The sequence below is a fragment of the Centroberyx affinis genome, unplaced genomic scaffold, assembly GCF_046629955.1.
Source record: "Centroberyx affinis isolate AG114_WGS23_722 - 3 ecotype Tasmania unplaced genomic scaffold, CSIRO-AGI_Caff_v1 ptg002816l_1, whole genome shotgun sequence".
NCBI classification, from domain to species: domain Eukaryota; kingdom Metazoa; phylum Chordata; class Actinopteri; order Beryciformes; family Berycidae; genus Centroberyx; species Centroberyx affinis.
Genome location: NW_027280960.1, coordinates 1 through 72,089, shown reverse-complemented (window position 1 = coordinate 72,089; position 72,089 = coordinate 1). Strand labels below are relative to the sequence as shown.

Sequence of the window (72,089 nt, the reverse complement as noted above, 5' to 3'; positions counted from 1 at the left end):
GATAAATAAGAATAGAGCAAATGGGGGGTTATATAAACATTACACAACTGACAGTTTCAACACTAGAACATGTTAACAAAAAAATGCTAAATAACAGCAGTAAAACTCATAGACAAAAAGAATATGAGAATATATGCAGTGTGGAATTAGTATTGTAAAAATATATCCATATGTGCAATATGTAAGAAATGAAAGGAATATGAGAATATGAAGAAAAACGGTAACACTTTCTATGACGCCCATGTCTATAATGCATTATAAACATACTTATAATGCATTACAATCTGCTTATAGCACTGTGTAATTATAGTTATAAGCACTCATAAATATTCATAATGCTTTATAACAATAATCATAACACATTATAAAGCATTTTTTAATGACTTATAAGGTCAAGTATCATAATACTTCATAATTGCTGGTCACTCACTGACATTTTTTTGCAAGGATCATAGTGTATTATAATTCTCATAGTTGTAATACATTATAATCATTTTATAATGCATTATAATCACTGTTATAATGCATTGTAATGTGATTATAAGTTACTCTAAGTGGACATTGGGTGCTTTAAGTTAAGTAATGAAATTCCTGAGGTATAGGCAGATATAATAAATTACAAGCTGGTTATAAGTCACTGTAAGTGGTCACTGTTTGCTTTAAGTAAAGTGAAAAAAATATCATTAAATCTATGTAAGAACAACACAAAATTAATTTATTTGTTTAACGGGTCATAACAGAAATTGAGTACTCCAATTTGACACAGCTTTTTGACGATGAACAACTGAATGATGGACATTTACATTTCACTAATGTAATGTTTCCCCAAAAAACTCTAAAGACTCAATTGACTCAAATTATAAATAATACCTCAAACAATTTCTACTTTACCTGTAGCTGTATATTTTACTTTTATAATGCCACCAATCAGTGTAACTAGTCTTAACAGTATTAATAATCGTATCTTTTGTCTCTATTTTATCATAACGTTTGCGGCAATGTTCTATCCATCCCTGGTGGTGAAGAGAGGGACGGTCCAGGTTCCCAAACACCCTCAGGCTCCTGCCAAGCCGGAGAAAACGAAAGCGTCCAGAGGCTTCAGGAACGCTCTGAGGAACCTGCGAGACAAACTGAGAACCGACCACAAGCCGCAGGTAAGAGACGGGGAAAGAGTAGATATGTCTTCCTCTAGAGATGATGCAGTCAGTGTGTCACCTTGATAAGGGGGTCCATCATCTCCATGTGCTGATGGGACTGAAGAAAAAACTCAAGCGACTGTAGGATTTTCATTAGGTCCTTGTTAAGCTGCCGTGTCTGAAATGCCCATAGGAGAGCTAAGGAGCCTGGGAGTGGCTGTTTGGTTGCCAGCACCACAGCTCCTGCATCACATCGCTAGCTTGTCTGGGAAGTTAAGCAGGTCTGGCTGTGGTTAGTCCTTGGATGGGAGACCACCTGGTGCTGGAAGTGGTGTTGGAGGACCAGTAGGAGGCGCTCTTCCCTCTGGTCTCATGCATTATATCCCCAATGCCCCAGGCCAGAGACGGGGACTCTGTCCTGTGAGTGAGCACAGTCCTTCAGGTGAGACGTTAAACCGAGGTCCTGACTCTGTGGTCAATAAAGATCCCATCTGCACTCATAGCAGAGTAGGGGTGTAACCCCGGTGCCCTGGCAAAATTCCCCAAAACAGGCCTACCTTCCATCATGGCCACCTAATCATCCCTCGTTACCTAATTGGCTCTTTCAGTCCTCTACTCTCCACTGAGTTAGCTGATGTGTGGTGAGTGTTCTGATGCAAACTGGCTGCTGTGCATCACCCAGTCCAGGTGGGTGCTACACACCTGTGGTGGATGAGCTGAGTCCCCGCCCCCCCGATATGTGAAGCGCTTAGAAAAGCGTACTTAGAAAAGCGCTATATAAATGTAATCAATTATTATTATTTGTTGGAGGAAAAATAACACAATATTGTTATATATATGTTATATATATACAGTATATGTTGTATATTTTCACAATATAGAGTATTAAACATGAGCAGCATGTGGAGAAACTAGGAGACTAGAGGCTGGGACCTTTATGTTTAGTGGTGGCTCCAGGATGTTGCAGAGATCCAGGAGGATTGTCTGAAGTGCATCACGAGCCGTTCAGCGCTCTGATATATGTGCAGTCCCTAAAGACGCACTCAGTCCTCAAGGCTGCTGAAATGCATGAATGCAAATGCAAATGAAAGGGAATACAACTAAAACATTACAAAACATTAAGAAACATGACAAAATAGTCTATGGAACACTATGCTATTCAGAACAACAAGAAACCAATCAAACTTGTTACAACCTCACCTTGAAATGCACCAGCAGGATGTAATGAAAGTCCGACACAAACTTAGCGATTTGCCGATATACAGTGTGAGTGACATTCAGAATGGTATTTCTCTTTTGCATTGTTTGAATACTAGAGGGTTTTGGGGTGGTGAGCCCAGCTGAACTCACTACTGTGTAAACACAGTAGGACGTTGACTCAGGCCAAACTGAAAGTGAGGACACTCCGTTAAGTTGTGTGTGTGTGTAAATATTTGTTTTCCTTTTGGGTAATGCTTTATTTTCCGGGTCCGCAATTTCCTCGAAATGAACTGGGAAATTTCTGAGGAAGTTCCCTGGAAAGAACCATGAAATGATGTACTAATTATAGGGAAAACAGAGAAAGAGTTCAGTGGAAGTTGGTAAGTTCCTCCAATTTCTTCTGTTGTTCCCAAGACAGAACCAAGATGTTGTGTAGTTTAATTAAGAATTCAACAAATAACTATATTATATAACTATATCAATAATGACTTCTGATAATTGACCTCTGCCTATTATTATTTTTCCAATAAATAGTTTATAGTTTTGCAGTTCCTTCCAGGAAATTCTTTTAGAAATTTACAATATCTTATCGACTCCACTGGACTGCTTCCATTTTCTGTAGAACTACCAGTGGTGGAAAGTAACTAAGTACATTTATTCAAGTACTGTACTTATGTACAGTTTTGAGGTACTTGTACTTTACTTGAGTATTTCCATTTTATGCTACTTTGTACTTATACTCCACTACATTTTAGAGGGAAATATTGTACTTTTTACTCCATTACATTTATTTCACAGCTATAGTTACTAGTTACTTTTCAGATCAATATTTTATATTTAGAACATTTGATCATCTTTATAAAATAACTATAAAATAGCATTGTTATAGATTAGACTACCCAAAAGTATAGCTAAATTGTTAAGATTAGCTTCACGTTGACAACTTTAAAATGCTGCTTACATGTACATGTATGTCAATAAATCAGTATTAATATTCCAATAATTTATGAAAGATATAACTCTCTAAATGGGGACAGTTTGCATAATTAGTACATTTACTTTGATACTCTAAGTACATTTTGCTGCCAATACTTATGTACTTTTACTTAAGTAAGATTTTGAATGCAGGACTTTTACTTGTAATGGAGTATCTTTACATTGTTGTATTGCTACTTTTACTTAAGTAAAAGATCTCAGTACTACAGGAAATTATTAGGAAATTGTGGACCCAGGAAAATAAAGCCTCGGCTTGTAAATCTACCTTGCCACTTCAACATTAAACAACAGTGTAAACATTATCATTTGTAAATGTGGAAAAAAAATGGAATAACACATAATAATTTCACTGGTGAGTTCCTCCTCTCTGGCTGAAGCTGTGTTAATCGGTGAAATCGGCTGCTGCAGTGTTTGTTTTGAATGAAAACCTGCAGAGTCTTGGACCTCCATGGATGGAGGGTTGCCTGTCCCTGATTTGGAGTATCAGCAGTGAAAGAGTGATATTGGTGCATCCCTGGGGTTACACACAGACACCAAATCTGTTTTGATTTGACTTGATTCGATTTAACACGCAAACACTCGTGCTGAAGAATAATTCGATTTGATTTTACTGAGATATGCAGGCAGGTGCTGGTTTATAATCCGCTTTGGGGATGAAAGTTATGGTTCCTTCCAGCTTGGTCACATGCTGCTCAGTGTGTTCTGTCTGTTCAGCCTCATCTTCCCTTCTGCCTCAGTCTCATCATACTGCTCTACAACACTGGAAGTAACAATTACATCTACTCTGGTTACTGTAATTGCAGTCGGTTTTTTTTGTGTGTTTTTAAGTCAGTAATTTAACATTTTGACCGAAGTATTTTACGTACACTTTTTTGTAATGTTTCTCTCCATAAGCGATGCATCAGAAACGGATCGATTGTAAACTACTGTGCTTTCTTTTGAAGCATCTGAGTAACACTTTACAATAAGGGTCACTAAGTTAAGGGTCAGTTAATGCTTAATAAGCATTAACTGACCCTTAATTAACAGCTAAATAATGTGTAATTTACTAATGGTGTTCATGTTAACTAAGGTATTAATTTATACATTATTTAATAGTTTATAAAGATGACTATTAAATAATGTATAAATTAATACCTTAGTTAACATTGTTCAGCCGTAATACCATACTAGATTGATAGCCCCACCCATCTCTCTCTCTCTCTCTCTCTATGTCTCTCTCTTTGTATATATATATGTACAAAAATGTGACAGGTTGGTTGGCAACTGTAGTTTAACATAGCATCCTCTCCTCTCTTCTCTCCTCTCCTCCTCTCTCCTCTCTCCTCCTCCTCTCTCCTCTCTCCTCTTCCTCTCCTCTCATCTCCTCTCCTCTCCTCTCCTCCTCTCCTCTCCTCTCCTCTCCTCTCCCAGGTTCCAGCCTGTGGTGATCCTCTAGTGAAGAGGAGGCATTTGGAGCTCAGTGATTTACAAACCTTCAGTATCAAGGAGCTAAATGCTCTATGTACCTCCCACAGCCAAGCCATACAAGGTACACACACACACACACACACACACCCATACACATGCTGCATCTAATCACTACATTTTAAGATCTAACCCAAACCTTCACCTAACCCTAACCGCTAACTAGGGCTGGGTGATAATTCAATATTATCATTTATCGTCTTTCAGTGGAATCATATTGTGATGATATGAAGATATTTTGATATCGTGACACACATTTCTGCTGTCTAAATTGATGATGACAAGCAAATTTTACTTAAAAACTCTCATAAAATGAGGTATGGTAGGAATATGATTTGAATATTTCTGTTTTGTTTGACATCACACCTAACATTACCATTCGGTTCAATGAGATGAACATTAATTTGATTATTTAACGTGATTTTGCATACATGAACCATATCGTGATATATATTGATATCGAGAAAAATCCTTATGATTATCATGATACTGATTTCAACCATATTGCCCAGCCCTACCGCTAACCCAAACCTAAAAGTATAATTCCAGTTTTTTTCCTAGTTTTTGCGTACCGCTCAGTTTGCAAGGAGCGCTGATCTCCAATACAATCCAACAGGGCCGACAGTCGAACTCAAAAAGCAATTCAAACACTTAAGGCTCTAACAAATTAGGTATACAGACTTCTGTGCTCGTGTGCTCGCCAAGCTGTTTGTCTATAGCTCTAGGTCATTCCAATGTTATACAGCGCAGATCATCAGGAGTACAGGAGCACAGACAGTGACATCCACAGCTCCATGACAGATCTTCAGGACGTTCTAAAGTTTTGTTTCCACTGCATCACTAAACTCCCCCAGGACCACCAGTTCCCACCAGTCCCCAAAAACGCCGGGTTGTCAACAACTGCATGCATCCTCTCCTTCTTTCTATGGCTTTTTTTAAATTGCAGTAGACAAAGGCCTATGGCTGTGATGAATAACATGACGTGGTAGAGCAGAATCATGGCTGTAAGTTTCGGGTAAATTTGATAGTGGCGGGACAGGAAACTAGTCTTTTTACCTCCGCCAAGGAGGTTATGTTTTCGGTGCCATTTGTTTGTCTGTTTGTCTGTTAGCAGGATTACGGAAAAACTACTGGCCCGATTTGCATGAAACTTGGTGGAAGGATGTAGCATGGGCCAAGGAAGAACCTGTTAAATTTTGGAGCGGATCCAGATCCGACTCACAAACAAGCAATAATAGCACGAACCTTGGCGGAGGTCTGCGCTCTCCGAGTGCCCTTCTAGTTTTTCTTTTTCTTTTTAAAGAACTTCCACAATTCTCTCTGGATTACTGGAATAAGTACCTCAGTCTACTATGGGGAGTTGCCAGTTTATGCAATCATGTAAATGGCTTAAACAGAATATTGTCTTGGCAATAGTGGCATTATTGTGCACATGTAAACAAAGTCGAATATAACTAATTGAATGCAACCTTTTTAATCACTTAAGTAAAACGAACTACAAGCAACCAACAATGGAAACACATTTTATTGCACCACAAATTTTGTTGTAACTGCACATGTGGTTATTGTGTGAATAATTACCTCTGGTTACCAAATTGCCAAAAATATGTTGTGAGTCATCAACTTGCACTACCACCACATTTGCATAATGATTCACAAAAATAGGGCCCACAAACTGGAATCTCCTGGTTGGAAATCACAGTTGACCTATTGAACTCAATTAAATCTTATAGAGCAGTGGTTCTCAACGTGGGGTCCGGGGACCACCAGGGGTCCTTGAGGGGGTTCCAGGGGGTCCCCAGCAAGTTGATAAATTGTTAAACTTCACCATTATTCACCATATATTTAATTTACAAGAAGATTTAGATGTAGAAGAATGACTATTATCCTAGTTTTCACTGTTATCTCTCTACCTACAAAACAGATAGTTAGCTAACCCTAACCCTAACCCAAAATCATATGTGACAATAAAAATATTCACAGATTTGGGTCAGAGAGACAAAATCTCTTCAAATGGGGGTCCGTGGCCCTAATGTGGACTAAATTAGGGGTCCTTGATATGAAAAAGGTTGAGAATCACTGTTATAGAGGCTTTAAAGTAGTGTCGCAAATCCCACCAACCATAACAGCAAGAAATAAACAACCAGGCTAGACACCTGAAAAAGATTGTTGTGGTGTAGGTCCCTTTAGCCCTAGCTCCTGTAGTCTTAGCTCCTTTAGCCCTATAGTTCCTTTAGTCGTAGCTCCTTTAGCCCTAGCTGCTTTAGCCCTAGTCCCTTTAGCTCTAGCTTCTTTAGCCCTAGCTCCTGCAGTCGTAGCTCCTTTAGCGCTAGCTCCTTTAGCCCTAGCTCCTGTAGTTGTAGCTCCTTTAGCCCTAGCTGCTTTAGCCCTAGTCCCTTTAGCGCTAGCTCCTTTAGCCCTAGCTCCTGTAGTTGTAGCTCCTTTAGCCCTAGCTGCTTTAGCCCTAGTCCCTTTAGCGCTAGCTCCTTTAGCCCTAGCTCCTGTAGTTGTAGCTCCTTTAGCCCTAGCTGCTTTAGCCCTAGTCCCTTTAGCTCTAGCTCCTTTAGCCCTAGTTCCTTAGTGGTAGCTCCTTTAGCCCTAGCTCCTTTAGCCCTAGCTGCTTTAGCCCTAGTCCCTTTAGCTCTAGCTCCTTTAGCCCTAGCTCCTGTAGTTGTAGCTCCTTTAGCTCTAGCTGCTTTAGCCCTAGTCCCTTTAGCCCTAGCTCCTTTAGCCCTAGCTCCTGTAGTCGTAGCTCCTTTAGCGCTAGTCCCTTTAGCCCTAGCTCCTTTATTTCTATCCTATAATACTACACAGTCTGAGCTACTAGTCACGTAACGTTAGCTAGTGTGCTGATCAGATGTGTTAACAACGGGACAGTGATGGTTAGCTGTCCAGATACTATGGTTAGCTAGCTAACAAGCTGACATTAAACACAAAATGGATCAGATATAAAAGTGATGAAATGATCAGTTTCCAGTCAAAAACAGCACAGAAATTAACCAGGTCTATTAAATCCTGCTGAATTTAATGTGTTGAAACGCCCAAGTCTTAAGTGTAGAATTGGAGTGAGCTGGTCTCAGCCGTTGTTGCTGCCGGTCGGCACATTACATCACCTCAAAGCCCTGACTGTTCTAACCTTTTTGCATCTGTCCTCCCCAGACCTGAGTTCAGAGCTGGTGGGTCGCCTCCAGGTTCGGGACCAGCTGAGGACAGAGCAGGACGCCATGTTGCTGGAGGTCCAGGACCTGACATCACTCTGACTCCAGTGATCCCTCCCAACCAAAGCTCACCTGTTCCACGCAGCGTTGTGATTGGTTATGTCACTAGGGTTGCAACGAATAGTTGATAAATTGTAAAAATCTGAAGATTTTTTTATTGAAAAATAATGTCTGTTTTCGAATCATCTTAATATTGTGATTTGCCACTGATTGCCTCCATGGGCGAGCCGTCATTAATTTAGAGGATAAGAAAAAGGATGGCCTCCATGGATGTATTATGAAATCATTTGTAAGAATGGTAGAACCTGTGTCATTGACATTTTTTAATTTAATTTTATTACACTGAAATGTTGGGGAAAAAATGTTTTTTGTCATAGATTATTAGAATATCCAATGCAAGATTTGATATTCTAAATGAAAATAATCAGTAGTTGCAGCCCTAGATGTCACAATCAACAGACAAACCACAGTGAAGTCACAATCACAAATGATGTCACAGTGGATTACAGTGACATCACAATCAATCACTCTGATGGGAAGCCAGATGCTGCTGGTTTGACCAACAAATCACTGTGAAGAGACTATCACTCCCTGAAAAGACTTTTGTACATCCAATTGCACAGTATTTTGTTTCAATATTTTTAATCTTATTTTGTGTTTTTATGAGGGAAATTGTCTGTGTCTTACTAATACAATGTTGTAGTGATTAGCATCTTTTCTTAAGGGTTAAAACTGGCATATGAAAAGGGATTCCTATTAACACGCTGCTAATTGCCAATTGAACAATCTCTGTTCGTTGTTATCGACTTTGTTTCAAGTTTAATGATGATCTCTGATCTTGTCTTGGATTTTTTGGTGAAGTCTGAAAATAACTGAACTATCTAGGCAAAATGGAGCTGATTCTTCACCAAAGTGCTTTTTACATATAAGGGATGATTTTTTTTTTTTTTAATATTTGTTGATTTAATCATCTTGTCTTGTGTCACACTGGCACAGGGTTTGGGATATTTTTCATTCACCACATACCTATGCCCCATAAAGAAACAACTGATAGCCCGTAAACCTGTGGATCTTCATCCCTTTAGCCACATAAAAGGTGTATTAAAACTTGAGTGAGTTTTCTCTAAGTTTCCCTAAGGAGAGAAAGGGAACAAAAGGACAGAGGACAGTCCACTCACCTTTAGTATTTTGAGTGTTTCCAGTGTTGGGGGACACAGGTTTGACTCATGGACAGGGTTCCTATGCAGATCTGGAAAGTTTTTGTTGATGTGCAGAATAATGTTCAGATAGAGGGACGCTCTTATTACCCAGCCGCTGTCAGCATGCATTATATCAAATACCCACCAAAATCAAATCCAGTCAAGAACATAGGGTCTGGGAAAAATATGGAATTTTAAAATGGAAACCGTGTAGGAACCCTGCCAATCATCTCACATATTCTGATATTTGTGGCTGTGAAGAACAATCTTCATCTATACAGTGATATGACCTAGTTAGCAGGGGCAAGATGTCTATCTGCGGAAATCATATTGAACACCAGACAAAATCTTCAAAACAAATCAAGGTCTGGAAAAAATATGGAGTTTTTTAATTGAAAATGTGTAGGAACCCTGTATGGAGGCAGCAGAAGTCATAATTCAAGAATGTACTTTTGAATTAGCTTGATCATATCAGCAGATCCATTTGCAGCTCACCGTCAGGACGCATAAACTCTTAACGCCGAAGGTGGGAAAAGATCAAACCATATAGTACAATATATTATAAAGAAGTGTTACTAAACTGAAACAAGGCCCTGATTTAGGCCCCAGTTGCCTCTGCTGTCTTAATTACCAATGGTTTTATGAGAGTGGTAGGTGCTTCTGGGTCTGTCCATTTTCATTGAGCGCCCAAAAACAACAAACTGCATGAAGCACTGCTGCAAGCAATACTGTTCCCCCTTTCCAGGATTTCCAATAGTCCAGTCGTTCTCAAAGTGAGGTCCAGGGACACTCAGGGGTCCTTAAATGGGTTGCCAGGGGTCCCCAGCAAAATGAGGAATAGTTAAATTTCACTTTAATTTGATGCAGTAGAATTTATCCCAATTAGAGAATGTATAAGAATGACTATTGTAATCCTACACACAGAAAAATAAAGGTGCCGAAAATGGTTCTTGGGAGCGATGCCATAGAAGAACCATTTCTGATTCCACAAAGAACCTTTCAGACCAAGGTTCTTTAAAGAACCATTTCTGTACTAGACTCCTGCATTGTGTTTTTATCTGTCCTTCTATAGCCTCATTTGCAATTGCACAATATAGAGGGGTTTGGTTATTTTCCACATTTACACCATCACTCACCATCCAATAGCCTAACTAAGAATTAAGAACTTTTTAATAGCCTATCCCAAAGAACCTTATATGGTTCTTTGAAACCATATATTTCTTAAAAGGTTCTTGAAAGGTTCTTTGTGGAACCAGAAATGGTTCTTCTGTGGCATCACTCCGAAGAACTTTTCGGTTCCAGTTCGCACTTTTATTTTTCTGTGTGTAGGTTTCACTCTAGTATTATCTCCCCACATACAGTGCAGACAGTTCTACAGTTCAATACTAAATCGACACTAAAAATCTTCCCATATGAGAATAAATCTGATTAGTAATAGTGGTTTGTGGTCTAATTTGAGGGTCTGTAACAAGACAGACCAACACAAAATGCAGTCTGTGGTTTTAGGAGGCTCATGAAAACACATTGGAACTGTTATCATGTGGGAACTAAACGGTAACAAAGCTGTCACCCAGTTTGTATCCCAGTAGACAGTTTAAAGAAACCAACCTAGTCCAATCATAAATGTCAGTTTCAGAAGAGAAACTGTGTGTGACTATTTATCACCATGTCATACTGACCAGTTTCACGTCATGTTCAGAACCGATCAATGAATAAACTCATCAATCTGTGTCTCAATCACGTTATATGTATGCATGTGGCATTTAGGCGCTGTTCGATGATGTATGGATTCTTGTTTACTGGTGAATATGCTCACGGCCTATGTGTGTGTGTGTGTGTGTGTGTTCTTGTATTTGTATATTTATGAGAACCAAATGTCCTCACAAGCAGAGGTAGAAAGTAACTAAGTACATTTACTCGAATACTCTACTTAAGTACAATTTTGAGGTACTTGTACTTTACTTGAGTATTACCATTTTATGCTACTTTATACTTCTACTCCACTACATTTCAGAGGGAAATATTGTACTTTTTACTCCACTACCTTTATTTGATAACTTAAGTTACTAGTTACTTTGCAGATTCAGATTATTAATACAAAATATAATCAACTAATACATTGTGATGTATTATTATAGATTACTGTAAGCTACCCAGCAGTATATAAAGTAGTGAAAATCAGCCCCACCTTTTCCAGCTGCAACATTAAAGTGATGCTTACACATTAATGCATCAATAATTATAATTCAATAATATAATATATACTGTATTATTCTGAAATGGGCCATTCTGCATAATGAGTACTTTTACTTTTGTTGCTTTAAGTACATTTTGATGCTAATACTTTTGTACTTTTACTTAAGTAACATTTTGAATGCAGGACTTTTACTTGTAACAGAGTATTTTTATACTGTGGTATTTCTACTTTTACTGAAGTAAAAGATCTGAGTACTTCTTCCACCACTGCTCACAAGGTAGAAAGATGAGGAAAATCTTCCGAAGTGGGGACATTTTCTGCTCCTCACTTCTTTAAAGGGACAAGTTTAGGATAAGGTTTAGGTTAAAGTAAGGATTAAGGTCAAAGTTAGTTTAGGTTAGTTTGTTTATTTGGGTTTAGGGTTAAAATTAGAAGTAGGTTTAGGATAGGGCAGGATAAAGGTCAGGGTGAGTTGTTAGGGAATGAATGTTGTAGGCGATATCCAAAATGTAATATCATGATGCTGTCCCGCCAAAATATCGCGATATGCGATATTATCGTATTATCCTTTTTTTCCCGGGTTTTTTTTTTCGGTGGGGTTTTTTTATTTCTTCCAAATTACATCAAATTTATAGGCTATAATACTAATTTTTATTATTATTGTTAACAGCCTAGAAATTTGATCTCACTATTCAAGCATTGGAGGAAACAACGGCCATTTGGTGTAATTTGCTCATTCTTGCTATTTCCAGAAAAACAGGCTGATTGTGGAAAAGGGAAAACACTTGAATTAAAAACAAATTTTTCACTTCAAGTATGATTATTTTCATTTTTTACTATCCTACCACTAGTAAATATCACGATATTCACAAAATATTGCGATATTCACAAGATATCGCAATATTAAATAATATCGAATATTGGCCCAAGCCTAGAATGTAGTCAGTGAAGGTCCTCACAAGTATAGTGATACAAACAGTGTGTTCTTTGTATGGAATCCATTCTTCTATAGCTGTGTGTGACTTCTCAGGGCGATCAGTCTCCATCACAAAACATTCAGCTCATCTTAAGAGGTGAAGAGGGAGGGACTCTGGATCACACACACACACACACACACACACACACACACACACAGACAGACACTCACACAAAGGCGAAGCCAGAGGAAGAATTGGATGACACACTGAGGGACAGAGGGAGGGACTGAATTACCATAGAAACTACAGGCCTTGGTTGGACGGTTCAGAGAAGCACCAAAGAAAGGTGAAAGCTGAAGTGGTCAAACTGTCAAGGTCACTGATCAGGAAGATTTTCCAAGGACAGGATCATCACTGCTTACATCTGATATTTGTTTTTTTTTCAATATGACTTGATCTGGAAAAGCTTTATTTTTTCACCCACCTTTTGGAGCTCCTGACATATTACACTGAATTCTACGTATTTGACTTTTTCTTTTTAAAGTATTTTGTGCTGATTCTTCTGATGGGGAACAGATAGAGCAGGAGCCATATGGAGCAAAACTCATTGCTTGCACAGGTAAGCCCGTTCACCAACACCAGATTGCAGTGATGCAGGTATTTATGAGTTTTATTTATAGATGCAGCGCCTTTTACACCCACACTAAACTCCTAATGCATCTCTGACGGCTTGCCAGTTGCTATTTTGGTCCAAAGCCTTTGCAAAAGTACTAAGAAATGACAAGAACATTTAGTTTGTTAGACAATAGATATGCTTTTTTAACATATGTGGTGAAGAATTTGGAAAGTAAATCACTGGGGATCATGTTTAGAAATTAAATTGAATACTTTAAAAGGAAAAATGATCCTTAAACATTTTTTTTATTGAGATTGAATATGACTGCAGTGACAGTAGCTCACAGCAGATAATACATGAGGCTGGAGTGTGTATGTTCTGTGCCGGGCTTATTTCTCAGAAGCTGTTAGCTGGTGCTGGAAAGCCAAACCCTCTTGTGATCTTCCATGCGTCCTTCATCCAGAGAAGAGCTTTTATTCACACATGAACAGAAAAGCCTATCCTGTTGTTTTCCTTTTCTTTTCATGTTAGGATGCTCGCTGAATCTGGCGAGCGCAGCACTCCCATTTAAAAATTAACAAGTGTTCTTATCAATCCTCTCCCCAAGCTAGGATCCAGTGAACCCAGCCTGTACTCTGTGGTTTCATTAAAAGACTCTTTCTGGAGTTGCATTAACCATGTAGGCTGACTCTGGGCACACACCATATTCACTTGTATGTGCTTTATTTCATAATAGTGCTTGTTACAACTCTTAACTGTTAATGTAATAGCTTCCCATTTATGTATTAAACCATAAAAAATTTGCAGCAAGTAGTGTAATAATCCTGTTAATGTAATAAATTTGCCTGCAATGTAATAGGTTACCTACCATTAACTTAATAACTTTTTCCTTTTAACATAACTATTGCATTACTGTGTTTTGTTACATTAACAGGAAGGTTGAAATTTCAGATTTTCAGATTTAGCACCAAATAGGTGACTGTTCTATACTGAAATTTGACTAATAATAGATTATCAGTTCAGTTATTACATTTTTGAAAACTGAAAATTTCAGCCTTCTTTGTAGTCCATAGAAGATGAGGCGCCACACTCTCCATTAAAAGGTCGTCTTTATTTTTATATATTATATACAGTCCTGTGCAAAAGTCTTAGGCACATGTAAAAAAAAAAATCTGTAAAGCGAAGAGGCTTTCAAAAATAATGAAATCAAAAGTTTCTAAATCCAAAAAGAAATACTATAAAGAGCAGTCTACTGACTACACATAAATAAACATCTAAGACAAAATTTATACAAAAAGTCTAGGGTGCCTAAGACTTTTGCACAGTACTGTATATTTTTATATATTTTTTATTTATTGTTTCAGCCTTTGGGTGTGTAATTAAGCCCAACAATGTAATGATTATTACATTTACTGGAAAAGGTTATTACATTAATGTTAGGTAACGTATAAAACATATTACGTTAAAGGGATTATTACACCAGTTGCTGCAAATTATTATCATATGGATGGTTTACTACATTAATGCAGTTTGCTAAATACAACTAATACATGAGAATACAATGTCAGTCTCATATTCACTATCACAGGTGCTGTTTGATGACATCACACACCATGGTTTTAGCTTTCTTCTTGTTTCTAGCTTTGGGAGAGAATTATTGATCAGACTGTCCCAGGCTGTAAGAATAGAATTCTTAGATTGTGGTGACATAGCCAAATGTCTGGTGTGTGATGTAATTAGCTGTATTGTCCCTTTAATGACATGTCTTTATACGTCATGTTGTTGGTTCACACATGACCCATATTTACTTTAACTCTGTAGGTGTGAAGTGATGGCAACCCTGCTGATTGCTCACTGAACACACACACACACACACACACACACACACACACACACAGACACTCAATTGCACCTGTCGATGATCCTAATATGGAGGGGACAGGTGACAGCAAAGCATTCGACCAAGAGGTAAAGCATTGCCTAAATGAATGGTGTTTAGTTGAAAAAGATTGACTTTGATTGGATATTTGCTGTAGTTCCCGTATAGCTGACATAACATTAGATCAGATGAAACTTTATATAAATTGGATCGTTGCAGCAGAAAATAGTAAGAGGATGCAACAACAAAAAATAGAATATAAATAAGAATAGAGCAAATGAGGGGTATATAGATATACACAACCAATGATTTCAACACTAGAAAATGTTAAGTAGAAATGTATGAATGAAAAGTATGGATTGCAGCATTAAGAGTGTGCATGTGACAGCAGTAAAGCTGAGACAAATAAAGAATGAACGCAGAATATGCGCAATATAAAAATGTGGCAAAAATATCACATACATGCATAATGAATGAGATGGAAAAATTGCATGCAAAAACCATCGTAGGCTAGTAATGGTTCTTCTCATTCAGTCAATATAAGATAATCAAATCCTACAGTTACATACAACTTTTTCAATCGCAATTTACCACTGAAATTAGGTTATTTGGCAGCAATAAGGCTTGGGATCCTAAAAGGCAATGGAGCAAAAAAAGGAGCAAAGAATGTCATGTGTGAAAGGAGGGGTGAAAAGGAGTTAAGAAGGTCGGGGGTGACGGTAGGGTGACGATGTCAGGCATTGACCGAGAGATAGAGCGATGTACAGAGGGATGCATGGAGAGATCTAGGGGAAGTGTGGTTACTTATTGCTGAGTTAATGGGGTGAGAAGAGACTGATTCAGCAGCATACACTTGTACACAGGAAGGCAAACAACCACTGGGAATCAGCAACGTACCACGGGAGGGCAAACAACCCCGAGGAAGTTGTGCAAGGGGCCAGTCAACGGTCAAAACGGGGAGAGATTGGGGAGGTGGGAAGGGAGATGAATGATAAACTCGGCTAGCCATGATGCTTTCCATTCCTTCTGCTCCCTATGAACCGAGGAAAGAAAATTTAAAAGAACTAGTGCAGTGCCCGTTCAAAACATGCCTGTTCGGAACGGGCCGATTGCAGCTTTCTGGAGAACCGCTCATCCAAACAACTTCACACTCGACACTGCGCTTCCAGTCGCTTGCTTTGAGCCTCATTTATTAATAGCCCCAAGTTTATTAATATTGAACGTGTCGCGTGTACAATCCGACACCAATCTCGGAACCCATCGTCTATCGGTCTGACGACGATTAGACTCTGGGGGCGACGGCCAATATTTCGGGGGTTTCCGGTGTAGCCAGCGGACATCCGGGCCAAGACTTCCTCTTCCATGTGCCGGTCATTGTTTACAGTCCGATTAGCAACTTGAGATGTGAGAGTCGAACGTTTCTCCACACAACACACAAACATTGATACTTTTTGTAGGTGTTTTAGGTCCGGACGACATTTCGGCTAATCTCTATAAACAGATATCTGCATATGAGACGTCGTCTCTCAACTCCGACTCCATTCTCATGTCTCAAGTTGCTAATCGGACTGTAAACAATGAGCGGCGCACGGAAGAGGAAGTCTTGGCCCGGATGTCCGCTGGCTACACCGGAAAACCCCGAAATATTGGCCGTCGCCCCCAGAGTCTAATCGTGGTCAGACCGATAGACGATAGGTTCCGAGATTGATCCGATACGGCATGTCCTTGGGTCCCCAGCAATACACCCGCCAAGTGTGAAGTAGATCGGACGAACGGTTCTCGAGATTTGCGAAGGACACACATACAGACAGAGACTCCTTGCTTTATAGTATGATGATAGAACTTCTTCCAGGAGGATTTTACAAGACAGACAGTATATGAAGCTGAGATAATAAATTTGATGAGATCTACTGAACTTGTGAATGATTGTGGATGGATGACTAATCTCTCTCTTTCTCTAGGTGAAAACCCACTGATGGATCGGACCGTCTAAAATCGACCACAGAGGATCCGACATCAAACAAAAGCAAAGTCATAGATCGCAAAGAGTGTGAGGATGAAAGAGAAGAAGTCCCTCTACACCAGTGAAGGAATCCCAAATCCACGACCATGAAAACCACCGAATCCCTCACCATGGCCCCCCGAGGCGGAGCTCCTCCCGACATCAACGTCACCATACTCCATGCTCTCCTAAATTCCTCCTCCTCCTCTCATCCCTCCATCCCTCCACCCCCCTCCTGCAGCATAGACGAGTCCTACAAGTACATCTTCCTCCCCATCTGTTATTCCTTCACGTTCATGTTCAGCATCTCCCTCAACTCTGTGGTCCTCTACCGCTCCTTTCGGCGGACCAAGCGGTGGAACGCCTCGCTGATCTACATGGTCAACCTGGCCTCCACAGACTTCATGTACGGCCTGTCGCTGCCTTTTCTCGTCGCTAGTTACATCATGCGCGACCGCTGGGTCTTCGGGGACTTCATGTGCCGGCTGGTCCGTTTTCTCTTCTACTTTAACCTCTACTGCTCCATCTTCTTCCTCACCTGCATCTCTGTCCATAGGTATCTGGGTATCTGCCACCCGATGAAGATCATCACAATGGAGACCAAGAGGGCGGTGAAGTGGACCTGTGTCCTGGTTTGGGGCGTGGTGTTCGCTTTGACCTGCCCCATCTTCCGGTTCGCCCAGACCGGCCATGTGACTCGGCTGGCAGGGGCCAGCGGTGATACCGGCGGTGTTGACGGACTGAACCTCGAGCTATCGTCAATCAATGGCAATGGTAGCCATGGTAACTGGGGAGGGGTGGTTGAGGAGTACCAGAACTGTTGGGATGATGCCATAGATAAGGAGTTTTCGGACTATGTGCCCTATGGAATCATACTCCACTTGTTGGGCTTTTTTGTGCCATTTTCCATAATTGCTTGGTGCTACTCCCATGTCGTTCTGACCATATTTAGGACACTGCATTCCCAGCCGCTGTCCCACAGGGGTCAGAGAGAGGGAGAAAATGAGGGAGTGGGGAGTGGAGGAGGAGAAGGAGAAGGAGAAGGAGAAGGAGGGGTTGGAGGGAGAGGCAGTAGAGCTGGGATAGTTGGAGGAAGAGGAAGAAGAGGAAGCAATAGATTAGAAGGGGTACTGGGAAGAGATGCAGGGCTTTCAGTTTTCCTCGGTGCCCACTCCCCGTACGCCCATCGCCGACGTAAATCCATCAAGACCATCATCACCATCACCCTCCTGTTTGCTCTCTGCTTCTTCCCCTTCCACGTCACCAGAACCATCTTCCTCATCCTCAAAGTGACGAAGGGAGTCCCCTGTCACACTATGACCATGGTCTCCATGTGCTATAAGATCACTAGGCCCTTGGCCTCATTCAACGCATGGCTCAACGCTCTCCTTTACTTCCTGACTAAAGAGAAGGCCGGAGCTCACTGTTGCCAGGCAGCAAACAACAACGGTCAACAACATGGTGGGCTGCTATGGCCGCTGAGGATGATGGGAAAAGCAGGGGATGTGGAGGAGGGAGGGATAGAAGAAGGGATTGATGATAAGGAGAATAAAGACATGAAAAACACTCCAGTGTACATACACAGAGGACTGCCAAAAGTCAGATATACGGTGGAATGAGTTTGTTTTCATGATGAATGATTGAATGAATGAATGAATGAATGAATGAATGAATGAATGAATGAATGAATGAATTCAGGTACACTGTAGTGTCTTTGAATGAAAAACAAAAAAGTGGTTAACCATATGACAGAATGTAGCAAAAGTAATGATTCAAGAGGACCCAAGCAAGAAGCCTCGTAATAGGCCTTTTATTTCTAATTTGATGTGCCCAGTGCTGAGTGGATGGAATGATGACTGAATTGTGAATTGAAGTGGATGAATGCAGCATAGATGCACATGCAATACCTCATCATGGCGGAAATCTGTTAATGTCTTGATGGGTCTATATTTATATTTTGCAGAGTAGAAGTGCTTAGCCAAGATCAGCTTCCCTTTAGTTTCATCCATTGTGATCTGATAAGCAAAACGAAAGGCTCTACAGTCCATCAGCATGCCTGCTCCAAGACACCTGATAAAAAAAATTAACCGCTAAAACCAAAGGAATGCCTACTAACAACCTCCTGACAAGAATGGCGAACACCAACTGATAATTTTAATTTGTTCTTTTTAGTCTATTTGATGGATTATATCATTTTATGAAAATTCAGAAAATTACATTACATTTGTATTGTTTTTTACATTATATGAATCACTGATTTTTCAATGCCAAGCCATCTCCCTGCCCCCAAGTTTACAATTAGCCTACTGATGGAGAATAATGACGGAAGCAAACTGATTGATTGAGTTTAAGAGTGATTGCTACTAGTGTGAACTGAAATTATGAACTGCCTTGTGTAAAATGAAATATTAGAAAGGAATGTTTCTCATGAATTTGAATCTGGAGTTCTTGTTCTTTGTTCTGCAAAAATGTGGTTGTATCCTACAATATTGAGAAAAAAATATACATTCTAATTAAATTTAACAATGGTTCAGCACCCAAAATGGATCAAGAGGATATTTTTGTGGGTCCCCACATGACTGTATTGCTAGAGTTAGAAGGGTAGAATTAATCAGTGTCAGTGGCAGCCATGTTAGCGCCACATTTCTGCTTCATGGCTCATAGGCCCTTGTCACAAACATGGCTGCCGTACCTCTGCAGGGTATAGATCGGTCTCACCATTGCCAGCAATGTTAAAAAGCAAACTTTCTGTCACCCATAACTCTGTGATCACTCATTTTGTGTTTCAATATAATGTATAACACAATACTGGTGTTGTCACTATTTCTGTTTCTGTTGTCAGACGACTGCGCAACTATAAAATAAGTGATTTGATCGAGGGTCACAAAATGCTAACAGTACAGAAATTAGCGTTAGCCTTGGTTAGCCAGTTAGCATTTTGTGACCCTCAATCACAGTTATTTGTGCAGTCGTCTGACAACAGAAACAGAAAGATCTGTCAGTGACAACACCTGTATTGTGTTATACACTATGTTGAAACACAAAATAAGTGATCACAGACAGAGTTATGGGCGACAGAAAGTTGGCTTTTTAACACTGCTGGCAATGGTGAGAACTGAGCTTTACCCTGTGGAAGTACGGCAGCCATGTTTGAGAAAAAGGCCTGTTATGACACAGGGGGGAATCCTACCAAGAAGACAGCAAAGCAGGAGGAAAGACAAAACAGAGGCAAACTCAGCCAGAGCAACTGGATTGATGTTGATCCGTAACATTAGCTAGTGTTAGCAGTCAGTTACTTGTTGGTAACGTTACATTTATCTCCAACTACACCAACTACATCTAATACTGATTAATTGTCAGCATGCAGCCTTTATCTTTACTTCATCATGACAATGTTTAATTTTAATTTGTCTTTTATTCTTTTTATACTTTGTGTCTTTTCTTTTTTAGTATTTTTTTTATCTGTTAATTCTTTTGGATGCTTGTGTTATTTATTCTATTCCTTTTTTTCTATTGCTTCTGTTTTTATGTAAAGCAATTTGTAAACTGCTTTTAGAGAAGTGCTATATAAATAAAGTTTATCATATTAATTATTATTATTTACTACTAAATGCTAACATTATGCTTCATATCCTTACTGGCAGATTGTGTATGTTAGCTGTGTCTGCTAGCTAATGCTAGAATTAGCTGGCTTTAACTGTTTAAAACTAATTGTTAAACTTGTTTTCACATAACTTATAACTTACATAATAAACTTATTTGATTTGGAGATAAATCTAACTTAGCTGAATGCTAACATTAGCTAACAAATATGGATTAACATCAGTCCAGCTGCTGTGGTCTTTGAATTGGACCTTCTCCAGCTCTGTTTATCCCTCCACAATATTCAAGGATCATTTTGGTGTATATTTAAATTTTCTGTCCAAAGACCAGTTGAGTTTCCCTCTGTTTCCATCTGCTTCACGGTTTTCATGGTAGGGTTTCCCGCCTGAAGTATGACATAAATCAGAAATGGCGGCCAGGTGAGTAAAGTGAATTGTTACATGTTTACACATGTTTACAGCCAACAATTCTTAGGCCTAGAGAAGGGGCAGAAACATGGCACCCGTATGGCCAAACTGAACAATGCTGTGTTCTGAAAGGTCAATGCCACTGAAGCTGATTTCAATCAAAAGTCCCATATGGTGTAAAACTGTATTTCCCTTGCCTTTTTTGATTATAAAGCAGTTGGATGGTCTATCTAAACATGGTGAAAGTATCAAAACGCACGGTCGCCAACTAAATCCACACAATCCATATTAGAAAAGCGAGCCTCTAAACGAGTCGTTTGGACTTCCGTAACTTTGTGGCGTCACAAAGGTTCGCTCATTATCATTTTTGTAAGAAATAATAGACTAACAAAGTGTTTTTTTCAAAGCGGTTGAGCAGTTGTCACTGTTTATTACCGGAGAGTTTTCCCTACCTGTAGCTGCCTCTCTGTGGTGTCTCACCTTTCACTCGTGAAACGGTTAGCCAATCAGAACAGAGGGACTGTTAATATTAATGAGCCTTAAAGGCACAGCGACAGAAACAGCCTGTTCTAGGTAAGGCTCAGAGAGATGCTGGAAAATGAACGTGTATAAATGGATTGAGAGTGTTTTTGGTTCATGACATCACACAAACAGCTTTGAATGGACCACAAGACATAAAACAAAACACTGGAAAGTGTAGAATATGGGACCTTTAATGGCTCTGAATACACCACCATGAGGACTTATTCCATCACATCAGCAGTTGGCTATCTGGGAGGGCAAAGAATAGATGTCTGTAATCAAATGACATGTACAGTTTATGTAGTATGTTAGTATTTGTTGCAGTGGATTATATTTATAGAAAATGATTGCAATGCAGGCTAATAAGAATACCAAGAATACCTCAGGCAAATCTAATGAGTATCATGATGGTGGTATTTGCATGATAGACTGATATAAATTCACATTTTACATTATTTTATTTGTGTAATCTAGAGTAGTTGTCACACACATTCCAGGATTGTGTCAATTTCAATTGAAATATTTTTGATTACTTTGAATGTATGCTTTAATCTGCTTGGAGTTATCATGATTGTTTTGGGTCCACGTAGTTTCATAAGCCAGGCTTTGTTCCAAGGTGATCACAGCATGCAAGGTAGTCTGGTTTACAAGACTAGGATCCCTACACTTAGAAAACTGAGTCCAGCTCAGTGGATTGAGATGGGACCAGCACACAAGAACAAAGTGGTTGTTCTTGACAGGTTCAGGCTCAAGTTCAGCAAAAATTCTGTGAATAATAATCTGACCCAGGTCTGGTAGGCCTGATATGCGCTTCATGGGAGTGTATCTATGTTCCCAGGGTCCTATGTTCCCAGGGTCCTATGTTTAACCCTGACCCTAACCCTAACTAACCATATTAAGCGAATACAGAGCTGTGGAACATCTTTTTCAGGTTCCCATTGTGTGCTATATAGAGCTGGAGAACATAGGACCCTGGTAACATAGGACCTTGGGAACATAGGACCCTGGGAACATAGGACCCTGGGAACATCGGACCCTGGGAACATAGGCATGACTCCCCCTTGATCATCGTGTGTAATATTTCCTGTTTATCTACTGCCTGCTGCCGTTTGGGCCACGTTGAGTAGGAATATGTCAGGATTAAACATGTTTATTGTAAGCATAGACTTCTTGAGTGAAGGAGTGTGTGTGTGTGTGTGTGTGTGTGATTCATCTGAACACAATCTAAAGGTCAACAGCTTTAAGTGAATGTACTTTTTAGTGACACCGAATTACAAGTCCTGCTGTGCACGTGTACACACACATACACATACACACACACACACACACGGTAAAAAAAAAAGAAAGAAAGAAGCACAAAGAAGCACATCCTCAAGTCTGGGAAAATGAAAACCTCCCACTCACCCATCAATCACAGTCCCTCCTCCATTTCTCTGGAAGAGTTGTGTGTACACTGCAGAGGTCATGAGGTCAAAAACACTTTGCAGGCAAACAAATGTATTTGTTTGATCAGGATTTCTTCTTAAACTGTGAAGAGGATTGCAGCCTTGTTCCTGGTGCCTCCCCACATGCAAAACTAAATTTATGCCACTCGGGACCCAGTGTACTTTGGAGTTTGCTATCGTGAGCATGAATGAAATGATAGTAGGCCTACCTTGTTTATGACAGTTGAGATTAGGCAGTGTTATAGTGTCACAAACCAATAGTTTTTGATATTTGTCATATCATCAGGTGTTTTAGATCAGTGGTTCTCAACCTTTTTCATATCAAGGACCCCTAATTTAGTCCACATTTGGGCCCCGGACCCCCCATTTGATAAGACTTTGTCTCTCAAACCCATAATATGTTTACTATTAGATATGATTTTGTGCAGAATCCCATGACTATCTGTATTGTAGGTAGAGAGAACAGTGAAACTATGATCAAAAAAGTCATTCTCCTACATTTTCTAATTGTGTTAATTTGTAAATTGAATTAATGGTGAAGTTTAACAATTCATCAATTTGCTGGGGACCCCCTGGAACTCTCTCAAGGACCCCTGGTGGTCCCCGGACCCCACGTTGAGAACCACTGTTTTAGATGAATAAGATATCAAATTTTGAGATATGTTTGAAAATGGTATTTACTGTATGTTGCCTCCAAGCATATTACAAGCAAGAACCTTTTCTTAAATAAAAAAGGAAATACTACCAAAATTAAGAATTCAAACAGTCCAGTGAATATTTGTTAATCCCTATATAATATAATAACTCTCTGAGTATCAAGAAAAACTGATGCAACAGCCTGGACCAACTGATGGAAAAGCATGGAGACACTTCATAGAAAACGAATGGGAAGCTCAACTGAGCTTCATATTGCAGTAGCACTATCAGTCTGTATGATATCAGGGCAGGACAAATTCTTCTCAGAGTCAGAGTTAATATAGTTTAGTTAGTTTTCTGTGTGGCTTTGGTAGTTGTAGTTTAGCTTTTCTTTTTTCTTTTACAAATGTTTTGTTTGTAACAGGTATTGTGTAATAGAAACAATAAATCAAATTATAAATATAATATAATATATAATATAAATCACATCCTCAACTAACTTAAAATTAGGACCACTTGGTGTCATGATGCACAAATTAAATGCACAAGCAGACTCAACAGTAATCTGAATTAAGGGACATTTTCTCCCAGCTGTTGTCAACAAGTTGTGCACATGCCATTAGCAACGCTGGGACTTCCTCAGAGAGCGAGACGTGCTCATGGGAACCCAACAAGTCTGTCTACATGATAGCGCCATCTCATGCTGTACTATAGCATTCAACACAAATAGTCAAAACTTCTTGAAGATTTCCTACCAGTGACCATACCGACACCAGAATTTAATTTGGGCAAATAGGGTGAAGCTACACCAGTGATTCTCAACCTTTTTCGTATCAAGGACCCCTAATTTAGTCCACATTAGAGCCACGGACCCCCATTTGATGAGATCTGAAAATATTTTTATTGTCACATATGATTTTGGCCAGAATTCCATGACTATCTGTATTGTAGGTAGAGAGATAACAGAGAAACTATGATCAAAACAGTCATTCTTCTACATTCTCTAATTGTGTTAATTTCTTGTAAATAAAATAATGGTGAAGTTTAACAATTCATCAATTTGCTGGGGACCCCCTGGAACCCCCTCAAGGACCCCTAGTGGTCCCCGGAGCCCACGTTGAGAACCACTGAGCTACAGTGTCTCAGTTAGGAAGATAGGAGGCTCTTCTTTGTTGGAGCCCCACTTTGTGATTTAAGCTGATAAAACAGGTGGAATTTCACAGTCAAATATTGCCTAGTGCAGCTTTAATACATTATATCTGATCAGGTATGGAGAAGCTACTGTGAACATGTAGTTTTCCAAGCTACTAGTTAGTTCACATTGGAAGAAATTGGACTACAACAAAGCTTTCCTCAAGACAAAAGTTTTGTTAAATAAACTTTACTTTGTAAACTGGACTTGGTATACTCTACATTTCATACGCTGAGCTGACAATGACCGATTTTGTCAACCTAACAAATGAACATTATGCTGCCTTCAAGGTGCTGTTGGAAATATCAGAATTACAAGTTAAGCGTGTATGAATGATATAAACAAGGGGTAAATATGACAGGGAAAATCTGGTCCCCAAGGTACTGAGATGTGACGTTTATGGGCAGAGAGCATGAAATCTTGTCAACAACTGATGGTAAAAGTGATGTTTGTTTTTTTTATTCTATTTTGAATTAAAATATATCACCTCATATATAAAATCCCAACTACTGACAAAAAAATAAAAGAATAAATAGGATATTATAGGCCTATATCTCTAATAATACTTTGTTCTACATGTGTCCATATTGTGAGAAGTATCTGTGAGTGAGTTGTGGTGGCCAGTTTGGGTCAACTTTCCAGGACATTTTTTTTTTTCATCCCACTCCACCACTGAGTATGCTATATCAGTGATTCTCAACCTTTTTCATACCACAGACCCCTAATTTAGTCCACATTAGAGCCACGGACCCACATTTGATCGATAGAGAGAATATTTTTATTGTCAGATATGATTTTGTCCAGAATTCCATGACTATCTGTATTGTAGGTAGAGAGATAACAGAGAAACTATGATCAAAACAGTCATTCTTCTACATTCTCTAATTGTGTTAACTTCTTGTAAATTAAATAATGCTGAAGTTTAACAATTTATCAATTTGCTGGGGACCCCCTGAAACCCTCTCAAGGACCCCTGGTGGTCCCCGGACCCCACATTGAGAACCACTATGCTATATCAGTCATTATTGCTGTGGTACACTGTGTAGTTAAAGCTGGGGTAGGCTGGGGTAGATAGCTTGGACCCAGGCTAATTGAACATGTTGCTCCTGTTGTCATATGGGGACACACCAGAACTCGGCCACCACTGATTTTGGGCCCTGACCCATAATTTGAGGAACAAGGTCCTACAGCCAAGGAATAACATTTAAAAGTGCTATAGAGCCACATGTGACCTTACTGTGTTGGCTTCAAACTCTCTCCTTTGTCTCCCCATGTGTTCCCCTAAATTCAGCTGTTTCAGTGAACTCTCAAAACAGAACATGTATTATTGTCTTAATAAAGAAGTGCTTGTGGTGAGAAAGTAACAGAGGGAGAAGACTAGTGCCTCTACTTTGTCCTTCCGTTAACTCTGATGAGCAGGTGGCCAATGGACCATGAAGACTTCCACCTCAAAAATGTTGCTGCTTCGCTTTTAGCTTTTGATCTTTTGGTTGTGAATGATTAAGTCGAGTTACAGTTGTGCAATAATGTGACCTGCTGCTGCATTGGTGGAAACTCTAGTAGGCCATACACATTCTGTCTGATTAATATATTAGCCTTTCAGGAAGTGATTAGTAAACATCATAAAAAATATAGATGTTCAGGAAGTGTTTGAAGCCTATGCTGACATACAGAGTCATCTGTGATTAAGTGCTTGTTTATTACAGATGCAATTACAGGTCAAAACAAGGTGACAGTTGTTACAGATGGCCCTGATTGATCTGCATCATTGGTGAATGATGACATATTTACTAATTATCACTATAATCATTGTTATTATTATTATTATCATTATTATAATTATGAGTAGTAGTAACCCTACCCACAATTTAGCAGCAAAGATCAATTCAAAGTGACTGTTGCTTGGACGGCAAGCACACTTTAAATTTTCTTCAGAAAATTTAGCCTTTTCTAGTTATTATTATTATTAGTATTATTATTAGTATTATTATTATTATGATGAGTAGTAGTAGTTGTAGTAGCCCTGCTATTAGTATTAGTAGTAGTGGTAGTAGCAGTAGTAAGTAGTTGTAGCAGAAGCATTGGTAGTACTAGTAGCAATAGTAACTAGTAGTCGTATTAATAGTCATGCTAGTAATAGTAGCAATAGCAGCAGTAGTAGTAGTAACAGTAGTGATAGTAGCAGTAGGCCTACTAGTAATAGTAAGTAATAGTAGCAGCAGTAGTAGTAATAGTAGTAGTAATAGAAGCAGCAGCAATAGCAGTAGTACTAGAAGTATGTAATAGTAATAGAAATAGTAAGTTAATTATCATAGTTGTAGACATAGAATTAGCTTGTAGTAACTAATTGTATAGCAGGATTACTAGTAATAATAGTAATAGTGGTAGTAATCCTAGCACACACACACACACACACACACACACACACACAAACACACACAAACACACACACACAGCGTCTGCAGGGGGAGACACTGCCCTCCTCTCTCTTGCTGACTTCCCGGCTGTTGGAAATTCAAAACACAACCGCCTGTCTAATCTCCCGTCCTGCACCACGCCTGGAACAGCCGCTGACGGTTATTTTAATTAAACATAAAAAATAAATAAAAATCACAGAAGCGATATTATACGAAACCAGGCACCAATATCGATTCGGCCGAGCGACAGGCACATTTTGCAATAGGTGAAATAATGCTGTGTGCGTGTTTGAATTTCTATTTATTTTTTTGTGTCTGTGACGGCTGTGTGGAGAGCCGCTGAGCAGAGCAGTTGGCGCCACTTTCAAACCCTCCACTGACACAGAACGAGAGCCCGGCTTCAAATACATTTTACACACCACTTTATTCCACTTTTTCTTAATAACATTTAGACGAGGAATATTTTCACACGCTTTTTTTTCTTCCTCTTTTGGACATTTCCCACCCCCCCCTCAAAGGTAAGCATTTCGATCATTAAACGGTTTTTTTTTGTTTTTGTTTTTTTCGTTAAGATATTGTAGGTTTATTTGAGTTAGTTTAGTTTTTTCTACACAGATATAGTTCAGGGATTTTGAAAATAGTGAAGTGGTTTGTTCGGGCGAGAGTGTATTAGCTGCTTCAGCCTACATTTTGTGTGTTAGGCTAACGTACATAGTAAGCAGTCTAACCTCCTGCTTGGCTGTAGTTACTACTGTTTGAAACAAAGGCTGCTTTTGCTTTAACGACAAGGGTTTTCTGTCGGCCAGCTGCTAGTTTTCCCTTTGTCGGGTTCAGGCGGGTCGGTTGAATAAGTTGTAGCCTATTTCTCTATATAACATTGGAGGAATTGTTTTATATTTCTCTACAAAAGAGCTTTAGGAGATAACTAAGTAAGCGGACACTCCCCCAGTAGTACCAGCCCCCTCCCCAAAGACCCCAGCCCACCCCGTCTAGTCCCACTAAATACACTGCATAATTTGACTTTAACCGTATTAAAAACGAGCGATAAACGAGTAAATTAGAGACTAAAAATCGAAGAAAAATTATTACGCATAGTTTCGACGATTCGTTAAAAAAAAAGAGGTTCGACGAAGTTAGTCACCGTCTGTTAGGCTAACTGCAAAAAACCCTCTGAGTCAGCAGTTTTGAAGCCAGCCCCTGCCATCTTGCCATTACATTAGCAGACTGTTTAGAGTTTAGAAATATTTCCACAATTCGTACAGACTCGGTATTATGAGCGAACTGATCGAAACCTAACGAAATCCACCGCAGATGTCTATTACTTTCGACCCAGATAATTCGAGACAACTTTTAACATCGCTAAATACAGCCAGTTAAAGTCTTTATCAATATTACATTTTAATCACCACCACGTTCTACGCACATGGTTAGAGTTGCCTTTCCGTTAATTTGAAATAGTTGTAATAAATTCACAAGACAGGCCAATTAATAAACGAGTTTTAAAAAAGCAGAGAGATTCGTGGTCATGGAAATAGAACAGAAAATATATAGAGCCATCTGTAAGAGCTGGGGTGGGTTTTTTTTTTTTTTTATCTAGGTCAGTGGTTCTCAAAGTGTGGGCTGGGGACATTCAGGGGTCCATCAGGGGGTTCCAAGGGTCCCTAGCAAAATGAGGAATAGTTTAATTTTACTACATCTTAATTCTCTAGACATTTAACCTATTAGAATGTATAAAAACGACTATTGTAATCCTAGGTTTCACTCACCACTTTTATCTCTCCACATACAGTGCAGACAATTCTACGTTTTAGTACTTACAAAGCAACTAAAATCTTCCCATATGGGATTAAATCTGTCAAATGAGTCCCTGTGACCTAATGTTGGTCTATCTGGAGTTCTGTGCTATGAGAATGTATCGAGAAACCCTGATCTAAGTGATAGTTTACCATGCACTTGGTACTGTATGGTGCTGTGCATGTATTTCTCATATATGGTCTCCCTCCCACTTCTCAGCATCCATTTAAGACTCTTATTTCTAACATGAAATATCCTCAATAATAGATCATCTGCTGCACTACCGGCAACCTAACCCTACATTTCAGATAACTCAGGGAATTAAGCAACAAGTCCAGTTAAACATAGGCTATAATATTCCCTGTCTACTTTCAAAAAATATTGGAATTGTGAGTTATAGTGCCTGGGCTTGTTGATTTAACCCTGATTTGAATTCTCTAGTGAGGTGTATAGTTATAGTTAAGGTGTAACTGAACATTGATTGTGTTGTCGTATAAGATATTTCTGAGGATAACCTCGCATATAGATGCTATTTTGAGTTAAATACAATTGAATATAGCTAAAAAAAAATAGGTGCTTACACAAAGTGAAATTTAGCAAAACAAGTATACTCATGATTTTGTTCTATTCTATTGAATTCTAGTCTCATTTCATACATTACATCATATGCCAAGGGGCTGATAAGGACTAGGCTATAAAATTAAATAACAATAAAAGGATTGTGATGTTGTTCTAGTGAGCTATAAAAAAAAGAAGAAAAAAAAAGAAGAAAGCCCACTATGTGTATTCTGCACTATTCTAACAGTGTTACAGCAGTCACATACACAACTATGACGTCTGAGTGTATGAACTATATTTACCGAGGTGTTTCAGAAAGACTCAGTTCATTATAACTAATATGTCAGCATGCATACTGCTTTCTTGGGTGTGATGCTGCAACGTTTTCTGTGTCCCAGCGTTCATACTGTAATGTACTGTCATGTCAAATAGACTCATGTTAGACCACACTGACCATTTGATCGTATTTAGTCCCATATTGGAGGATTTTAGCTGTTGATTTAGCACTGAATTGTACAACTGTCTACACTGTGCTTGGCGAGATAACAGTGGAATCTAGGCTTACCGAAGTCATCCCTACACATTCTCTAATTGAGACGATTTCTGGTGAATTAATACGATATACAGATTAAACTATCCCTCGTTTTTGCTGGGGGACCCTCTGGAACCCCCTCAAGACCCCTGGGTGTCCCCGGACCTCAGTTTAGTCACGAGCTATTGTAAAGGGGCAGGAGGTAGTGAAGTGATGTGCTGTCCGGTTGGAGTTGGTTTGGTGAGGATTTGCTCTTGGTCGAAATTCAGTCTGTCTGCATGGACCTAAACACTCTGAAAGCAGGGCCTTGGTCTTTATTCTAATATTGTGTGGACTCTGTGTGTGTGTGTGTGTGTGTGTGTGTGTGTGTGTGTGTGTGTGTGTGTGTGTGTGTGCGTAACAGAAAAGGGGGTGGGAAAAGCCTCCATGTCCTCTTGGTAAAGCAGTGTAGTTTGAGAGCAGCACTTTCAGCAGTATGAGGGCCGGCCTCCCTCCTGCCGGCTCCCATCTCATGACCAAATTACATTACTGGCAAGTCAACCACACAATTGCACAAAGCCCTCAGTGCAATTTACAACATATTTCTCCATTAATTCCCCTCCACTTTTTTCTCGACCCGGCATCATTCATTCCCTTTCCCTCCCTCGTCTCGGTATGCGAAAAAAAAAAAAAAAAAAAAAAAAAAAAGAAAAGAAAAGTCGGGCCTGTTGCGCTCACTCTCTTTTTCATTTCTTTGCTGTGGTTTTTTTTTTATGGCGTGTACGTTCTGCGAGTCGGTCCTGGAAAGCGAGGGCTCGGAAATCCCGTCGACGCCGCTGTGTTCGAACGCACAGAGAACTTACTCTCGCAGCCACACTTTCTCCATTTTATTTCCCTCCCTCTCCTCTCTCCTCTTCCTCCCTCCCTCTCTCCTCAGTCTTTCTTTCAGTCTGACGGCTGAGCAGCTTGGCAAGGTTACAGCACAGCGCTCAGCACAGCGCAGCAGCCCCCTCGCCTTCCACAAATTAATTTTTTGCCCACCAACGGTAGCGCCGGCAGACCCCTAATTTCACACACGTCTCGCACACGCCCGCGGGGACGCCCTGATTTTTTTTCAGATTTTTCGGCGCCTCCAAAAATGTTGATTTGTATTGTAGAAAGTGATGGCCGGGGAAAAAGGCTGCAGCCCTGTAGGTTTTTATGCCTACTGAGCCTCCTCAGTGTCTCAGTCTGTGTAGCTGGAGCTCCAGCGAGGCAGCAGCACTGAGGAGGACTGAAGTCAACACAGACTGGGAGACACACTCAGATAGCTATGGGGGTAAAGAAGTGAAGGGCTAGGAAGGAAGGGTGAGGGGGGACATTCAGTTTTTGGGGGCCAATTTTTGGGACCAGAGCTCCCCCCAACTAGGAAAAGAAGCAGGAGCAACCAGAAACCCCTCACAGGCCTTTTTTCTCCTCTCTCCCTCTCATCATAGTAGACTGGGTATATTCCCATTGATATGTGTTTGTATTGGGCACGTGTGTGTGAGTGTGTGTGTGTGTTTGTGTATGTGTGTGCGAGAGAGTGAGAGTGTGTGTGTTTTAGTGACGTCTTTTTTTTTTAATTTTCCTTTTTTGTTTTTTGTCATTTGAATATCTTTGTGTCATGCTGTAGTCTAAATGTTCTGTGTTTTTTTTTCAGCTGTTGCAATTTCAGATTGTGGACTAGTTTATTTCTAGTTTCAGTTAGTGACAGAATATATTGGCCTTTTGGTAACAGCATCCACACAACATGAGGGGAGAGAAGGTGAGGGTGAAGTGAGGGGGCAGTTCTGCTTAGATAACTAACAGTGTTCTCTTTGGATGGGGTAGTTAGTAGTTAGGGGTAGTTAGTAACTGGCTCCTTCATTTGGTTTATAATATCATTACCCAGCAGCAGACGGTAAGTGAATTTTTTTTTTTTCCTCTGTTTGAAAGCTTTTTAAAATGGCCTCTGTTGCTTTGAATGGAGAAACCAACAGGCCACAGAGAGGAAAAGAGCTTTTCTCAGCTCTGCTTTTCTTCTCTCTCTCTCTCTCTCTCTCTCTCTTTCTTCCTTTCCCTCCACCACAATTTCTGTCGCGCTCTTTTTCCTTCTCTCTCTTGCCCCCCCACACCCCACCCCACCCCCCCACCCCACTCTCTCTTTCTACCTCTCTCTCCCTTTCTCTTTCCCTGTTTTTTTTTTTTTTGAATGAGGCTGGCAGTTTGGGTTTCTGAATCTAATGCCTGTCGCTGCTCTTTACTGCTGACATGAGCTGTTTCAAATCCAATCATCTTCCATCACCAAAAAGCCCCTTTAATTGAATGTATTTATGATTCAGTGTGGTCATATGGCTCTATAGGGCCAAATGTGAGTATTCAGGGAGTTGGGATATGAACTCTGCTTTTCTCCAGTTAGTCCAGTTCAAATGCTTTCTTTCTGACCTTGGCCTTGCTTTTCTCCTTCTCAACCTGGCTTTTAAGCTGTTTTTGAAAAGTGAGCGAATACTTCGTAAAATAGACAAATTTGATTTCCTAGTATTTTATTTGTGGCAAAACATTCGACGTATCTGAGCATTTTTGCCTCTTAAATCCAACTTTTCTGAATGTGAAAAGTTTAAGTACACCAGGGCGGGTGTGGTGCTCAGAGGCCATTTTCCCCTCTTCTCCTCTTCCCTGGAAACTGTTTTTAAACTCATCAAACAGAAAGTGTCAGTGCAATTATTCTGCAGTTTTGCAATTACACCCTAAATATAGTTATTGCTTTGCAGTTTGCTAGATTTGCTGTGGACTAGAGTTCTTCTTGTATTCAAAGCAACACTGTATTTTATTCAGCTTGTTCAAACACACACACCTGTTTAACAGATCTGAACACATTCCACATGTTGATGAAACTAAAAACACTTTATGCTACTACAGACCTAAATAGTATAGAGACTGAACGTAGTTATTTAAAATTGGTGCCTATTAGGGCCTTTTTTTATGTTCCTTGGTTGTAATCACAGTAGAAGTACTTTATGCTGCTACAGCAAGACACAGACTGTAGTTGCTTTGGATGCTTTTCTTTACTTTTGTGGATTTAATATTTCAGCTACTCAATCTTGATTAAAAAGGAACAAAACCAGGCTAGTATGATAATTCCTCCACCCCGACTTCTATATAAATATAGTTTGTTCCTCCTCCAGCACCAGTTAATATTTTCGTATACTCTCTGCTCTTGCACATGCTCCATCTGACTTTACCCAGCAGTGAAATGACTCAATTTTGGAATATAGTTGACTGAAATAAGTTTTTTCTGTAGAGATGGAGAGCCACTGAACCACACCAGAGGAACAGTAATATCTAATACTGGGTAGTGTGTGTCTGGATTATTTCCTAAGGGCCACATCAGCAATAGATGAACTGCCAAGGACCCCCATCCCCCACCTTCAACTGTTCTCTCTCTCTCTCTCATTGATCTTACTATTTTCTAAGTCTGTAAACTCCCCCACCCCCCCCGTTAAGGTCAGGATGCTGTTCAGGTGTTTCGGTATCAATGTCACTGTCAAGGTCATTGCAGCTGATGACGCCTTCCCCCTCTCTCTCTCTCTTTCCTTTTTCTCTCATCTATTTTCTATCTCTTCCTCCGGCCCTCACTCTTCATTTTAGCGCTATTGTCACCGTTTCTCTTGGTTAATTTAAAAAAAAAATGTATTATTTAAATAGCGACATATTTAGATATGCGTCACCCCAGGCTTTTCCCCATCCATTTCCCTCTTTCCATCAATAGCAGGAATTCAAACACTACTCTTTCCGGGGTTCTTACACAGGCCTAGAAAGTCTGGAAATGTTTGTAAAAAAAAAAAGGAATTCGGTCATTTCCAGGTCTTGAAAAGTTTGGAAATTGCACAGAAAAGTTTGGAAAAGTATGTAAAAATATTACTGTACATTCCCGATATGCATGCAACTATACATTGTCTGTGGTTTTAGACTCCCGCCATCTCACATATTCTGATATTTGTTGCTAATGAAGAGTACTCGTCACCTATAGAGTGATATAGCATAGTTAGGCTGGTAGGGGCAAAACGACCATCATCATCATACTGAACACCAACCAGAATCTTCAAATCAAATCGAGGAATTACGGTGTGGATAAAGTGTAGAGTTTTGTATTGAAACTGAGTATGAACCCTGTATTTCCTGCCATATAATTGTTTCTTTATTGTTTCTGCCATTTGTTTCTCTGGGTTTTGAGTTGTGGTCAGAATGTTGTTTTTAACTGTAATCCCCACTAGTGTGTTCTTAGCAGTTGGCACACTGTTTTATCACAGGCAAAATATATTGATATTTCATTTTTGTAATTATTGAATTTAATTATGCATAATTTCCTGGGTTTGGATTGCTTTAGTTATTTTGTTCCCCATAATATATTAGAGTGTAAATAGGAGAAATGATGCAACAGCAATTTTGCATAAGTGTGTGAAATTGGCCTTATGATGAAATGAAAAATACTAATTTAATTTACAACAAATAAAATTAGCAGTAGTTATTTTGCTCAGTAAACATTTCTGCATATTGAAGAAAAATAGATTTCCTCCTATCTAAAAAAAAAAAAAATGCAAAAAGGTGAGGAAAATGAGCTGCCACATCAGAAAATATTATATAACAAAATCAAACAATTCTCATAAAACCAGTTCTGGATATTTTTGCAGACAGTATTTTGTACATTTTTCTAAAGTAACCCTTAAAGCAGATAAGCAGTAGCTCTAGTGTATTCTTCACTACTGCTCTTCCCTCCTTTTTCTTCCTCTTCCTCCATTTTGTCCTCTCACCCTTCATCCATTTTGTTTGGATGAGATTTACTTTACTTTACAAAAGTGCTTTGGTGGATTTTCATGTGACATAATGTGGAACATTTTAAATTTACTGTGCAGGTCATTATTGAATTACCTTACTTTTTTTTTTTTTTTTTTATAACGCCGCTACTATTTAACAACTTGTTAGACAATTAGTTCATGTACACTTTAATTAAATTATGTCTTTTTTGGTTAGCTGCTAAAACTCAGATTCCTCTCAGAAAGTTTTTTCTCTCAGTTACTTTGTGTCTCACAATTTATGGTCTACATTAAGACAGGTTTTATGTAAATCAGCCAAAGTATTAATCATCCAAAAAACATATTATACAACTAAATATAACACTGGGAAAAATTGAGGAAAGAATACTAATGTACCTTAATTTACATTTGATCTCTTTGGATGTTGAACTAATGTGTTTTTCCACTTTATCTCTCCAGTTGTACACCAGTATACACCAGTATACATGATGGAGAATGGCCACCAGTGTGTCCCATGTTAATCCCATGTGGTCAGTGTGTCCAGGGTTCGCTCTAGCAGCACATCATGTTTTGCAGATAACTGATGCATCGCTCCAAATCATTATGTGCTGCCACCGTGAGCCATGGGATTCCCCACTGGCAGCCAGTCACATTCACGGACCACAGACAACCAGAGGATAACTAGCTCAGATCATGTGGAGTTGTATCTGTAATAACTGTCATTGCTTTTTTTTTTTGTTTTTTTTGTTTTTTTTTGTTTATTTGTTTCTCAAAGGTCAGAGTTCATATGTGTCTTCTGCAGCTGTCTCTGTGTTAGTTGTCTGTCCATTCCAGTCAGTGTTAGCAGATTTTGCAGCATCACATGTATCTGTCTGTGTGTTCTGGTTCATCAGTTCAGTTTCAGTGTTTTACTGTTATGGTGTTATGGTCAAACCAGGCTACACCAGTAAATGAGTGTGTGCAATCTGTGGACACAAAGTGGTCAACCTGTAAATCTACCAGTCTCATCTACCAGTACAGCATCCCTGCCATCAGATGAAACAGTATTTCCAAAAAAAAAATAAATAGAATTTATAGGATTTAAGGGGGGGGGAAAACTTAATTTCCAGATTGAGGTTCATTTAAAAAAAAAAAAAAAAAAAAATAGCCAACAGGTTTTTGGCTCTAGGGTCGTGAAACTTGTTCAACCAATAACCTGTTCACTGTAAAACCAAGAGAATGACTAAAATTTCAGTGGCGAGGTTTTGAACAGCAGTGCCAATAGTGACCGGAGCATCCTCCTGATCGGCCGACTCCCAACTCCACTTAGTCTCCTAACTGTTGTATTGTCCTCTTGTTGGGCGTGATGCGGCGGAGACAGCATCCTCCTTGTTAACAAACACGATTAAAATCAGGGATCTATTGAGGATGACTAAAAAAAAAAAAAAAAATCTGCATCGACCAAAAAAAACGGGAAATAAAGAAATAGAATGGGAGCTACAAGTCCAAAAACTTGAAATATCACATTGCCTTTGATTACTAAAAAAATTTCATGACCAGAGTGAAACAACAGTGAACATGGACACCATCTGCCTTGTTAAATTGGAGCAGCCTTTAGATTTTTAATGAAATATTCAGTCTACAGCAATAATAGGACTGGGACAGTGAGTTAAAGGGGCCCTGATACAGACATTATTTTTTTTCTGCTATTTATATCAATTTAAATCATGATCAAAATATGTTTAATGAAAACATTTGAGTTTGCTTGAGTGGTTGAATTTAAAGTTTTTTTGCCAGGCAATTTCCTGGTAAGTCTAGTAAACGCATCACTACTGGACACGGTCCTGATTGGCTCCCTCGCTAAAGAATGACTGAAATCCTTCCAATCAGGCCGGTTTGCAGCATTTGAACTGCAGAGTCTCCACTCAGCAGGTTCACCTCGTTCCAACTGGGGGGAGCTGGTGTTCTCGGCCAATCAGGGTCCAGCGTTGTGAGGACTTTGTCTTTAAATTCATTCACTCAATACAGTTTTAACTGAACTACATTTATTTGCAAAACACCAGCAAGAACATTATTCTTAACCTGAAATAAGAGTATATTTGAAAGGAAAATCATGAAAAATGAATATGGGGACTTAAATTATTACTTTTTTGCTACTGATTCATCTAGTTCATATTTCTGATGAAAATATGATTTTAGCCTGATATTAGTGGATATTTCCAGTTGATAGCATGTGAGCCTAGCTGGGGTGACACTATGCTGAAATCTGTTGTCCTACAGGATAGCTGCCTCTCCTTTAGTCAAGCATAAGATATATTTCCATTCAACTGTCCAATCTATTCAATTTTATGCACATTTTTTAAATGTCACAAAAAAATAAATTGTGAATATAGGTGTGATTCTATCAGGTGGATTGAAGTGAATAAATCAGCTTCCTAAAAATCAGAAAACACATCAAGCAGAAAAATGGAAAGAGTCTTTCAGTATTGGTTGGGTTGGTGCGAATAAATTAGCTTCCTGAAGGTAGCAGAGAGAAAACAGCCATGAAGAAAAGTCTTTCAAGAACTGATTAGCATTGGGCAAGACGTCAACTGATGCTGCTCCTATTTCCTGCTTTCACCTGAAGACAACAAGCACATGACCTTTGCAATATTCTAATGTACAAACTACTGGTCATACAACCACAGTGGAGACTTGTACATGTTAGAAACAATACATTTGATATTCTAATGTCATACGACCATTCACACATATTGACATTTCTACCGGTTGTGCCAGACAAATATTTTACAGACATTTCAGAAAGCCCAAAGCCAATACAACTTTTGCTGTACAATGAAACTGAACCAGTTGCACCAGGCCTACATCATTATTTATGGAACAAATGTGTGCCCATCTCTATTTTATCACATCGAGTCATTTAGCTTTTCTAATTCAAAACAGAATTATTAGCAAAAAGCTGCAGGGATGGAAACCCGGTGTCTCCCCCAGCAAGTGTTTCACTGTCCTGCTGTTTCTCCAGCCAGGGTCTGAGGGTTTTAGCTGGAGCGCTTCAAGTGCTAGATGCTACATGCCCTCCATCTTTGTCTCTGGACCCTCTGCTTCCATTCTTCTGTGTGTGTGTGTGTGTGTGTGTGTGTGTGTGTGTGGTGACGCTACCAGTCAGTGTGCCAAGCAGTAGCAGCACATCATTACTGGTATTTATCCTCTCTGGGCTGCCAGTATGGTTTGTGCTGCTCCAGTCAGACACACACTCCTCCTCATCCTCCTCCTCCTGTGCACAAGAACAGATATTTGTTCCTTCTCGATTATTTGCGACCAAGAAAATCTCGTATGTATTTGTACACTTAAATTCGTTGAATATTACCTATTAGGGTTCAATCAGTATGGGTTTTTGAAGACCGATAATATTTTTGCATTCAAGCTGCCGCTAGACGGTATTTTGTGCCAATAAAATATCTTTAAATTTTTCCATTTTCATGGCAAATAATTCCAAGTATTCAGTGTTTCCCCAGAATTGTATTCTTGTCAGGGTGGAAAAGCCCCTGAAACAGCATTTAGACCATCATGGACACTAAAACTGTCCTTTGAAACCCAGACTAATGAAATTCTTTTACAGCTCTTTAAGGCAGGGGGACCCACCAACACCTATTCAATGGCAGGGAAACTCTGGGATGCGTTACTGCCTTTAAATCAAGAATAAATGTACAAATACTGTATATTATTGAGCAATTAAATGAATAAATAAAATGCAAAGTAAATCAACTGTCATGTCAAGGTTTCTAGACTGTTTTTCTGTAGCTGTGATCAGGGAGGAACCTCCATCATATCAGAGGTGGACGACACCGCCTGGCTAATATCTGATTCTTAATTAAAGCCCAATATTGGCAAATACATCAATCTAGCCCTTTTACACATTCCACACATGATCATACTAAAGCCTATATATATAAAATGTAAGATAAAGAAGGGAATAAGAAGCAGGTGTACTTTGTTCGCAGCAATCATGTAATATATTGAAAATATGGGGTTTTGCACTGTTATACTATGTGTTGATATAATTGGGTAATTATTTTTTAACAATTAATTCTGTTCTCCACCATTATCCATAACATCCCTATATCTAAGTAAACAATGCTCATTCACTTTAATATTATTAAATGTTTCAAATATGCACCATGTTATGTTTTTATAGCCTAATGATCATATGCTGAAAATAATCTGCACACATTCATCACTAGCCTTTTATGTGTTGTGGTTCATATTTTAAGAGCAGCATGAGGAATGAAAAGTGAATATTCTGTAGTGGTTGTTCTGGACAGTTCAGCAGCAGAACAAAAGTTTAAAGAGCACAGGACCACAGGAAAGAGACTAAATGTTTAGTAAAATCTAAAAGTCCACTTTATTAAACAGCATTCATATTAACAACAGTTCCACAGTCACTCCCCCTTAAAGAGCAAGGCCTCTACTAAACTACAGTGGTCTGGTTTATCATGGAGTTGTACACCTTTAAAGGAAACAGAAGTTTTAATGTTATAAAGAGAGAAGGAACAAATTACTTGACTGGGCTCATAATTCTATAATGCACTGGTAAGTCCGGTGTGAATATGGGTTATTACTTTAAGATCTCTCGAAACTGTTGTAGAAAAAAAAAACTGTTCAGGAGGCCATCAGATGGATGGAAATGGAAGATAAGAACCAGAAGAGATAAAGAGAAACATCTACCATCTTAAATTTGACTCCTGATTCACACGCATGAATTCCTGTCATGATACACAGGCAGTAGTACCAAAGTTAACATTTTCAAATGCTATTTATGAACATTATTTGACTTCATGTGAAGTGTCCTTAATAACCATTATTATTTTAATGGTTAACCCTAAATGTACAAAGGCTTGTGACTTGCATGATATATCCTTATTAGATGGTTATTTGGTTGCACCATACCTCTGTGATGGGTAAGAGTCAACTGTGGCTCTCAAACACGGATTATTACAACTCTTCAAAACTGTATGAAAATAAAAAATAAAAAAAAAGACCTTTTTCCTTTCTTGTAACCTCCAATAGACTTTTGCTGGCAAGATCAGAGGAAGGAAGGAATTTAGACAATTCACTTACAAAACATAAATCATCACTCATACTCTCTCTGCAATGCGTACGCTAAATTGTAATTGTCCTGCTCTCTTGTGTTATGTTGGGCTACACTGAGACTCATGTTAACATCTGACAGGACAAGGAGTTTGCACAAATGTTGCATTAAACAAAACAAAAAAATACTATTAAATAGTACTATTTACATAATGAAGACAAACATCTGCTTTCTCATATTGAGGAGCTTTCTCTATGCAACATGAATGCGTCTGGATGAGGAAGCAGGAAGGCAGGACAGGAGTGTTTTATCTTCTAGATGCAGACGTAAGACCTCCAGACGTTTCTCTGCTTCATTGTGTTTGCTTTCTGGCTTTTCTTTAAATACACAGGAAGGACGAATCTTACAGCAGCTTCATGGCTGACTGAAATCAGTCCTCTAAGACTTCCTGGATTTTTCAGAAAGCAAAAGTCAACGAGGCAGACGTTAAAGTAAAGGGAAATAAAGAAGAAAGAAAGAATAAGAAAGTTGAAAAAAGTCTAAATGTTTTGATGATCCGGGCGGACCCGACACAACAGCAGCCAGAGGAGGTGAAAGGTCAACGGGAGAGGAGAGGAAGGTCACTGGGATTCATGATGAGACTGGAATCTAGGTTCAGGTTATCTGTGGAGACAGAAAAAAAAAAAAAAAAACATCTTTAAAGCCGTGACTATAGAAGAATCTTCACACTCATCCATCACTAGTAATCATTCGCAAATACTTCAAGCTGAACTAGTCCAGATTTTGATGTACAAATTCAGCCGTATATACGTAGATAATGAGATAAATATTGGACTTTTGGACCCACAATGCAATTGTTTGGCTACCTAACATTTGAATTATGCTGCAGCTGTTGGAAACTTGATTGACATTTTCTGCTTTTTTTTTTTTGGAGCTGTAAAAAGATTTCCCTGTTAACTTCAACAGTTTGTTAAAAGACTGAGATGGAACACGGCTAACGTTCTGTGTTTGGTTTTCCTGCAAACGTCAACAGACTTTCCATTGGGGATGAGCAGATAATGGCTGAATTTGCATCTTGGGGTGAACTTTTCCTTTAAACTATATCATCAATTTCATCGTTATCTTTTTCAGGGGTGACCACTTCCTTCTTAAAACTAGGCAGAGCAGCTTTAAATACAGGTAGAGAACAGTTAGTGACCAATCAAATTGCTTTCAAATCAAATTATTTATTAATCTAGGCACAAGGCATAAGTCACAAGTGAATTATAACTTTTCTATGTATATCACCAGTGTTTTCACAATGAGCACTAACAACATTTTGTTTGGGTAATTAGTGCCAAGTGTATTTTGAGGATAGTGTTGATCCTAATGCGAGTGGTCATTGCACCTGTAAGCAGATTTCATTTAAAACTGTGCTTACATTCAGCATTTATAATTTTTTTTCATCACTTTGGTTTTTTTCCTTTGGTATAAAGAACAGTCAGGGGTGATTTGAAACATTCTTATGGTCAAACTCACTCGATGGATGTATTCTCTGTAGGCGTCATCATTGATCAATGTCATATATGTTATGAATGTTAACATATAAGCAATAAGTAAAAGAGAACTAATAGATTGTACATCAATATGTTAATTGTGAACAAAATTAAGTCCTTGCACATGTCATGAATCCTGCAATTGTTTTTACATTTAAAACTTTTCTCAAGAATAAAAGTAAGAATAATTTAAGGTTTTGTGAATGAGGCTCAATTTGTGTCGGCAGATTTCAACCCAGTTTAACTCGTAGAGACTGGAGGACACTTTCCATCACTATCAACAAAACGTAAGGATTTTTTGTGGAGGAATTGTCTCAGTTCCCTACAGTCAGTGAATATTGCAAACAAAAATACTTGATTTTGCCGTGGGTTTTCTCAAAAACTGCAAAGCAAATTACTGGGTTTTTTTACGTGAAATTTTACAACAAAGTAAAACACTGTGCTTGGATTTCAGTCTTCGTAACCTTCAGCTCCACATCAGCACCCCAAGGTAAAAGCGTTACCAATCTTCCCGTTGCACGACAGGAAGTTGATCACCGCGTATGCCAAAACGTCACTTTTCTTTCACATATTGTCTATTTGAGTTATTCTGTATGTGTTCATGAATTAAAGCTTCACCTTGATCAAAGTTGTTGAGTTTTTTGGAGTTGGAACCCTCACCGAGTCCCTCAATGTCCACCAGATCACTGTTGACATCCGAGTCATTCAGAGCACTGAGTGTCACATCTACACACACACACACACACACACACACACACACACACACACAAAAGAAGAGGAAAATTAATTGTAGCATTAGTGGACAATGTGAAAAAAGTAAATTAATAAATATCCCAGTAAAAGTGAAAGCATCAGTTTTAAAGCTGCAATAAGCGATTTCCCGACCACTAGAGGGTGACAGAAACCACAACACATTTGTAAATAAAGCACAGCAGAACTACTGGACTACTGAGAACCCCAAGGGCAAACCGTGCATAAAGGCTAATAGCTAAGCTAACTAGGGCTGCAACTAACGATTATTTTCATTGTTGATCAATCTGTTGATTATTTTCTCGATTAATCGATTAGTTGTTTGGTCTATAAAATGTCAGGAAATGGTGAAAAATGTGGATCAGTGTTTCCCAAAGCCCAAGATGACGTCCTCAAATGTCTTGTTTTGTCCACAACCCAAAGATATTCAGTTTACTGTCATAGAGGAGTAAAGAAACCAGAAAATATTCACATTTAAGAAGCTGGAATCAGACAATTTTGACTTATTTTTCTTAAAAAAGTACTCGATTAATCGATTATCAAAATAGTTGGCAATTAATTTAATAGTTGACAACTAATCGATTAATCGATTAATCGTTGCAGTTCTAAAGCTAACCATACCTACGGAGAAGTGTCACCTGTTACCAGTCTCGCTTTGCCAGATTTTTTCCCGCTGAAGGTTACGTGTCCCACAAGAGGTAGGAAGCAAGTTTACTAGTTTAACTAGTTTACTCGCTCACTTCATTGATTCCGCCATTACAAGAATTTTTTTTGAGACGTGAGAATGGAGTTGGAGTTGAGAGACGACGTCTCATATGCAGATATCTGTTTATAGAGATTAGCCGAAATGTCGTCCGGACCTAAAACACCTACAAAAAGTAAAATCCTCCTGGAAGAAGTTCTATCATCATACTATAAAGCAAGGAGTCTCTGTCTGTATGTGTGTCCTTCGCAAATCTCGAGAACCGTTCGTCCGATCTACTTCACACTTGGCGGGTGTATTGCTGGGGACCCAAGGACATGCCATGTCGGATCAATCTTGGAACCCATCGTCTATCGGTCTGACAATGATTAGACTTTATTACCAATATTTATTACCAATATAGACCAATATTTCGGGGTTTCCGGTGTAGCCAGCGGACATCCAGGCCAAGACTTCCTCTTCCGTGCGCCGGTCATTGTTTACAGTCTGATTAGCAACTTGAGACGCGAGAATGGAGTCGGAGTTGAGAGACAACGTCTCATATGCAGATATCTGTTTATAGAGATTAGCCGAAATGTCGTCCGGACCTAAAACACCTACAAAAAGTATCGATGTTTGTGTTTTGTGCGGAGAAACGTTCGACTCTCGTGTCTCAAGTTGCTAATCGGACTGTAAACAATGACCGGCTCACGGAAGAGGAAGTCTTGGCCCGGATGTCCGCTGGCTACACCGGAAACCCCCGAAATATTGGCCGTCGCCCCCAGAGTCTAATCCTCATCAGACCGATAGACGATGGGTTCAGAGATTGCATCCGCCTTATCAGAATATTCTCTTTTACTTATAAGTTACTGAATGGATCTACAGCCACAGCACAACAATCTATTACAGGCATCTCTCTTTTTCTAGCCTGGTTGTATTATATTTAGACATTATGTTGTGCTAATTCTCCAATGGACTTCCAGCTATCGTTGATGGGAGTTTTCATTCCACCCAATCACCAGTTCCCCTCTCTCTGGTTGAAATTGTATTGTGCCAATCGGTAAAATCAGCTGGTGTAGTGTTTGGTTCGCATGAAAATCTGCAGACTCTTGGCCCTTCATGGACCATGGCTGCCTATCCATGACTTATTCCACCCTCTGATCTTCTTACACTGTCATACATCATTAGTTTGTGATGTTCAATTCAGTCCAGGAGTTATTTCCTACATTTCCCAAAATGCTTTTCAACAATCCCTAGAGAACGTCCCTGAACTTACTGCATCCAGCTGTCGGTGTCGGAGGTGAGAGCAGCACAGCGATAGTGATAGTAAGAACAGAGCAAGTTTTTCCAGTTGGGAAAGATGAGAGTCTTGCCCCTGAAGCGCAAAATATCTTGTGGCTGCTTTGCATTCTCGTCTATTGAGGCTGCTGTTGGTGGAGGAACTGGTATGTCTTCCTCTTCCATGATGAACTTCTTCCTGTATTGTTGAATTGTTGAACAGTAAAAAAAAAAACAGCGGCTCTAGAAAGAAGCCCTCGCTCTTTGATTCTGAGGGACTGACACCAAAACCTGATGTTTACCGTTGATGTTTTAGATCGCTGAATCATTTTCTGCTATCCAACCCCACTGTAGCTGTGCTGATGTCATCGACGTTTGGCCAATTATCCACACGGAATAGGAAAAATACACCACCAAATAACAAAATGGACCCAGAAATGCATTGCCAATAGCTCTTCTTTTAAAGGGTAAGGCCGGTGTTTTTTAATGCATTGCTTACACTGAAAGTAGTCCCCGGCGTAATGAAGAATTTGTTCCCATTTGAATTTGATTTGGTAATAACTGCAACAGCCTGAATTTTCGTGGTAACAGTTAGCGATTTTTAAAATGTAAACTATGTCTTTGTGAGCTGGATTTAAAGGTTTTTAGCTTACAATTGGAGCCTTGATGACTTCCGGGTTGACGGCTAAAAACGGAACGTGGGAAGTCAGGAAGTAACGGGAGGAGAGCAAACGCTTTGTTGGTTTTGTTATTTTCATAGGATTTGTTGACGGTAAGAAATGCATTTAAAAAACACTGGCCTTATCCTTTAAACAGTTACAGTGTTTTAGGGTGGATTTTCCCTTTAAGATGGCCGCCATAGGATGTTTTGCTTGGTGCTCCATACAAAGGCATCATCTGACAGTACATAACATCTTTGAGTCTCATGCACTGTCCATGCATGAAACGATGTTCATGTATGTTTTATGTTGTTGACCATGATGGTTCCCTTCTGGATCCCTTCAGCTTCTGTGACTCACCTGCAGTCTTCTGTTTCTTCATGGGGGGCTGGCCAGACCGGGGGCCCTGGAGCCCCGTTGCCACGACAACCTGAGCCGCCGGCACGGAGATGACGGTTGGGGTGCCCTGGGTTGCCATGGCGATGGCGGCGGCGGCGGCGGCCTTCTTGACGACCTTCTTGGGCCCGTCAGAGGAGACGGGCAGACCGCTGTCCTCGTACAGCTTCCTCTTCACCGTGCTCTTCATCTGACCACTGGAGGAAAGACAGAGATGAGATCTGAACTGACTTTACAAAGCATTTACACACTGGGCGCTACGAGGCAATGGAGAGGAGCAATTATGGGTGTGACAGTGATGGACAACATTGGCGAAATCAATGTGGATAACAGAGTAAGGGCCAAACGCATCATAATCAGCCTTACAATGTTATCAGCTGTAGACAAAGTGATAGTGGAGGTGACATGGGATAAGTTTCTATGTAGAGATGTCAAGTAGGGCTGAACGATTTTGAAAAAATATCTAATTGCGATTATTTTGACTGATATTGCAATTGCGAGATGATTTGCGATATTAGAGGGAATGATCATTTTTACATCGTTATTCTCATTTTCATTGAAAAACGTATTAAAATGATTATGGTGTGATTTTTGCGGGGATCTGTACCAAACAAAGATGTTTTCTTAAGTCTGTAGAATATGATGTGTAGGCCAGGACATCTCTGCAGCACCACAATATTTACTTTAAAATGCTATTTTGACACATTTCACCTTTAACAAATATTGCACCTCCTGCGATTTGGAAAATTGCAGTAGGCCATATTGCGATTTAGATAAAATTTCGATTGATTGTTCAGCCCTAATGTCAAGCTGGAGAAAATGAAGGTTCAAATAACTAGGCTCTGATCCACCTCACCACCTAGGAGAGAAGCAGGAAAAAAGGTAACCATTCTCTCTTGTATAGAGAGAACTCAGGCCAAACTCCATTAAAACATGTGGTACTTTTAATGTGGTATTGGTTATCCACAAAGGTATATATACCTCCTAAAATGACTCAAGATATTTTCTGAATCGTTAAGATCCACTCTTCAATTCAGCATTCATATAATCAGCCAAGCAGCACTTTTATCAATATAATTTCAATTTTAGTGGAGGTCGGCCTGTTATTCCCACAGTCATCTTCCACTAAAATACCCCATGGTGGGCAGTAGCAAGCAGTTTAAACCCATTCTATCTACACTTGGATTTTGGAGGTCACTTTCCCCTAATCCCCCCAAAAAAAAAAAAGTCTACGCCTGCTCTCACTCAAATGAATACTGAGCGTCACCACCCTTAGTTTGTGTGTGTGTGTGTGTGTGTGTGTGTGTGTGTGTGTGTGTGTGTGTGTGTGTGTGTGTGTTACCCTGCAGGACTGGAGTCAGCGACAGGGTGGAGCTGCATGGTGAGCTCTCCGAGTTTGGTGAAGGCTGCTCCTGCTGCAGAGAAGATCTCCCCAACCTGAAGAATAAACACAGACAACTAATATTAAATCAACTAATTCACTATAGGCAACCCCGGGCTTCACTGCTCCCATCTGGTATGGCAACATATATATTCTGACTGCCATTATTTATTGGTACAGTGATAATGAAGTGATAAAATACAGGAATAGAAAACAAGAGAGAAAATATAAACGAGATGAAAATAACACTTGAAACTGAAGTAGCACTGATGGGGAAAATTAAGCTATAGGGGAAGTGAGAGTGTTAGTAGTTGAGTGGGAGGGCCTGTGTGTGTGTGTGTGTGTGTGTGTGTGTGTGTGTGTGTGTGTGTGTGTGTGTTAAAAGAAAGAAAGAGATGAGATGAGATAGAAGAGAAAATGTGTGTGAGATACAAAGACAAAAATTCAAGTGGTTTAATTTTTTTGAGATGTAGGTTGATGCCATTATACAGGTTACTGCCTTTCAAACAGGCAATCTATTCCAGTGGTTCTCAACGTGGGGTCCGGGGACCACCAGGGGTCCTTGAGGGGGTTCCAGGTGGTCCCCAGCAAATTGATCTATTGTTAAACTTCAGCATTATTTCATTTACAAGAAGTTAACACAATTAGAGAATGTAGAAGAATGACTGTTTTGATCATAGTTTCTCTGTTATCTCTCTTCCTACAATACAGATAGTCATGGGATTCTGGACAAAATCATATCTAACAATACAAATATTCTCAGATTTGGGTCCAAGAGACAACATCTCATCAAATGGGGGTCCGTAGCGCTAATGTGGACTAAACTAGGAGTCCTTGATATGTAAAAGGTTGAGAATCACTGATCTATTCATCATCTACTACAAGGATGCAAAAGTGCACAACTTTTCCACAACTTATCATAACTAAGTCAGATCCATGACCTAAAACTATTCTTCCTTCCTGGTTTGTTTATGTTGTTTTTCAGTCTGGTTTCCACTCCAGATGGACTGAAAACATTTATCGAATGCAATGAATATGTGACACAAATTGGGGGGGAAATGCGTGCTGACTGACCCATTTGAAAATCCCCTATTAAGTATTAGCTGACTTCTCCAGAAACTCCAACAAATTCCCTGACTTTTCCCGAATACACCTCTAAAAACTCCATGATATTCCAGGCTTTCAGAGTGGGAACCGTATTTGGAGGGGGGCTTTTATTTTGGTGCCCTAATGCAACTGTATAGAAGTGATAATGTGCTATTCAAACTGGCTTAGAGAAACTCTACAGTGACAACCAACATCCCCAGTGACTCATGTCCTAAAATGACTTACTTTAGTGGAGGCTGAGGTCATTCTGCTGAACTCGATAGGACTGAATGAACAGGACTGAACCACAGCTAAGGCGCTAACTAGCTAGCTAACGTTAGCTTAGCATTCGCCGTTCCTCCTGGTGCGGCAGGTAGCAGCTAAATGTTCTGCTGTTCCTCCACTATCAGTGTTGATGTCTGGAAAAATCCAACATCTCATCAGTCCGCTGCATGGCTACAACCTGACCTGGCGTTTCGTTTAATCACATTACAGCTGCAGCTTCCTTCCAGGTTTCAGACACAAAATACAACGGACTGGCTGATGCCGCCTTCGCTGTCTCCTCGTAAATTCCCATTTCCAAGTACGTTACTACGACTGGTCGTGCACCCAACGTGCTTTTGACTGGCAACAATAACAAAATGGGAAGTGAAATTTATTTTTGTGTCTGTCGTTTTGTTATAGAAATCAAGCAGCACAGAGATATTTTGTGCTGCAGCAGAATGACGTTTTTAATAATTCGATTCATGTGGGTATTGTATGTGTAAAGTTGTTGTATATTTTGATGACAATAATTTATTTAACAAAATACCATCACTTGTTGACAAGAGTTTCGTGCTCTCTGTCCCTTAAACGTCACATCCCGGCAACCCAGACTTTCCCGATGTTACCATTATACCGTCATAATGTTTCCAACTCGTATTTGCCACTTCGTTGGGTCGTTCATGCGCGCCGAATTTGATTAGAATATTCCCAACAACACTTGAAGGCAGCGTAGGCGGACGTCACCACGTCCCGCCGATGCCTCCTGCACGTCGATTGGTCCCAATTCCACGTTACATTGTATCGGATTGTAACAGTTTTTAGTTCCTTGTGTTTTATCTGTTGCTACATTGTGTCAAAGAGGACACATTGTTACTCCATCAGTGTATTAATTGTAGCAGTTACACTTCTAATGAGAAAAATACAGGATAAAATACAAGTAATCACAATTGTAATCAAAATTGTAATCACACAAAGTAGAAATACGTATCCTCAATGGTAAACTACATTATTCCGGTTTAATTTATATTGCATATCAAACTGTAGACAATGGAGTCAATAACCAAAACCCGAGGAACAATTGTTTCTAAAACAAGTTATTTTTTGGCTTCTTGAACATACCCCTAAACTATACTTCCGGTGTGCACTCGAAGTCACCTGACTGAACTGGTGACAGCAATTTGACCAAACCATCGGGCCAACTCCAGAAGTACTTCGACCGAAGCTGATTTTTTTTTTTAAACTAATTTAAAAGTCGTTATCCAAGTGTTTAAATAATGGCGTTTTTGATTTGCGGCCCCAAACTTGCCACTTGTGGGATTGTCATCAGCATGTGGGGAGTCATCATGTTGGTAAGCTTGACTTTAGAAACTTTGCAACCTTTTGATCCCCGTTACATCTCCTTCTCTTGTGAGTCACACCAAACCTCATTCAAAAACCTGGCGATTTAGTGCTGCCTTGCTTTTCGATGAACGATACACAAAAGCTTACTGCCTTTCTTGAATCATTAGGATCGAGTAAGGATTCGGCATACATATATTCCACCAATCAACGCTTACTTAAACGAAATTGCAACTTTTAGAACTACTTCCCCTGTTCCTGTAATCTCCCTTCCCCTAAATACACCGTGGAGGGCGGTAGCGAGCAGGGTGAACCGATTCTAAAAGTTGAAATTGTATTGAAATAAAGTGCTGCGTGGTTTATTGTCAATATGCCGAATTCAACAGAAGACAGTAACTATGTCATAAAGGGGTTAACTGATGTTGTTCGAGGTGTATACCCATGCCGATGAGCGAGACAACTTTAAACTGACAGGATTTTGAATGGAGTGACGTTCTCTCGATATGAGTGAACGCCAGATACCGGGGCAGGCAACTATACAGGTTAGAGCCTGTTTTGATCAATGCATGTGTATTCTCAGGCAATGCTGGGGATATTCTTCCAGACGCATTCGGCGGTGCTGATTGAAGATGTGCCTCTGAGTGAGGGAGACTTCCATGAAGAGTAAGTCCTCTACTTCATGACTTGACTCCGGCTTTCTTCCTCTACTGTCCCGATAAGACTTAACCCTCCTGTTGTGTTCCTGTCATGTTAATTCATTCTGTGTTCCCGGTCCAAAATGACCGCCCCATTATAGCTGATTATAAATCCATAATAATACATATATTATCACCTAATGTTGTGTTAGATCTTTTTTTTATCAACTTAAGTTCTTGTGAACGTTACAAGTTTTGAACTTCTGTTTGCTATTTATGGCCTGTAGGCCTCATTGACCTGAGCTCATACAACTCGTTTTTGAGTAAAAAAAAAAAAAAACATAATGTATGGATTATTTTGACTATAACCAGTGGTGGAAGAAGTACTCAGATCTTTTACTTAAGTAAAAGTAGAAATACCACAGTATAAAAATACTCTGTTACAAGTAAAAGTCCTGCATTCAAAATGTTACTTAAGTAAAAGTACAAAAGTATTAGCATCAAAATGTACTTAAAGCAACAAAAGTAAAAGTACTCATTATGCAGAATGGCCCATTTCAGAATAATACAGTATATATTATATTATTGAATTATAATTATTGATGCATTAATGTGTAAGCATCACTTTAATGTTGCAGCTGGAAAAGGTGGGGCTGATTTCCACTACTTTATATACTGCTGGGTAGCTTACAGTAATCTATAATAATACATTACAATTTATTAGTTGATTACATTTTGTATTAATAATCTGAATCTGCAAAGTAACTAGTAACTTAAGTTATCAAACAAATGTAGTGGAGTAAAAAGTACAATATTTCCCTCTGAAATGTAGTGGAGTGGAAGTATAAAGTAGCATGAAATGGTAATACTCAAGTAAAGTACAAGTACCTCAAAATTGTACTGAAGTACAGTATTCGAGTAAATGTACTTTCCACCTCTGACTATAACAAATACTCAGATGAAACATACTGTGCTATTTATCACAGACTACTTTGTGTCAAGGTTTAACAAGGACATTTGTTTTGAAACCGTTTCAAATCAAAAACTGACAGGTATGATTTTATTAGTACAGAAAGGACAGAGGCCCAAAACTACACATGGAAACTTTACTGCATCTTCAGTCAGTCTCCTGGCCGCTCTCCTCCTCCTCAGTGTCATGATCAAAGATAAGATGAAGAGCCTCACACACAGTATATTGTTTGGTCATTGTGAATGAATTGTGAGCAAGGCCTCAAAAAGCTTTATATACCAGAGCTGCGAGAAAATTCTATATATTATTGAAACAATGTTGCGATTGTTTGTGAGAATGCCAACAGGTGTGGTTCCTGTGGGGGTTGCCATGGAAGCCAAGAAGGGGAGTGAGGTGTGTGTGTGTGTGTGTGTGTGTGTGTGTGTGTGTGTGTGTGTGTGCGTGCTCAAACACACATTAGGGCTGCAACTAACGATTATTTTCATTTTCTGACATTTCTATAAAATGTCAGAAAATGGTGAAAAATGTGGATCAGTGTTTCCCAAAGCCCAAGATGACGTCCTCAAATGTCTTGTTTTGTCCACAACCCAAAGATATTCAGTTTACTGTCATAGAGGAGGAAAGAAACCAGAAAATATTCACATTTAAGAAGCTGGAATCAGAGAATTTTGACTTATTTTTCTTAAAAAATTACTCAAACCGATTAATCGATTATCAAAGTAGTTGGCAATTAATTTAATAGTTGGCGATTAATCGTTGCAGCTCTATCAAACACACACACATGTGGGGGTCTGGGAGAGGAAGTGTGTCCATCTGATGAAGGGTCATGTGCCTGAACTCAGTTTTATGAACTAATTGTAATCTCTCCCATTCATTTCTAATGACCGGTCGTTTTTGACCGGGAACACCACAGGTGTACAAAAGTTAAATAAAACACCCAAAATGTAATGAAAATTATCAAAATTTATTTTGTGTGTTCAGATGCCCTGTGTGGGCAAAGTCATGGAACCTTATGACAATCAGATTAAATGAACTACATTTTTCAGAGGGGAGGGTTAAGACATTCAAAACATAATATGTGGTGTGTAGTTGGGGGTATTTGCAGGTTTCTGGAGCCTTCAAACACTGCAGTGTGGTGGTAATGAGCTTATAGTTGCAGTCCTAGTGTCTGGACAGTAGCTGTTGAGGGAGAGGTTGTGTTACTCAGTCACTTCCCCATCCACATGAAAATAAAATGGACAAAAAAAAAAAAAGGAAAAAAATGAGTTACCTACTTCCTAAACTGCCACTACCACTCCAGAGCTGAAGCGAGACTAGAGGAAAAATGGATTAAATGTCATGTTGTACCCACACAGGCATGATGTGGGTTTCCCTAAGGCCGTGTAAAGCCAAAATCATAATAATCATCATCATAATAATATGAGGGAAATGTTTCGCATAAACAAACAGGAAGTGAGAGTCTCTGGCCTCTGATGTCTGGAGATACTGTTGGACAGGAGTTCTTGGGTTGTGTGTACTTTCCGCTTCAGAACAGTTATCATATGACCTGAAGCTTATTTGGGTGTAAAACCTTTAAACCAAATAACATTTATAATGGTCACTAAGTTCCCAACTCGTCTCAGTGGATCCGCTACAGAAAGAGTCTCTTGATCACATCGCATCACAGATTAGCATCCTAGTTCTGTTGTCTTTGGAGTCACCCTAGGACAGTGGTTCTCAATGTGGGGTCCGGGGACCACCAGGGGTCCTTGAGGGGGTTCCAGGGGGTCCCCAGCAAATTGATCTATTGTTAAACTTCAGCATTATTTCATTTACAAGAAGTTAACACAATTAGAGAATGTAGAAGAATGACTGTTTTGATCATAGTTTCTCTGTTATCTCTCTACCTACAATACAGTCATGGAATTCTGGACAATAAAAATATTCTCAGATTTGGGTCCGAGAGACAAAATGTCATCAAATGGGGGTCTGTGGCCCTAATGTGGACTAAATTAGAGGTCCTTGATATGAAAAAGGTTGAGAATCACTGCCCTAGGATATTGATTTGACTTCAGATAATCTGCATTTGCATAAATGCTCTAAAATTGTTTGTACCAAAATATGTCCACAGCTGTGTTTGGATAGCCAAGGGATACAATAGTGCTGATGAAAACATCATAAGCTGTTCAGATCATCATCATGTCTCAAATTCTGAAAATGTTCAGGCTGTTGAACTGTATATGTAGGCTAATTCTGGTGCTTATCTGTAAATCTGAACCATTCATTTACATTTGACCTGGACTTGAACTGCTAGGCCACTATGCTGCTATATTTTCAGGTTCCTACTCAGGCCTGGAAAATCTGGAAAGATCTGAAAAATCAGTTCAAAAAGTTCAAGGTGTTGGAAACTAGGGCTGAACAATTAATCAAAATCTTATCAAAATCGCAATATGGCATACTGCAATTTTCAAATCGCAGGAGGCACAATATTTGTTAAAGGTGAAATGTGTCAAAATAGCATTTTAAAGTAAATATTGTGGTGCTGCAGAGATGTCCTGGCCTACACATCATATTCTACAGACTTAAGAAAACATCTTTGTTTGGTACAGATCCCCGCAAAAATCACACCATAATCATTTTAATACGTTTTTCAATGAAAATGAGAATAATGATGTAAAAATGATCATTCCGTCTAATATCGCAAATCATATCGCAATTGCAATATCAGTCAAAATATTCGCAATTAGATATTTATTCAAAATCATTCAGCCCTATTGGAAAGTTTGGGAATTGCACAAAAAGTCTGGAAAACTAGAAGATATAGATACAGTGTCAGTGCAGTACAGCAGCTGGACATGCACACCAAGTCATGTGGCATTTGAACTATAAGGGAGGAGATGAATTATAGCAACACGGTGCTATAATTTGGCTCATTAGTTTCATATTTGTCAAAACCATCTCACTGCTTTATCCATTATCATGATGTACCAACTCATGGTATCATATCAATGGCTCATCACACTTATTAATTCTTTCTATACTGTATATTTGGCAAAGAAAGTGCCTTAAACTCCAACTTTCAAATGTGCCACATTTCCATACAACCTACAACATACAGCCTTCCAGTATTTACTTGCTCTAAAACATGGCCACAAACACAAACAACAGCAATTATATCATATACCCATAAACATACATACAGACACACTAATAAGCTTACTGTACATACATATCATCGCTGTTCTTCCTCTATTTCAAAGGCTTTATGAGAGGTTCCCACATTTCTTCAAATATTCTTTCTATGTCAATTTCTCTGCCCAAGTCTGCCCATCCACTCTTCTCTTCCACAGTTAGAGTGTGAACATTTCTCTGCAGTGGTCAGCAGTACAGTCAAAAGATATGAAATATGAAGATATGATCTGAATACTCAGACTCCCCAGAAATCACCCTAGTATTGGAACCTTTGGGGGATTTTTTTAAAGAGATATTTAATACATAATTTATAAGAATACATAATTTCTTCTTCATCTTCTCCAGCAGTAGCTTATTTCTGGCTTTATCGTCACTATTTTGTCAAAGGGTTAAAAACAATCTATGAATAAACGCTCTGAAGAAGGCTCTGTTTCGAAAAGTGAAATGTTAGTATTTTGTCCTCCTCGACTTGGAAATTTGAGATGTGCTACCTTTTCATAGTTTTTGGAGCATGCTCTGGATCTTTGGTTTAGCGCTCCACTGACAATCCCATTGTTGAAGCACAGCCTCCTTTTCCAATTCAATCTATGAATAACCTTCCACTGATATTCTTTCCATATATACTATTTCCACATAGTGAGTAATACGATGAACATTTTTACAGATTTACTCCTAGATGTCAATTTCTATTTCCCATTTTCCTTTTGTACATAATGTGCAGCCTGTTATTCTGTGACATTAAGGAAAGGGATTGATGCTTTATACTGATCAGGGCATTTTGAATGTCTATGAGTTCCTCTCTTATCCTTCATCTTGCCAATGATAAGCTGGCAGGCCATTAGATCTGCATTGGACTATATGTAAGCTGCAGTTCTGTTTTACTGCCACTAGATGTCACAAGAAACACAGTTGACCTCTGCTAGTCTATCACACTGCTCAACAAGCGGCACATCTTAGGCAAAACTTGACTTATGAAAACATTTGTTTGACTTAAGGCTGGGTGATAATTCAATATTATCGTTTATCGTCTTTCAGTGGAATCATATCGTGATGATATGAAGATATTTTGATATCCTGACACACATTTCTGCTGTCTGAACTGATGATGACAAGCAAATTTTACTTAAAAACTCTGATAAAATGAGGTATGGTAGGAATATTATTTGAATATTTCTGTTTTGTTTGACATCACACCTAACATTACCATTCGGTTCAATGAGATGAACATGAATTTGGTTATAAAACGTGATTTTGCATACATGAACCATATCGTGATATATATTGATATCGAGAAAAATCCTTATGATTATCGTGATATTGATTTCAACCATATCGCCCAGCCCTAGTTTGACTTATTATTTCATGCACACAATATAGTATGACAGGGGAGTTTGGCTGCTTGCAGATGTAAAAACAAAAACTTCAGCTGTATGCATGTAGGCTAATCACTAGGTTTGCCATGAGCAATTATCTTTTATTTTAACAGCAGTGGGCATAGCTGCCCAAAATTTAAAGCTTTCAGAAAATAAGACAAAAGTAAGATGATTGATCTGTTTTACATTTTTTTAATAACTACCATTATGCCAAGATAGATAACATGGCACAGTAATTCTGCAGTCCCTCATTATCGGGTATGAATGAATTGTGCTAGGTCTCTCTCACTTCTTATTATTATCAAGTGCTTTATTTTATTATACAAATCCAATCTCAATCCAATCTCTCAAGTCGTTCTGAGAGAAAAAATGCGCATCTCAACACGAGCTTTCATAGGCAAGTTTTACAACCATAAAAGGTTAGGCATTTACTGTATGTGGATCAATGCTGTTGAAAATAAATACTGGACTCCACGACATCACTTGGTAGCTGGGTAAAGGAAATTGTGTTGGTAATCTGTATGGGCCAACAATTTTCATATTGGTGCATCCTGACAAAATACTCACATCGTTTTCACATAGCTGTTCATTTAAAGGCAAACAAAATGACAGATTATGGATATATGGCTAAGTTTTATGAATCTATGGCTAAGTTTTATGAATACTTTTGTGTGGAGATGAGAGCTGTCGGTTACTGTTAGCCTCTCAGGTTAGGAGTTAACTAACCATGACCAGCCAGAGCTAACGGCTCATATTCAGGTCTGTAGTCAAGCTGCTCTATCAATAGCCAAGTAACCCTGCTGATTCTAGATCAGTGATTCTCAACCTTTTTCATATCAAGGACCCCTAATTTAGTCCACATTGGGGCCACGGACCCCCATTTGATGACATTTTGTGTCTCAGACCCAAATCTGAAAATTTGTCCAGAACTCCATGACTGTCTGTATTGTAGGTAGAGAGATAACAGAGAAACTCTGACCAAAACAGTCATTCTTCTTCATTCTCTAATTGTTTTAACTCCTTGTCAGTTACATAATGGTGAAGTTTAACAATTCATCAATTTGCTGGGGACCCCCTGGAACTCCCTCCAGGACCCCTGGTGGTCTCCGGACCCCACGTTGAGACCCACTGCTCTAGATAGTTTTTTACAATCTGACACCTGCCTTCTATCTCGAGTCCTGCCGTGAACACTGTGCACATTTCAAAATCCAGTTCTGATGCAACGCTCTTGTAGTTTACAATCCAAATAATAGTCCATGTCATATGAAGTGTGCACTTGCCCAATTTCAATATAGCTGCAAACGCCAATTGATGGGGTCCAAGCACAATGTGCTAATTTGTCCAAAGATCAGAAACCTAAGACATTATGATTAATTGCCCATACTATTAATGCTATTATTAGACTCTAATGTGACCAAGTGTCTCTATCCTCTGCAATAAGACTACCTTGGACACAGTGATGTTCACTTTTTTTTTCATAAATGTATTTATTCATTTAACAGGTACAATGAAATACAATGTACATTTTAAGGACTCTTTTTTTTTTTTTTTACTTTTTTTTCCCCCACCCCTGGTCCCACATAGAATTTCTACGGATACAATAAAAAAGAATAAATAATAATTTAAAAAAAACAACCCTTCCTTCGTAACATAGTGGTTAAGTCAATGATAAAACACAGTGATGTTCATTTTATGAGAATATATAAGCACCTTTTCACGCTCATGAGCACTACAGTGAAATAGAACTCATTCACTCTCCAACTATTTGTCACTGGAGCACGCCGAGGTACGATGGAAGTAAATAATATCAATGGAAAAATATTTCACAAATCAAAAAGTATGAAAGTTGTCATGAGATTTAATAAGGCCTACAGTTGCTTGCTCTATGAGTAGATGCACAGGTGGATGGACAGAAAGATTATTGTCCAAAACGTAAAAATAAAAAAAACGCTTTTTAAAGTTGTTTAAACAGCAGTGATATAAGAAGAACTTCTGCAGTCACACATTACGGACCTGCTGGCTTTTTCAGTGCAAAGTTAGAATAGAATAGAACGTTATTGGCTTCACAGGTTGGTTAAAATGTGACACAATACAATAAATAAATTACAATACAATACAACACATAAGAAAACATAGACATAGCCAACAATATCAAAACATGTGAGCAATGTTTTGTACGCATTCTTGGTTGTTCTTACAACTTCATAGCGCCTCCCAGAGGGAAAATTCTCTTCCCACAATTTGTTGGACCTTCAGTCTGATCGCTATGGGTGCATCCCAAGTCTCTTAAATTGGATCCATGTTTCCCTCACTTGCGTCTTTTCCTTGCGTCTTAGTCCCTCCCACCGAGGACGCATGGAGAGACGCAAGGAAACCATGCGAGGAGAGAGGAAACAAGGAAATATGTTTTTAGAGAAATGAGACGTCCTTTCCTCTGAAGCGTCATGTGAAGCGTCGTCCGTTTCTGCAGACAAAACGGGTTGTGGATGAAATAAACGTAATTTAGGTTTCCAATGTTCTTTCATTAACATTATATATCAAAAAGCATAAAATAACGGGCATTTACACTCGTACTGTTTCTCCACCATCTCGTTCAAATTTGCCAGATGTAGGGGCGGAGAATTGACGTCATGGCGTTCAGCTGAAAGTCTTCCGGGAAGGCTGCTCTCGTGTCTCCTCGCTCAGCTCCTCAGAGATCCCTCCTCCCTCCTCGCTCCTCGCTCCTCGGAGCAGAAATAAGAGCTTTGGGACGACCTTCAAAATGACGGAACAGAACGACTTCCGGTTCAAGCGAGGAGCGAGGAAATATCAAATAAGAGACTTGGGATGCACCCTATATATGCTATTTTTATTTATTCATTTATTTATTTATTTATTTTATTTGTTTACAGACAAGGTGTCACCACTCCAGAACCAAGATAAAGTGCATATATAAAAAACAAAAGAAACAAACAAAAACCAAAGACAAAACAAAAAAAAAATAACTCTAAAGAACAGGTCCCCATTGACTTCAGTTGTTTTGGAGAAGGCTGCTACCAAGTTGTGCTGCAGCCTCCCTGTGTGTTATATGGACTAACAAATTTCACCTGTGTTTCATTTGGCATGAGGGGGAGGAGATGATGACAGGATTTTCATTTTTGGGTGAACTATTCCTTTAAAATGAAACTGGCTGCCTTAATTTTTTAGTGAAGCTGCCTCATTGAGTGAAGGGTTGACATTTGAAATGAAAGTTTCCCTCGGGATAGAATATGAATCATTTAGACATCCATCTTAACGACAGTATGAGGACAAGCAAAAACACAGTTACAATGATACTTGCACTGATTTGGGTCAATGTTAAAATTTGGTAACAGCCTATATTAACCACAGATTGAGACATGTCGTTTGGCTTGATTGTGACTTATGATCCAGAGGTTGCATCTGAGTGTGAGGAGCAACCTCTGGATCAGATCAGCGATGGCTCAATGCTGTGACTGGCACCATTATATTCTGTGTTATTAGCTACCATTCACTTTAACCAGTTCTGTATCTCGGGAACGGAAGGTCGTAGAGACTCGGGACCAAGACTGGCGTGTTCAGCGTCCCCGAAAACCATCAGACGGAAGTTTGTTCCGAGTCGATCCGACCTTCCGTTCCCGAGATACAGGTAGCCGCCATAGACTCACATTCAAAAAATGTTCGAAAATTTTTCTAAGTGGTTAGGGTTAGGTTGGTTGTGTGTAGATGTTTACCCAGAGCTCTGACCACAACTGTTTCACAGAACAGAAGGGCTAGCTAAAGGGTTAATGTTATCACAAAGATGGATGCATATAAGTGATACTATGGAAAAATTGTAATCTTTCAACATTTGACAAATTGTGTCAGTTTGGGCCTGAGCCTTCCAGCTGGGGCTTTATTTTGTTTAGATTTGTATTTTTGAAAATGAGTGTTGCCTGTTTGACGTTTTTAACGTGAACCTTGGTTGCATTCCCTTCACCTGTTGAACTACAGATGAAAAAGATGAACAGATGTAATTACCCATTGTCCCTGTTTAATAAAATACTAAATAAATACATATATTTGTTGTGAAGGACAATGAGTGATATGGCCTAGTTCTGTTTGCAGGGAAGCCACTGCGCTCTGACCACCTGGTGCGTTGTCCTAGATCCATAAAACCATTTTGTGAAGAGAGGGTCACACTCAGAAATATATCATTCACTTGATTTAATTGTTCATCTGTCACAGGACAGGTAGATTGCCAGGTGAACCTAATTACTAACCATTGTGGTGTTGTGATCACATGGAAACACATCACATAGAATGGAATCACATAGAATCTCACTGTCAGTCAATACTGTGCATTGTAATTTCAAACAGTTTAATCTGAAGTACATTCACCATCCAGTTAGACATACTGAAATAACAATATTTAAAATTAGCATTATTCACAAAGCATATTCCAAAACAACTGTGGCTCTCACTGTGGGCCTCAGGTTCCTCACAGTCTTTATTGCCCAGCAACTATCACCAAACCTGATCTAGAACAGCAACCAAAAATCTTTAAATCCAGGAATGAGGGTCTTGACCTGGCCTCTCCCTCAGGGTTTGGACTATTTTGGGAAACAGGAAGTTCAAAAGACAACGCAGTGTGCAGTAGATGTTTCACGAGCATCCTACTGACCGATATCTGTTTTCTGTCGCTCTGCAGAAAGACACACACACATTTGACTCACAGTGGAACAGTAGCTTCAGACATGTCAGCCTCACATGACACACACACACACACACACACACACACACACACAGAGGGGAGGACAGTATGGGGGGAGGGTTAGAGGGAAATAGGACATCGCTGTTGAATCCTGACTGCTTTCTCCCGGCTCAGTGTGACCTCAGTGTTCCAGACGTGTTCTCGCTGTTCAAACTAATGAAACGCCTGGACGACTGAAATGTGTTGAAATAGCAGGGGAAGAAACATTCAGAATATGCATCATGCAAGTATCACTTAACATCCTCTAGTCCAGTGATACTCAACCTTTTTCATATCAAGGACCCCGAATTTAGTCCACATTTGGGCCACAGACCCCCATTTGATGAGATTTTGTCTCTTGAACCCAAATGTGAGAATATTTCTGTTGTTCCATATGATTTTGTCTAGAATTCCATGACTATCTGTATTGTAGGTAGAGAGAAAACAGTAAAACTAATCAAAATAATCATTCTTCTACATTCTCTAATTGTGTTAACTTCTTGTAAATGAAATAATGGTGAAGTTTAACGATTCATCAATTTGCTGGGGACCCCCCTGGAACCCCCTCAAGGACCCCTGGTGGTCCCCGGACCCCACGTTGAGAACCACTGCTCTAGTCTCATTTTCTCTGGAAATGACTTTAAATGGCAGATTCAAATTGCTGCATATAGGCTTTCACATTCGGTGCGTTAGAACTTCCTGTTGCCAGCTATGGCCTTCACTAAATCGCTTCATAACCTGTCCAACATGTTTAATTTGTTACATTATGTATCTAGTGCTAGTAACGTTACAATTTTGTTGTTTTTGTTGGATTGGTTTGTCAATAAGTCGCACAAAGAAACTTGCCACAGGAAGTTGTAACGCACCGGTTTCTCAGCATGGAAGCTGTTACCATGACGACGTGAAAAGGGCCTATTCGGTTCTTTATTCAGTTTCGTTCGCCAGGCAGTTTGGAAATGTTCTGGATCCAGGTTAGGGCTGAACGATTGTGAAAAAATATCTAATTGCGATTATTTTGACTGATATTGCAATTGCGATATGATTTGCGATATTAGAGGGAATGATAATTTTTACATCATTATTCTAATTTTCATTGAAAAACGTATTAAAATGATTATGGTGTGATTTTTGCGGGGATCTGTACCAAACAAAGATGTTTTCTTAAGTCTGTAGAATATGATGTGTAGGCCAGGACATCTCTGCAGCACCACAATATTTACTTTAAAATGGTATTTTGACACATTTCACCTTTAACAAATATTGCGCCTCCTGCGACTTGAAAATTGCAGTCGGCCATATTGCGATTTCGATAAAATTTTGATTAATTGTTCAGCCCTAATCCAAGTAAGAGGAGCGAAACCAAAAACCTGCAACATTTGTAAGGGTTGGAGGGAAGTTTTTCTTATCATTACTTATGTTCCCCTATTAATGTGCCCATCCTGAGTCCTTCATCACTGCCGCTCACTGTGAACATTCACCTTGTCTTATTCCTCTATTAACATTTTTCTTTTTTTTTCTTCCTCATCTGACCGTCTCTCTCCAATCCTCCATCTCCCTCTCCCACACACACACACACACACCATATATTTAAAGGTGCTATGTGTATCATTTTAACCATCAATATATCACTGTCAAATTAATTGTGATACCTGGGTATTAATACTGTAAACAAATGAAACCATAGTCGAGACGATTGGTAGCCTCAATCTCACACAAAGTGTTTTTTAGTTGTAGTGTTTCTCCAGATTAAACAACATTTCCCAGTGTCCTCTTCCAGATTTTTGACCCTTGTAAAATGCTACACATGGCACCTTTAATAGGGAGAACAGTCTGATTACTGAATATTGTTAGCTTGTTTTATATGTTGCTCAGTGTTGTATATGATGTGAACCTTTTTGTCTTTGCAAACTGTTCAGTAAGTGATCTGGTAACACCTCTGACCTCTCTCCCCTTCAGTAAGAACCCTCCCCAGAGCATCTACAACCTCTACAACAAGGTCGGCTACAACTGTTTCATAGCAGCCGGTATCTACGTTCTGGTGGGAGCCTTCTCCTTCTGCCAAGTCAAACTCAACAAGCGGAAGGTGATTACATTCATTTGGACTGAGTGTCTTGGCTGTTCTAGGCGCAGTTTCACAGGATTGCTCTTGTAGTTGTGACACTTGGTTAAACCTCCTGTCCTATTTAGCGGTGTTATTCACCCATAGGGTTGCAAAGGGGTGGAAAATTTCCGGTAAATTTCCAGAACGTTTCCGGTAAATTTCCATGGGAAGTTAAGCTGGGGAATTTTGGAAATATTCCAAATTGGAAACTTTCCATGGGAATTATGGGAATTTATGGGAATTTATGGGAATTTATGGGAATTAACTGGGAATTGAGGGTAATTTAATGGAAAGGTATCATATCCAAGCATAAATATTTGTTTTGTTATAAGCAGACATCCATCCAAAATAATACAATTAAAACAGATTTATTTGTAAGTAGAACTTTATCAAGTTAAATATTATATTGAACAATCAATTCTTTCATTGAAGAACAAAAACATGAATGTTGAGTTGCATGTAGGGGGCGTGGTCTCAACAGCCCTGCAGTAAGCAGTGTGCTATGTGCATGTGATTGAGGAATAGCATAGATATTCAACTGTACTTGCATGATATCTGGTTGTTTTAGTCAGGATTATGCTAAAATATATTTTCCCCAACTATATTTAAGTTTCCTATTAAGAGCATACCTTCAATTTAGTAAATTCCTGGTTTATTCCCGTTTATTCCCATAAATTCCCGTTAATTCCCATAAATTCCCGTTAATTCCCATGGAAAGTTTCCAACTTTGAAAATTCCCGGAATTTTGCAACCCTATTCATCCATGTGCCATTTTGACCCAAGAGTGTGCAGGTTTTCACTCCAACCAAATATTACACCAGCTAGGGCTGGATGATATGGTTGAAATCAAAATCACAATAATCATAAAGATTTTTTTCGATATCGATATATATGACAATATGGCTCACATAAGCAAAATCACGTTAAATAATCAAATCAATGTTCATCATATTGAACCGAATGTTTGGTGTGATGTCACACAAAACTGAAATTTTCACATAATATTCCTACCATACTTCATTTTGTCTGAGTTTCTAAATAAAATGAGCTTGTTCTCATCAGGTCAGACAGCAGAATTGTGCGTCTCGATATCCCAAAATCACCATATCATCACAATATAATCCCACTGAAAGACGATAAACCATAATATTGAATTATCGTCCAGCCCTACCACCAGCTGATTTCACTGATTTGTAGTTAGTTGTGGGAGCAAGATTCTAGAGTGACATTGTGCTGATTCCGCCTTAATTTAGAGATAGAAAATTGGAGCAAGACCATTCACTATCGATTCTCACCGCAGCCTGAAGCACTTTTCAGTAACAGCTGAAAACAGACGCTCACTTGTAGTCGAAAAAGCCTCGGTCAGTACGGTCGATACTAGACAAGTAGCCAGACCTACCACAGGGCAGCAGTGGAAGAAGTACTCTGATCCTTTACTTCAGTAAAAGTACCAATTGCTGGTACCAAAAGTACCAGCAATGTAAAAATTCTCCATTACAAGTAAAAGTCCTGCATGAAAAATCCTACTTAAGTAAAAGTACATAAGTATTAGCAGCAAAATGTAGTTAAAGTATTAAAGTAAAAGTAGTGGTTTGGTCCCTCTGACTGATATTTTATTATATATGACATCATTAGATTATTAATACTGAAGCATCAGTGTGTAAGCAGCATGTTACTGTTGTAGCTGCTGGAGGTGGAGCTAGTTTGAACTACTTTATATACAGTTAGCTAGTTTAGTCCAGTGGTTCCCAACCTAGGGGTCGGGCCCCTCCAAAGTATCACCGGATAAATCTGAGGGGTCGTGAGATGATTAATGGGAGAGGAAAGAAGAAAAAACAAAGTTCTGATACACAAATCTGTTTTCAGTTTTTGGACTTTTTCTCTAATCTTTGATTTTTGCTGAAATATTGGATCATTTGAACATTTATTAAAATGAAACCATGTGAGGTTTAGAGGGAAAAATCACTATTTGGTGGAGCTGTTAACAACTCATAGACATCTGAAATGTGACCCGACTACACACTGCTTTTTGTAAGACGTCAAAAGCCAAAAAGGTTGGAAACCACTGGTTTCATCTTTAACAATGTGTTGTATTTTAAAAGCTTGTTATATTATCCATTGTGTCAAATCTCCATCTGAAAAGTAACTAAAGCTGTCAAATAAATGCAGTGGAGCAGAAAGTACAATATTTCCCTCTGAAATGTAGTGGAGTGGAAGTATAAAGTAGCATCAAATGGAAATACTCAAGTAAAGTACAAGTATCTCAAAATTACTTAGTTACTTGCATTTACTCAAGTACTTGAGTAAATGTACTTAGTTACTTTCCACCACTGCCACGGGGAGCCGCTTTTGGCCCAGTCCTTGGCTAAAGTTAAATTAACTGGATGGACATTAAGACAAGGTAATAAACTGTGTTCAGACTGGGACCACTGAAGACCGGGGACCTCTTCAGTAGGCTGAAGGAGGCTCAGGCATTGCTCTGTTTTGGGTTTTCTGCCACTCTAAACGGAAAGAGGACTCTTATCCGTCACAATACTGGACAACCTCAAAAAAGATGACATACACCAAACCCAACACATAGATGCACACCACTATAAGTGGCTTACTTAAAGGTCCCATATTGTGGAAAACAGGATTCCCCTCTCCTCTGTGATGATAAAGCAGTTGGATGGTCTATCTAAACATGGTGAAAGTATCAAAACGCACGGTCAGCAACTAAATCCACACAATCCATATTAGTGCAGCGAGCCTCTAAACGAGCCGTTTGGACTTCCGTAACTTTGTGACATCACAAAGGTTTGCTCATTATCATTTCTGTAAGAAATAATAGACTAACAAAGTGTTTTTTTCAAAGCGGTTGAGCGGTTGTCATTGTTTATTACCGGAGAGTTTTCCCTACCTGTAGCCGCCGGGCCGCGGCGTCTCACGTTTCACTTCATTGAAACGGTTAGCCGATCGGGAACGGAGGGGTCGTTAATATTAATGAGCCTTAAAGACACGGCGACAGAAACGGCCTGTTCTTGGTAAGGCTCAGAGAGATGCTGGAAAATGAACGTGGAGAAATGGATTGAGAGTGTTTTTGGTTCATGACATCACACACACAGCTTTGAATGGACCTCAGGACATAAAATAAAACTCTGGAAAGTGTAGAAAATGGGACTTTTTCAGATATGAGCAGCAATCCCAAATTGATTATGAGGGCCTGCGGTTCAGACGTAGCATAATTGGGGTACAGTCATATTTTTCACAGATTTTCAATAATCTATTTTATCAACCTGGCAAAGAATGAATTAAAACAAATATTGGTAGAGTTTTGATGTAACTAATTTTATATCCATATCCATGTTGTCGGCCTATTTCCATAGGAGTACCTGGTGCACTAGTGACTCCTGAGGAGCTCCCAGCAACGAGGGAGGCTGCGTTTGGATGGTCTAGAAAATCCAACCTGGTCATCTCCTTTTCCATGCTGATTGATTTTTTTTTTTTTATTTCTAAGCAGAAACTTCAGGGAGGGGATTGGTCAAGGTTTATCTGGATGCAGCCTGAGAGTATATGATTGGTCCTGTATGTTAATATATTTAAGATTAAATTAATTCTACCTCTTGATCACAAATGCCATACCTGATTTAAAAAAAAAAAAAAAAAAAAAATCTTGTCAAAACATTTCTATTCTTATTAATGTAAAATTGGTGGATACTTGTTCTTTCTCTTAGACCTCCAATGGACCGCCTAATGTAGAATAAGAGAACTGTATTGCTAATTACTGTTATCAGCAGTGCCTGTTTAGATTCTGTCTGTCATCAGATCCAAGTTCAGTTCTGTCTTTATATTCTTCTGTTTGTCTGTACAGTGCCTCAAGGAATCCTGGTTAAGATCTTTGTGTCTGAGTGTCTTTTTAGTCAATAAAAAATGTTATACAAATGATAAATGGCACAATCTATATGACTTTCCATATATCAGCTCTCTGCAATATAGACGGCACAATTACACATACAAATTGCAATACTGTGAACAGTTTCTCTCACTAAATATACTGTATTTATGTTCTGTATTTACAAAAATCCTGTATGGATTTCTACATATGCGTGTTGTATTATTGTATTGTATGCATATTGATATTTCAACAGATCAACCAACAACCACAGTTGGTGGGGCAATTTCAAAATGTAATTCAGATTACTCATTACCCATTTAAAATGATAATGCAAGTAATACAAGTAACCATCTGATTTACTGAAGATCAGTAGAATAATCTGATTACTTCCAGGTAGTTGTTTTTTTACCTCGAAAATATGAAGTGAAAAAAATAATTTGACAGTTATCCATTGTCCATGGTTAACCATTACTTAAAAAATATTTAAAAAATAGCCTAGATATATATATTTTTTACAGCCCCAACAAAAAAGTCATGTGGAAACCCACATGTGAATTCAAAGCACATGTGGTTTTTGGACACGTTGGTTTTCACATGTGAACAATTTTTCTCATGTTGTATTATCACATCCTATATGACAGGTTTTACTTCTGATGTGAAAATTTTAATTCATAGGCTAAAAGTGTTTTTTTTTCTCCATGTGAACATTTTTTATTATTGTTATTACATGTGACAATATTTCACATGTAAAAACTAAATTTCACATGCAGACAGTTCACAGGGGAAATGAGAAATTTCATGTTACCAACAAGTGGACCAACAAGTGTCCAAAAAGCACGTGCTGTGAATTCACATGTGCTTTTTTCACGTGATTTTGATAAGGGAGGACGTGTAACATATTGCCGTTACCAATGTTGGCCTTCTGGATTTTGGTATAAAGAGATTTCTAATGGATATTAATCTCTGAAACCTTGACTGAAACTTTGTCAACACAAGTCAAACAAGCACAGATCCTGTACAGGCAGCAGAAGGCGTGTGTTTCCCAGGTGTGTTTGGAGCAGATTGTGGAATGTTAAGTTTCACTTTTGTTTTCCAGCCGGAGACTCTGCTGGATTGAGTTCAGTGCTGCTGGTCTGCTGTCTGTGCACTCTGCTGGTCTGTGATGTGCACATCAGGCGCATTAGAGATCGATTTAGATCCATTTCTATACACTGATCAACTTTTGACTTTGTGCCACAGAATTTGAATGGATAGAACGGGTCTTTCCCATTCTCATCAACGCTCCTGGATGGTTGGAGCGGCGGCCATTTTTATGTGTACCGTTCCTACATAAAACCTCCTTGGTACCGTTGGCCTAGCTTCCGTATGAACCGACTTACGGCAATTCGCAGCGAGGACCGAGCAGTGGAAAACTGGCGTTGTGCTATCTCCGTCTCTCTCTACCAATACCAGCACCCTTAAAGTGATATCGATACCAATAGAGTACTTCATTCGATACCTTTTTTTTTTTACGTTTTGGTGGCATCTCGGCTCGCTGAGCTGCCAACTCCGTCAGGTTCGGTCGATACCTTAAAGATATCGAGTACCGATACCCAGCTCTAGGACCTACTCAAGGATTTTTGGACAGATTGGGTTTAATCTCTCTATATTACTGTTGGTAAGTCATCACAATTTATTCATTTAACGTTCGTCTTGTAACATTACAAAGCTAACCCACTCACGCTGTGTGGCAGCCGGTGTGACACAAACTTCCGTTGTCACCATAGAAACCAACCGTAGACGCCATTTTGTTTGTGTGCCAGCCAAAATACCATAGAACACAGTGGAAAGACCGTTCTATCCATTCAAATTGTGTGTGTTTAACGCATCATCTCACTAAGCCACAGATGCAACATGATCTCACACAAAGACGTGAAATGAAATGAACACAAACTCTAAAACAGCAATTTACATTCTGTGGACGTGTTATCGGAAAATAACGTTTCTCCACCATGAAATGAATTACATTCCCCCGAAACAAAGTGAAATCCGCCACAAATTTAGGGTTAGCTAAGGTTTGGCTAAGGTTTGGGTTAAGGTTATGGTTATGGTTATGGCATGATTATGTATATATACAGTGCATATATATATATGCATTTATTATTATTATCATTATTATTATTATTATTGTTTGCATTTATTTGCATTTTTGCACTGTCTCTATAGTTTTATATTATGTACATTACCTTTATTTTTTATCTTATTACCTCTTCTCTTAATTATCTTCTGTACTTATTTTTCCCTGGTACTGTTCTGCTGTGGCACCCGAATTTCCCCAAGGGGCTACCTTATCTTATCTTATCTTATCTCATTTTATCTTATCTTATCTTATCTTATCTTATCTTATCTTATCTTATCTTATCTCATCTTATCTTATCTTATCTTATCTTTGCCAAAACTACAAACATGAACATTTTACAGTTTGGAAATACACATAAAAGTCCAATTTAATTCCTTATGTTAGTTGCTTTGTCAACTAATTTGAGAGTGACAAAATGACAATCCAATAAATCGAAAAATAAATGATGCTGTATGTTTTAATGAACGCTTTAATTTCTCCTCCTTGTTCCAAACTGAAAACCTAGAATATTATATTATATTGTTCCAAGTCCAAAACTCAGTCAAGATTTCTCAAACTCAGGGTTTCTGAGATAGTTATCTGACATAACGTCAATATGGTGGAATATACTCTATACATTACTTTTTTTTTTTTTTTTTTAAACATATATAGATATGTTTATTGACTTTAAGCTTTACACTTTACCAAACACACAAGTGCATGTTACAAGCAAAAATGTATATAAACAAATAGGATTAAAAAAAAAAATGAGAATGAAACAAGATGAAATGACATGAAAACCAAAATGTATAATTGTAGGAGTCACATATGGAAAATTAATACAACATCATCTTATCAATTTATCTTCTGCTCTGGACAATATTGCAGAAATATTTTTTGAGTGCAAAAGGCATGTCAAGAAATCAGAATGTTCCATTAATATTTTATGCCAGCTAGAGATTGAGGGGCTCTTGTCTAAATCAAAATCTAATCTAAATATTTAAATTGGAAGTAAAGTTGAATTTACAGTGGCTAATGTTCTATGCTAACCAGCTAGCTAACATTGCTAAATAATGATCGACATATCAGCTGTTGCATAGGGAACAATATTTTAGGTTGTACAAAGAAAATTTCATTGGCATGTTGGAGGCTACAAAATTTTTCAGCAGCTTGAATCGATGATATAAAGAAGTGATCAGGATGATTTCTCAGGTCACCACCATATATATTTCTCTCTGCCTTGGTGGTAAACTGGTCTCAGATCAGCTTTCCCCTGACTTTCTATATAGTGATGCTGTTTTCTACGCGGCTGGGCAGGAGGAAAAGGTACGGCAGCTCGACTCCTTCGTTCTCACTTCGGATGTGCTCCTCGATCTCCTTCAGCTCCGTTCTGAATCTGTCAATCACTTCCTGGGCCCGCCCCTCTGTGAAGTACTGCTCTGTGTATTGGCCCAAAGGAACCTGGGCAGGAGGAAATCAGGAAGGGAAAAACACAGAAGGAGGTTGGAGACATGTTGAAAAGGACAAGGAGCTGTCTGTCTGTCTTTTCAGAGTGCGCCGCTTGCAGCTACAGTATATTATTCTATTTGTCTTTTTCCATGCTGTGTCCTATAGCAATAGCAATAGCAATAGCAATAGCAAGTTTATTTATATAGCACATTTCGTACACTGGGGTAATCCAGTGTGCTTTACATACATAAAAGCAAAAAGGAACATCCATATATAATTAAAAGAAAGTACAAAGTACATAAAATAGTAATTAAAAAGAGAGTAATATAATTAAAAGATAAGTAATAAAAAGAAAATACAAAGTACATAAATTACAACTATTATTATTTGCTGCTGCAGTGACCCAATTTTCCCACAGGGATCAATAAAGTTTAATCTCATTTTAATCAGATTCCCATATTCCTCTCATTGTTACACTGCATATGTACGGATATTTTTTTAAATGGTTCCACATATTTCATACTGTATACATATTGATATTTTTATATCATAATATTAGTTACATACAGTATATTTATATATAGATATATTGGTAACACTTTACAATATGGGTCACTAACTTAAGAGTTAGTTAATGATTAATAAGCATTAACTAACCCTTAATTAACAGTTAACTAATGTGTAATTTACTAATGGTGTTCATGTTAACTAAGGTATTAATTTATACATTATTTAATAGTTTATAAAGATGACTATTAAATAATGTATAAATTAATATCTTAGTTAACATGAACACCATTAGTAAATGATTACCAGACACATTAGTTAACTGTTAATTAAGGGTTAGTTAATGCTTATTAAGGTTAGTTAATGCTTATTAAGCATTAACTAATAACTCATAAGTTAGTATTGTAAACTATTACCCATATATTTAATATTTTTGTATATTTTCATATTGTAATTGCACTCTGCACTCTTCTTTGTCTCAATATGTTATATTGCTACCAATTTACACACCCTAATAATACTGTAAACCATACTTTTCCCCATACTTCTCATTCATACTTTCTACTTAACATGTTGTTGTTGCATGCATATGTATATATAACCCCATTTTATTATTATTGTTTATATTTTAGTTTTCTGTTTATATTCAATTTGTATTTGCTGTATCCTGTTACTTGCTGCTGCAATGACCCAATTTCCCCACAGGGATCAATAAAAAATAAAAGTTTCCTGTAAACTGATCATCATGGGTGTAAGCTCATTAAAATGTTTAAGAAGTACCAAGTAGTAGTACGAGTCCAACCTTGTCCAAGTCATTTTGATGCGTAATAACAAACCAGACCAAGCTGGACTTACTGCATCTGGCTGTGGTCGCCCCAGATGCCATGTGATGGCCATCTCCACACAGGATTGGCTGACATCAGGAAGGGTGGCCATGATCATCTCCATGGTAATGGCATCCTTATCTGTGGGTGGGGGTTGTCTCATGGTGCAGGGGGTATTGGGTACCCAGGCACACCAGTCAAACTAACAAAAACAACAGAATGCATACATACAAAAACAGAAGGGTTGGAGGGCTTCAGCTTTAGGGGAGGAGCTTTTTTATGACCCATAAAAATACATTGAGCTGAATATGAACAGTTCACCCAAAAATGAAAACTCTGTCATCATCTCCTCCCCCTCATGCCAGTTGAAACACAGGTGAAGTTTGTCCATATAACACACAGGGAGGCTGCAGCACAACTCCATAGCAGCCTTCTCCAAAACAACTGAAGTCAGTGGGGACCAGTTCTTCAGAGTTCCAAAAATAGCAAAAAAACGACCATAAAACTTGTGCATAATCCAAGTCTTCTGAATAGTACAGGTATAGGTATACGTCATACAATCTCCTGTGTGTTATATGAACAGAGAAACCTGTGTTTCAGCTGGCATGGGGGTGAGTGAATAATGACAGAATTCAAGTCATTTTTGGACGAACTATTCCTTTAAAGTGAAAATCTCACATAGACCGCCTTTAAGAACAGAATTAGAATTTGTTTTAGGTTAGGGTGACCTTCCAGCTGTTTGGAGGATTATATTTTTGGCCGATAATTAAGAACAACACATTGCCAGATTTTTTTTGAACAGACCTTGGCGTGGTAGGAGGGTCTTCAAACAACAACAAAAACACTACCATTCAAGAACGTCTGCTGATATTTACTTGTCATATTATTCAGTAAAGCAGAGATATTACACATTTAACCTTTAAGGTAATGATTAGTGGTTAGGGAATGAATGTATTCAATGAAAGTCCTTACATGTATAGTAAAACATGTGTGTGTATTTGTGTGTGTGTGTGTGTGTGTGTGTGTTGGTAGGGGATGTCATATGAAGGCTCTAATATGGACTCTGGAAGCTGGTGTATATGGTGTGTGTGTGTGTGTGTGTGTGTGTGTGTGTGTGTGTGTGTGTGTGTGTGTGTGTGTGTGTGTTAACCACCTGTCCATTGTTAGTAGCAGCATGCTGGGCTGTGCTGGTGAA

At 38.9% G+C, this 72,089-nt stretch overlaps 5 protein-coding genes across 5 annotated transcripts in view; 3 read left to right on the top strand and 2 right to left on the bottom strand.

Annotated features, from left to right (window-relative positions):
- LOC139658029 (schwannomin-interacting protein 1) overlaps window positions 1-10,943 on the top strand; it is a 16,550-nt gene extending 5,607 nt beyond the window's left edge. The window contains exons 5-7 of the mRNA XM_071536047.1: window positions 1,026-1,154; window positions 4,746-4,863; window positions 7,959-10,943. Of these exons, the coding sequence (XP_071392148.1) occupies window positions 1,026-1,154; window positions 4,746-4,863; window positions 7,959-8,059 (348 nt within the window). The 3' untranslated portion in view covers window positions 8,060-10,943. The remainder of the gene's footprint in view (window positions 1-1,025; window positions 1,155-4,745; window positions 4,864-7,958) is intronic.
- A 1,767-nt stretch (window positions 10,944-12,710) lies between these two features.
- LOC139658032 (P2Y purinoceptor 3) lies at window positions 12,711-18,692 on the top strand. The gene is made up of 2 exons (XM_071536050.1): window positions 12,711-12,949; window positions 16,787-18,692. The coding sequence occupies exon 2, from the start codon at window positions 16,935-16,937 to the stop codon at window positions 18,444-18,446; it is 1,512 nt and encodes a 503-aa protein (XP_071392151.1). The 5' UTR covers window positions 12,711-12,949; window positions 16,787-16,934; the 3' UTR covers window positions 18,447-18,692.
- Window positions 18,693-39,106: 20,414 nt separating this feature from the next.
- LOC139658030 (BPTF-associated chromatin complex component 1-like) lies at window positions 39,107-48,106 on the bottom strand. The gene is made up of 5 exons (XM_071536048.1): window positions 47,808-48,106; window positions 46,437-46,531; window positions 45,059-45,291; window positions 41,948-42,055; window positions 39,107-40,457 (listed from the first exon to the last, which is right to left on the bottom strand). The coding sequence occupies exons 1-5, from the start codon at window positions 47,826-47,828 to the stop codon at window positions 40,393-40,395; spliced, it is 522 nt and encodes a 173-aa protein (XP_071392149.1). The 5' UTR covers window positions 47,829-48,106; the 3' UTR covers window positions 39,107-40,392.
- An 879-nt stretch (window positions 48,107-48,985) lies between these two features.
- On the top strand, window positions 48,986-66,145 carry LOC139658031 (ribonuclease kappa-A-like). Its single transcript, XM_071536049.1, has 4 exons — window positions 48,986-49,174; window positions 49,744-49,826; window positions 61,998-62,124; window positions 65,508-66,145. Exons 1-4 carry the CDS (start codon window positions 49,100-49,102, stop codon window positions 65,523-65,525), a joined length of 303 nt encoding a protein of 100 aa, XP_071392150.1. The 5' UTR covers window positions 48,986-49,099; the 3' UTR covers window positions 65,526-66,145.
- Window positions 66,146-68,669: 2,524 nt separating this feature from the next.
- On the bottom strand, window positions 68,670-72,083 carry LOC139658033 (polyunsaturated fatty acid lipoxygenase ALOX12-like). Its single transcript, XM_071536051.1, has 3 exons — window positions 72,048-72,083; window positions 70,926-71,096; window positions 68,670-69,575 (listed from the first exon to the last, which is right to left on the bottom strand). The coding sequence occupies exons 2-3, from the start codon at window positions 71,055-71,057 to the stop codon at window positions 69,396-69,398; spliced, it is 312 nt and encodes a 103-aa protein (XP_071392152.1). The 5' UTR covers window positions 71,058-71,096; window positions 72,048-72,083; the 3' UTR covers window positions 68,670-69,395.
- Between the last annotated feature and the right edge of the window lie 6 nt (window positions 72,084-72,089).

Coding starts and splice junctions, on each gene's coding strand:
- LOC139658032 (XM_071536050.1), top strand. CDS start 16,935: ATGAAAACCACCGAATCCCTCACCATGGCCCCCCGAGGCGGAGCTCCT.
- LOC139658030 (XM_071536048.1), bottom strand. CDS start 47,828: ATGACCTCAGCCTCCACTAAA. Junction 46,532..47,807: donor TGACCTCAGCCTCCACTAAA/GTAAGTCATTTT, acceptor TTTATTCTTCAG/GTTGGGGAGATCTTCTCTGC. Junction 42,056..45,058: donor GAAGAAACAGAAGACTGCAG/GTGAGTCACAGA, acceptor GTGTGTGTGTAG/ATGTGACACTCAGTGCTCTG.
- LOC139658031 (XM_071536049.1), top strand. CDS start 49,100: ATGGCGTTTTTGATTTGCGGCCCCAAACTTGCCACTTGTGGGATTGTC. Junction 49,175..49,743: donor TGTGGGGAGTCATCATGTTG/GTAAGCTTGACT, acceptor GTGTATTCTCAG/GCAATGCTGGGGATATTCTT. Junction 49,827..61,997: donor GAGGGAGACTTCCATGAAGA/GTAAGTCCTCTA, acceptor TCTCCCCTTCAG/TAAGAACCCTCCCCAGAGCA.
- LOC139658033 (XM_071536051.1), bottom strand. CDS start 71,057: ATGAGACAACCCCCACCCACAGATAAGGATGCCATTACCATGGAGATG. Junction 69,576..70,925: donor GGCGACCACAGCCAGATGCA/GTAAGTCCAGCT, acceptor CCTCCTGCCCAG/GTTCCTTTGGGCCAATACAC.